Source organism: Macrosteles quadrilineatus, unplaced genomic scaffold (assembly GCF_028750875.1).
Source record: "Macrosteles quadrilineatus isolate MER2022 unplaced genomic scaffold, UCM_ALF_1.0 Scaffold_9__3_contigs__length_116548681, whole genome shotgun sequence".
Taxonomy (NCBI): Eukaryota; Metazoa; Arthropoda; class Insecta; order Hemiptera; family Cicadellidae; genus Macrosteles; species Macrosteles quadrilineatus.
Genome location: NW_026542602.1, coordinates 40,282,231 through 40,354,319, shown reverse-complemented (window position 1 = coordinate 40,354,319; position 72,089 = coordinate 40,282,231). Strand labels below are relative to the sequence as shown.

Here is a 72,089-nt window from a genome sequence, read left to right as displayed (position 1 = left end):
TAAATCTTTATCAACATCGTTCGGGCCATTTTTGAGAAAATCCAATTTTTCCGGTTTTTTATGGGTTTTTATGGGAAAATCCCCATTAAAAATCAAAATTTCAAAAAAATGAAAAAAACGCCTGGAGATACCATGGATTAGAACCTACATACCAAATTTCATCGAAATCAGACCACAGGTGTAGTCTCTAGCTCTGTACACATCCAGACACACACACACACACACACACACACACACACATACGGGGTTTTACCGAATACTCGCAAACACCTAATTGTGGCATCTTTCAACCTGCGGCCACCAGTGGATGAAGGAAGGTGGTAGAAACATGTCTGCATCGATATTTTTAATGAACACTCCATTTTAACATCTAACATTCCAGTTTTTAAATTGTGGCACCATGCCACAAATCGGTATATATCAACAGTGTGTGGACAGGATGCCACTAATGCGTTGTAGTGCTTGAGCGGTGTGTGCGCCCCCCCCGTACTTCTCGCGTGCGCTGTTGCCAGTTCTCCGTTCTAGTTCCTTCATTCCGTTCTGCATTCATGTGGCTATGCCCTAGCCGCTGTAGCTCATTTCCCGCGCTCATGACGTCGTCTTTTATTAGTGTAAGGATTTTATATGAAGTTTTTTTCAAAGCTCCAATAATTTTTTACAATTATTGGATTTAAAGTCAATGGACCAAATGAAATGACCAAATGGACACCAAATGAAATGTCGTGAGGATTACATAAAACTACATGCTATTTTGTTGATATTTTATCGTCACATTGTATGTATGGTTTACGAACTGAGATACTTGGAATAAAGGCCTTAATGTGCTGGGTAAATTATCAGTTTCATGGGAATCTATATATTAATTACGCAAGCCGATTCTTTGCGTCAAAATTGTGGGCGACTGGGAAGTCGTAGAACGACGTGAGAGGGCTCAAATTAAAGGTCTTTATCCCGTGACGGCGGGAAAAATAGTGAAATTCCCAAAATCTTAACATAAAATTAGATATAACGTACAATGTTCTCCATAAGAATAGCATTAGAAGGCATTTACTGCTGATTTTTGTTTACTTCAATCCAGCTGATCGTGATTTTATCATTAGCAAGTAAGCTTACATTTGGATTACTCATTTGCCAGTCAATTCTGCAATGTAATGTATACTATATAAAACCAACTATATAAAGGGATAACGTTACCTTTAATAATCAAGACTTTTTAGTTAGTCAAAGTTGAAATAAATTGTTTTCAAGATTTAAGAAACGATTCAAGATTAAAAGAAGATCTTCTTTGTTTTTATTTCAAAACATATGTAAAAGATTTATTCCATTTTTTTTTTATTTACTAACATTTATATTTGAGATTTATTGTAGTGTTTAATCAATATTTTGTATGAAGTGGAATAACCTCGACGGTTACTCTTAGAAAACAATTTGGGAATAGAGATGAAGTAGGTTCGTACAGGTATTTAAACGAACCAAAAATATTTATGTCGTGATTAGTTTCGATAGCTGGGTAATGGAACCCTAACTAGCCGCAAAATAGTTGGTAATTAGACGTTGACTAGGCCCTTTTTTGGTAGAATATGTAAATCAATCGCACCTTTAGGAGGATTAACACCACATACTTACACTAGGCTAATAGTGGTTTTTTAATGTTGATCACAAACAAATTTAGGTCCAAGTTCTGTCAATGGGATGCCTTTACTTAAGAATAATTTTGTTAAACCTTTACAAAATGAGCATAGACTTAGAAATAATAACTGGGTAGGGTATCTCAACACACCATTTTTTGCCTTTTCTTATTTGACGAAGACAATTTCCAATACTGTATTTCAATCGGGAAAGCCTTGTTATCAGCATTAACCAAAAAACCAAAGCTTCCTTAATAAACCAATATTTATTCATAAACATGTTTGCTGCCTTTAGCAGTTAAACTCAGGAATCATTCAAATTCTTTATTGAAAATAACGTTATCAACAAAAGCAAACTAAGACAAACAACAAACTGTTTTTTTTTTTTGCACAAAAGATATGTTGTAGTGGGATATCTAGGCCTATCCTGACATATAGATAATTTGATTCTGAGTTTGTTTAAATATTCCAACAATAATTCCTTTTCCGTAGCTTTTTAGGGACTATGTCCCTACAAGCCACTAGTTTACATTAAAATACGCAATAAGTATGACTCCGTTTTTTCTGTATGCATATAATTAATTCATGGTAATGTAAAAGTATGCGTAACGAATTTTTCACCTCACTATGATGTTTTTAGCTGCTTTACATACATTTAGCTGGTTTATATTGGTGGCTGAAAGTTACGTTTTGCTGGCCATGCCAGCTGTCATCGTCATATGGGGACCGAGCAGGGGTTTACATCCCTAGGGCCGCAAAATCACTTGTTCGCCTATTTACTTAAAACATTAATGTATATTAAATGCACAAGCTGTATCCATGGCATTGCAATAGACTTGTTTTTTGTCACAGCTGCCTAGACAACTATTTATTGTTATTTTTGATTTTGCTGATTCCTCAAAATATTTCACATAAATAAGAGGGACGTTATATTGCAAAACATACTTGGGTAAAAAAACCGCTCGTACCACGAGCCAAAATGGGTTTGCAGCTCTCGATCGTTTCACGTTCTCGACTTCGTCCCGAACTTAAAACCCGATATCGAGTCGGCAAAACCTCACTTTAGGCCCTAGGTACGAAATATACTATTTTTTACGGTGGAATTAGAGACCCAAAGATTCTCACCCCGTTGCGAAGCATGGGCAGATAGTTAGTTATAAGATTATAAAGTCTTTACTGTTTTGTCTGTACATTGCGTAGACTCATGAAGTGTTTGGTTATTTCTACGTTGTATATAATAAGATAGCCGAAACGAGTCTTGTGTATATATCTGTACGTTTGTTTGATTCTTACTGTCATTGTGCCTGTAACGCAAAAATTCCAATTCACGTGTCCTGCCTTGGGAAAACTAGAGTACCGTTCATGATCCAAATAGTTTTGTAATTGTTTGAATAAATTTGCCAAGTTTGATCAAAATATATCCATAAACAAGCAAACTACAACATTTTACAATATTCTTTATATGAATAACAAGGGAATTTTAAATTTACAATTTTTGAATTTGTCCTGTTACCAATAACCGTACAAAAACACTTTGATATACTAAATTATTTGTTTTCTAAGCTATTTAAAAAGGTCTGGATATAAATTGGGAAATTTTGTATTTTTAAGGTAACGTTTTTCTCCATTTCATATATTAGTAACAATATGTATAGTATCAAATTCAGTAATAACATTGACTACTGTATTTAAACCTTAACACAAGTGTTTGAGGCTACTGGTGCTACCGCTGATGGCTTATGCATGTGTACGTTAGTAGCTAGCAGACAATTTGCCAACTAGGAACATGAAATCAGCTGTTCCCCGTCCTCACTGTCGCGGTTGCTCGCCTAGCATGTCAACAGCTGACTGCTGTAAAAATTGGATGAGGCGACAGTAACTTTTTCTAGTACGCTTCTTTACCATGGCATCTGATAATTCAATTTTGTCCTAAAAAATGTATACACATCTCTAAGATTTGTTGCCAACTAACAAGCAATTTAAATAAAAAAAAAAAAAAAAAAAAAAAACTATTGTTAATCATCCTGCAAAACTGCTAATAATTCATGATCAAATTTTCATCAGAATTCCGTTAGTTTAAATCAACGATCACATAAGACCAATAGATGGAGCACATCTATATAACTAACATACAAGCAGTTGAAGCCAGGTCCGCCATCTTAGTGCAGGTTAGAAGTGGTAGATGCCAATGAAAACGGCACCAAAACTCAATGTCCAGCTTCAAAATAACTTGACATTTAGACTAAAGCTAAATCGTTGACATTTCGTGTGAAAGATGTCAATTAGTCTAGGACACTATTGGTTCTAATTAAAAGCTCAAAAGTTTATATTTTCTATTTTAAATCTTGAAATAAAGTCGGTACTTTTAAATGTGTTTTTAAATATGACATAACAAAGTTCGTCGGCTGCTACTGTTTTTATTTCTTCGTCAGGTAAGTAAAAAAACGGTGGATTTTGTGGCTAAAGAGCTCAATTTCTTGGATAATATTTTTTTTTTAATTTTTATAAAGGAGAGTTGTATAAAGAGTTTCAGAAACCATCTTGTGACTTTGCAAATTTTTAAATTGTAAACCAAACGCTAAACCTTTAACACACTTTAATACGATATACCGGGTGTCCATAAATGAATATCGGGGTTTTAACTCTTTATAATATTAATTACATTAAACTTACAGTTATAAATGATATGTCACATGAAAGAGCAACTCAAACAGTTTTATATACAAGCTTACAAGTGTTCTATGTGAGCACCATTTGTCACACGGCACACATCAAGTCTATAGCTGAGTTCTTCCCAAACGTTGAGCAGTGTGTCTTCAGTAATTGTTGCAACAGCTGCTTCAATCCTGTTTCGTAATTCATGGAGGTCAGCTGGTAATGGAGGCACATACACACGATCCTTGATGAAACCCCAAAGGTAGAAATCGCATGGCGTTAGGTCGGGTGAACGTGGAGGCCACGCATAGCAAGCTCTGTCATTGGGTCCCTTGCGGCCAATCCAGCGGTCGGGTAAAGTTACGTTCAACCAACCGCGTACTTCGTTATGCCAGTGAGGTGGCGCGCCATCTTGCTGGAAAATGAAATTCTCTGGTTCATATTGTTCCAATTGAGGGAAGAGCCATTGCTCTAGTGTATCAAGGTAAGAAGTACCAGTAACAGTAGCTTCACCAAAAAAGAAAGGTCCGTAAACTTTCCGCCGGGATACGGCACAAAAAACATTGATTTTAGGGGAGTCTCGTTGCACTTGTACGACCTCATGAGGATTTTTTGAGCCCCATATCCGCACATTATGAGTGTTAACATGTCCACTGAGGTGAAAGGTCGATTCATCACTGAAAACAACATGATCTAGAAAATCTTCATCGTCATTTAACAGCATTACGTTAGCGAAGTTGGCACGTAAACCATGGTCTGCAGGCTTTAGAGCCTGTAACAACTGTAAACGATAAGGACGTAGTTGCAATCGTTTCCTTAAAACTTTCCAAACAGTCGACTTAGCAATTTCTAATTCACGACTAGCCTTCCGAACTGATTTCTTTGGGCTACGAGTGAACGACTCTCTCACTCGCTCAACATCCTCTTCGCTAACTCTTGGTCGTCCCGTGCTCTTCCCTTTACAAAGGCAGCCTGTATCTTCAAACTGATGAAACCATCTACGGATGTTATTGTCACTTGGAGGATCACACCCGAACTTAATGCGGAACGCACGTTGCACAGTAACTACAGATTCAGTCTTTGCAAACTGCAAAACACAAAACGCTTTCTGTTCACTAGTCGCCATCTTTGCTACTACCGCTTTCTAGCGGATCGCGGTGTAAACATTTCACGCGCATGCGCACTGGTGCTAACGAATAAAACTGTTTGAGTTGCTCTTTCATGTGACATATCATTTATAACTGTAAGTTTAATGTAATTAATATTATAAAGCGTTAAAACCCCGATATTCATTTATGGACACCCGGGTACCTATATGTATCTATATCGTATTAAAGTGTGTTAAAGGTTTAGCGTTTGGTTTACAATTTAAAAATTTGCAAAGTCACAAGATGGTTTCTGAAACTCTTTATACAACTCTCCTTTATAAAAATTAAAAAAAAAATATTATCCAAGAAATTGAGCTCTTTAGCCACAAAATCCACCGTTTTTTTACTTACCTGACGAAGAAATAAAAACAGTAGCAGCCGACGAACTTTGTTATGTCATATTTAAAAACACATTTAAAAGTACCGACTTTATTTCAAGATTTAAAATAGAAAATATAAACTTTTGAGCTTTTAATTAGAACCAATAGTGTCCTAGACTAATTGACATCTTTCACACGAAATGTCAACGATTTAGCTTTAGTCTAAATGTCAAGTTATTTTGAAGCTGGACATTGAGTTTTGGTGCCGTTTTCATTGGCATCTACCACTTCTAACCTGCACTAAGATGGCGGACCTGGCTTCAACTGCTTGTATGTTAGTTATATAGATGTGCTCCATCTATTGGTCTTATGTGATCGTTGATTTAAACTAACGGAATTCTGATGAAAATTTGATCATGAATTATTAGCAGTTTTGCAGGATGATTAACAATAGTTTTTTTTTTTTTTTTTTTTTTTTTTATTTAAATTGCTTGTTAGTTGGCAACAAATCTTAGAGATGTGTATACATTTTTTAGGACAAAATTGAATTATCAGATGCCATGGTAAAGAAGCGTACTAGAAAAATATATATACGGTATTATAAATTAATTTGTAGCTTTTTAGAATTTTTCTTTCGCCCAACAAGTTTTTGTAATTATTGTTAACTAACTTTTTCTAAGATACGGTAAACGCTAGGAAACAAATTAAAAGCGTATTTTAAAGGCCATTGTTCAACCGTCATGAATTGTTACATACCAACCTTTAGGGCCCATTGGTGACATTGGGGGGTGGAAGTCTAAATTTAGTTCATTACAATTACGTCAATGACCTTGAGCTCTGCTAGTAAGATGCTGTGGTATGGTAGCGTGTCGGGGAGAAGGGTTATTGTTCATGCTTACTCATTCGCTCTTACCCACAAACAAATTTATTTCAAGCCTAAAATGAAGAATGTAGATCTAACTTCTATATTCGTTTGGAAAACGTCAGTAAGAGGCAAGTCTAGACTGTTTCTATGTCTGCGCGGTCCATCACTAGTTACTTTCTTTACTTATTTTTTTTGAAAGCCTATGTGTCGATTATGTATCTTGAGCAATGTAAAATCAAGATGACGTTGTTCAAACTAAGATATAAGTTTGGACTTCCTTGTGTGACCAAAATGGTCGCCTACAGAGCAACAGAAGAATCTACAATTTCTTATAAAATCAGTTTTATTGACATTTGCAGACAGTTTTATATAATTGTTTTAAGGAAACCCAAAATCTATTGGCAATCATCTTACTAATATTATAAATGTGAAAGTTTGTGTGTTTGTTTGTTTGTTTGTTTGTTTGAAGTTCAATCACGCATTAAAACTACTGGACGGATTGGGCTGAAATTTGGCATGATGGTAGCTCACGTTCCCGATTAACATATAGGCATATTCTTATCTCAAAAATCCTTTCGGGCTCCGCCCCAGTGGCTCTGTAGTTTCTCATGTTAACCTTATGAGTATTCATATTTAAAGGGAATTAAATAATTTAGTCAGCTGTTTCAACTAAAAAAGTTGGTTCTATGATATGCAAAATCATTAAAGGTTTTAAGATTTACCAACAGGGTGCAGCACTATATTTTTTTTTGCATTTATGAAAACAGCTAATTTTAACTAAGCAGCAACAACAAACTGTGATATGCAATGAGAACTGTCAAAGTAGGATTGTTTACAGTTGTGTTTATGTTTTTAATTTCATGAATAATTTTTGATATTTTGTGAACTTTTAATAATTTATTTTTCTCTATTGTTTAGATGAAGTGGTGGAATATTATGGCTATGGTATATGTGTTTTTACTATAGTATACCTTAAATTTAAAGAAGCAAATTTTACCAAAATGTGTCCTCCCCCATTGCAAGTTCAAAGCTTGAGTTGAGTATAACTGTTATAAACATTTTTTTACTTATATGCCACCCCGTACGAAGGACGGGTACTCTGCTAGTAAGTTAATATGATTTGAACTTTTTGCCTTATACAAATGAAATACCATGTGCATATTGGTCCTCTGGTCCTGTTAATACAATTTTTTGAAGGGTTTCTTTTATAATTTAAAACTATATCATTGCACAAGCATTTTCAAGGACTCTCTGCAGTTTTGCGTACTCTTGCAACTACTAATTCAAGAATCAGTTTGATGACCGATTAAAAATAATGTGTTTATACGTTATAAAGATTGAACTGTTAAATATCATAGTTTTTGAGGGCGGGACTGGAAATTTAGACTATATTAAAGATTTGCATTCATAGTAGAACATTATATGCTTTAAGTAAACCAACAGAAAAAGATTGTTTAAAATGTTCAAGTTCATTTTAGAACAAACTGTTTGCTCCGCCTCCCAGTTAACTGAGAATTTCAAGAAGTAGAAACATATTAAATAAATAATAAGTGAAGTTAAATATATCCCACAGTGATTTTAAAAAACATTACACAAACTTCACGGATGCCAATATACTTCTAACAACCTTACTAGGAATTTCCTAAAACTGATATTGTACGTTGAAATAGGTTTATCTATCTATCTATTCTATTCTATATTCTATTCTATATTCTATACTATTATAAAGAAGAGGGGGTGTCTGTGTGTGTGTTTGTATGAGCTAATCTAAAAAAATACTGATCCGACTATGCTCAAATTGCACACAAATGAAGCTACAGCTCCTAGGATACATATAGAACTATTACCACTTCGATATTCACCTAGGGCTTTGCCCCGTGGGCTTTCAAAAATCTGAGATGAGAGATTTAAAAGTAAATATTGATTGATGGTATCCATGGTAACAAAGAACAAACCTAGTAAGTTTAAAAATGTAAACAAGCAGAACTAACTGTCAAATTGATTTTGATTTCTCAATTCAACACAGCTGGTTCAAACCTTATTAAATACTGCACGAATATTAGAACAGAGAGGGTAAGGATTATAAATTTAAAATAATGATGTCACTAGCCTGAATTTATTTAACATTACCTAAAGGAGCTGTCAAACCATATGTTAATGTAATTTCATTATTATAGGATTGTTTCAGTTACAGTACTTCATTTGTTTATGATCTAACTATACTGAGTCTGTTATAATATTTGTGAAATGTTGTAATATTATTTATTTATTTTTATAATAATTCATTTTAGAATAAATCATTCAATGGATATAGGAAATAATCAACATTCTATATTGCCCTATCAACCTAGGCCCTTATCCTGAGTTATGGGGTACATTCTTTTGATTTATTTGTTTGTAAACAGTAATATAATCCCCCTGCCCCAGCAAACCTATAGACTGAGCCAATTCCCGTTTGCCTGATTATAATTTCACTAAAATATGTTAGAAAATTGCCATATTAACATGTTTGGAACTATTGTGATAGGTTTTCGTTTACAGTGCATACCATTAAACACATTCTTTTATTATAGGTATATGTGTGCCAAACTATAGGATACCGTATAAATTAAAAGACCATATTTTCTTAGACCGTTTCCTCTCCCATCACTGCAATGATCATGTTCTACTTATATGCCAACCCCGTACGAAGGTCGGGTATTCTACTTGTTATTAATAAAGTTGAGAATACTAAAGGTTCTACAAAACAAAACATTGAATAATAAAAATACATTTGTATGAAAGTAACAGATAGATTGACAAAATTGTAAAACGATCGTATAATATCTAACAATATCAAATTATTTACAGTATCACGGTTACAACTTTTAAACTACTTTTGTTATGACTCAATGTTAACCTCTTTAGGACCTTTCATTTTATGCTTTTGTTAGTGGGGACTGGTTAAAACACCACAGTAGGTTTTACAAATATGATTGTGAGATGATATTATAATCTGAACTAGATTATGCGTGTTGATAATAATATGTATTTTAATTTAAGTACTTTAATAGATTCGGTTATATGTTTACCTCATATAACATTTGAACATGGATTGAAACATTAGATGTCTTTGGAATACTCTGAGAGTGAGAAGCAAAACATAACTTTCAGCAATGATGCATCGAAATCTACCTTTACTGACTGATTCAGAAATGTAATTGCAAAATATTTTGTCAACATGACTAAAATGTTAAAAAAAATAGATGTATCAGCACGAAATAGTTTGTAAGATAAAAAAGCAGTCTAGGACAACTTATATAGCGTTCTAACCTCAAACATTGTTATCGTTTCAGTGTACAAATTCAATTGATACAAAATAACTACGTTACCAATTTATGTTTGTAAACAAAAATCAATTTTTTAATGGTTTCGTAATAGCTATTTACATTACAAGTGTAGTAAGAGCGTTTTTACTTCACGCAGGTGAATGTTGTGCAACGAGCGGAAGCGAGTTGCATAATTCACCTAAGTGATGTAAACAGCACGCTCTTGCGTAACGTGTAACGTACAAGATTTTACCTGACCCGACAATAAACATGGGTTTACGTACAATATTTTTCATTATCCATTTCACTCATCTTCTATCAGTAACGTTCTTTTACTAACAAAAGCTAGGTTAGGTAGGAAAATACTTTAAAGCATAATAATAACATTCAAGCGCACAGCTGATTTCTAGCGTTGAACATCGTTGGCTCCATAGAGTTATATTTTTTAAGTTAAGCACTCAATGTTATTTAAATGGGTTTCTTTACATCACCGAGTGAGTTTTTTTAAACTTTACATCACTCGAGAAGTAAGGAAGTTGTATACATCACGCTTGGGATAGGGAAGTTTAACATGGCGGGTTAGGTAAATTAATTTAAATTATTATTTACTACACAAATTATTTGTAATGTAAAACATTGTTCACCACTCGGAGCAAAAGTATATTATTTATGGTACTTAAATTGTTTTATAGTACGTGGCAGTATAGTATTATTAGTTTATTAGTTGCTTGTTGCACTGTTCTACACACTGCTCAAGCTCTACAGCTCATTAAGTGGCATCCTGTCCACACACTGTTGATATATACTGAATTGTGGCATGGTGCCACTATTTCGAGTGTAGGCTGGCGCGAGAATTGGCAACGTAGCATTAGGAAAGTTATAGTTCCGGCGGACGGCGCGAGGCGCGCTAGCTACCTGTATGGTTTCGTGTTCCACAATTCGGTGTGTACCTGCGCTACTTAAACTCACATCAACGAGTTCAAAAATACTCAATTGTGGCATGTGATGTTTAAACGACGTAATAATGCTGGAAAACCTCAAAAATGATCGAATTAGCTGTGGCACCCTGAAAAAGGTGCCACAATTTTTGAAGGTGCCACAGTACGGCCGTGTGCCTGTGAAGGATGCCACTATTCGGTGAATACAAACACACACACACACACACACACACACATACACACACACACACACACACATACACACACACACACACACACACACACACACACACACACAGACATCACTTTGAAAACCACTTTTTTGGGTCCAGGGGGACCCAAAACGAATATATCCACTCAAAACATAACTCGAAAATTTTGACGAAAACAATACTTTCTCCATATACTATGGTATAGGGGGAGAAAGTAAAAACCATCAAAACGTGACAGAAGACAATAAAGAGCTTTCATTCCACTCTTTTGGTTCTCATGTTTCAACGGAGAAAATCCAATATCCCTCACATGCGCTCTTGATAATACTTGCGTTTTTTTTTTTTTTTTTTTTTTTTTTTTTTATAGTCAGTCTGTGGCTGAAACAGTAGTTACTGTATTTGAAAACAATTTCAATGTTCCTTGTCACGGTACTGTTTGTTCTTTGTAGTAATACTATATAAAAAGCGGGTAAACAATTTAAGAAATTGTGTTCTTGCATCATATGTGAAACCAAATTGTAATTCTGTACGTTTACCAGACAATTTCGGAAGATATCATCGTAATCATCTGTTCTGCAAAGCTAAAATCGTTCGACTTGTAAGAAATATGCTGCTTTAGAAGTTTACAAAGATAAGTGTGAAGGGTTGATTATTTTCCTAAGGATTATATATCTGCCAATTTTTTAGTCCTAAGACGCTAGGCACGAGCCCAGATTTTTTTTCACATTACTTCAGGCTATACCTAGGGGTTGCGCCATTATCACATGGAATCCATTGGTGATTTTGCGGGATTTGAACCCGGGACCTCTGGAACCGAAGTACCGTGCTCTAACCACTAGAGCAGCTTGCTCCCCCGAATATCTGCCATAGTATTGATGTACGTTTATATATTTACTAAGAAGCTATTAATTTGTACTTTACTGTTTTGTAGTATTCACTAAAAGTAAATAATGATGCACAAATGTATCGAATTATTTCTAATCACTTATATGATGTCTCTCATTAAAAACTTTGATGCATAATATTAGTGCACACGTCCCGGTAATTATGCTATATCCATTATAAGGTCGTTGTTGATTAAGTTATTGCTAATTATACAAAGCATCGTACAGTTATTTGATTCCGCGCACGCTAATCAACAAAGCAATATCATGTAAATTAAATCGGTACTTGATATGGAAGCATCAACCACCATTTCAATTATCAATTATCAATTATCAATTATTTAAGATGGGGACGCCACTATGTGCGTATTTTAACCCAAATATGAGTGAAGGATGAGTGTAGGATGAGTGGCGCGATCTTGTAGTCTTGTTAGTGACTTGGGAATTACACACGTTTAATTGTAAATTCAGATTATATTACTTGAAATGCTTATTGGTTGATTAAACTATTCCATTCCATGCTCAAATTACTTTTACCATAATAATAGCTGATATTCCATCTTTTTTTGGTGTTCATAGTATTAACATTGACTATACAGAGAATAGACTTCCCTTGTAATGTAAAAAATTGAAACCAAAAAACCTTGTGTAATCTGTTGAGATAGTCAATTAATGACAATAATTTTGTTTCAAGTGATAAATCAATCAGCTGTTTGCTATGATACTGCATTGATTTTATGAGTATGTTTTATCTATGTCTCTAGTGAAATGCTCCTGAACTTCTATTTTCTTGGCTTAAAATTATAGCATAACATGGGATGTGTATTCTGTGTATAAGTTAGTCAATGGTATTAATCAATAAGTAGGTTAGGAACACATTGTTATCATCAACTCAGATACAAAATCCCTGTGTCAATACTGTCGTCTGTGACTAATCAGAACACATTACCATCGTTATTATCAGCTGGGAAAAACCAGTCTGATGGAGTTCAAGGGCAAAAACAAGGACTTCGCTCTCATGTCTTGGTTTTCCTGCTCGGGAATCTCAGTATAATCGTAAACTTATACTGACGCGACGTTCAGAGAGTCTTGACGTTGTGAACAATGTTGCGATCAATTTATCCGATTTTCTGTTTAGTATTAGGTAGGTTGTTGTGTCAATGTTACCACATTTTACTACTGTAGTTACAGTGATAGCTTTAAAATGGCCCTATAAATGTTATTATCGTACTATACTAGATTTGTTAGTTGTGTTTATTTCCTCATGGCTAAACTAAAGGTATTTCCAGATCGATGTCTTCTCCTCTTAGTGAATAGTTTTAATTTTTCAGTTCAAAAATAGTTAGGTATAGATAAAAATGTTTTCAGGTAAATATTACACTCTAAAGAAGTTATATCAAAAATAGTCTAGCATTACTGTGGCACAGCAAACATGTCAATCTTTGATATTATTACGGATTATATTGTTCTTTCCATCTACATCACAATGCATTCAGTTTAAACGTGTTTACTGTTTTAAACATATAATTAAAAACTTAATGATCTCTTTTGTTTATGTGTGTTTTTATCAGTTGTAGCTGAACCGAACTCAACAACCTCTAAGCATGGATTTATCAGGACTAAGAGACAAGGGTGAGTCAATCTATCTTTCTTATATATTTTGATATACTATTAAACAAAGTCATACCCTTTGAAATCAATAGATTATACAGTTGTTTATCTATAGATTTTTTTTTAGTTTTCCCTCGTATTGCAAACACTAAATCCAAATGATTGAAACCCAGTTTTTGGTAAACACACACACACACACACACACACACGTTGTATATGAGCATAAATCGTGGCATCTGATATGAGGTGTAACTCACAATTAATCAATCCAGCTTTTCAACATTCACAGCTCATGTTAGTAGGCCAGGCCTCTCTCATCAAGCTTGTAAATCAGATCTGACGGCGACGAAGTTTAACCCTCAATCCACGAAATGCAACACATTACTCGGTAATTTATCAGACCTTACGGTCTAACAGCACTAGTGTTATTTCTAGGGCATTAGGTTTTTTAACGTGTTTTGTAAAAAAACGTCGATGGTTCTGGGCAACTGCGGTTCCCTGTTTGATGTTCTAAAACTCTAACACGAAGCATTCTACTTTTTTTGCCCCCCCCCCCACCTTCGAATCCTAGAACACTAAGTTTTAGCCCGGAACTGTTTTACACGTTACTCTCAGGCTAGTCCTAGAGGGTTCTGGTATTATCACATAGATAAAATCCATTGGTGATTGGCGGGATTTGAACCCGGGACCTCAGTTAAAGCCTAAATCCCGAGGCTCTACCTTTAGACCAGCTCGCTCCTAACCATGAGCAAGGACAATGGAACTCGAGTGAATGATATTGTAATGGAAGGGGTCAAATATTGTAAAGAGGAAGTGTTTGGAAATGTTGTGTGAGTAGGCTAGAAGTGTTGTTAAACAATAGCTTGTTGTGCTGACCTACTGAAGGCTGTTGCTTTAAGTAGGCCAGTGCACTTGATCAAGGGGTCAGTTTTGGTGGTTAGTGTTTGTGTGGTGCACCAGAGGACGGGGTCCTGCTGGGGGAGCTGGAACCCAAGGCCCTTAGGCCTTGGGTCCAGGTAAGACAATGTTAAGGGTTTTCAAAATTGGGGTTTAGAGTCTTTTCCAAAATGGGGTTTCAGTTTCTAACTAAATGATTTATACAGTTCCAGTCTACTCTACCTTTTTGATTGTTAGTTTATCTTTGTGTTCTTTGTGTTGTTTTGGGTAATTAATAAAGTTGGGTTTTGTAAGCGAGTGCTGAGTTTCATTCCTGAGCTACGTCACCCAAAGTAACAGTGGGTATTTTAAGGGGAGAAATACCTACCGTTACAATATTGGACTATGTAAATAGCATTGAGAGGGAAGTATTCACAGGACTGAGTCAAGGTCAGCAAATTTTGATTACTATATTTAGGCTTTCTCCGCCTGAATCCTTATTTCCAAGCATAACAAAATACCAGTTTCCTACTTGTGCATATCGTGCAATAGGTGTAACACTAGAACTTGCAATCATGCGTCCCCAACTAAGATTCAGACCAACGGTTTATATTTATATATAAAAGATATATAAATATCTTTTATCCGTGAGTAGTAATATGGTAGAGTGAGTGAAGTTAAGCTTTTTTTTAATTAATTAGTTTAAAATAAGAACAAACTAATAAGAACTAAAAAATAAAGGAACATTGAGGACGGGTGATATTTCTTATCTGGTTGTTTACTATGTAATAGTATATTTCGTACCTAGGGCCGAAAATGAGGTTTTGCTGGCTCGAGATAGTTATTAAGTTCGAGACGAATTCGAGAACTTAAATCGATCGAGAGCTGCAAACCCATTTTCGGTCCGTGGTACGAACAATATTTTTCACCACACTACTACTATCCACAATAATACAGTAATATAGAAAACTGATAGGCAACGCAACTTTAAGGTTATGCGAAGAAGTAATTTCAGGAGTCAGCAAAAATAATAATAAACAGTTGCTAAGCAACGGTAAAAATAAAACAATTCTATTTCAATACTATGGATACTGTTTGTGTAATTAGTATGCAAGCGGACAGCTGATTTTGCGGCCCCGGGATGTAAAAACCTTCTTGGTCCCCAAATTACGATGACAGCTGGCATGGCCAGCAAAACGTAACGTTCAGCCACCAATTAACGTATGTAATACAGCCAAAAACATCATAGTGTGGTGAAATAGTATATTACGTTACCAGTCCTGGAAAATAGGCGTTTACCGGTTGAGTGTGGTCGTTCCCGTGCGAGACGGAGTCGAGTTCGGGATTACCATAGGGTAAACACATTTTGGACGAGTGACGTACGATATTTTACACCATACTACTCTAAGCAACCTTAACAAAAATATTCTGTACAAATCCTTATACTGTATATCCCATCAACTAAAGTCCTAACAATCACTACTCATAACCTCTAAGAGAGGCCATGTTTTGCTTATAACCACTCATTTCAAAATATAATCAGCTGGTTGGTGTCCGGTAAAAACTCAGTACAGTAGTACGTAATTGAATCCCATTTGATTAAGCTGGTGGCAAACAGCTGTTTTCTGGACTAAATCCTTGCTTGAAAAGTTCGTTAAAACAGTATAGTGTGGCGTAAAACCAACGTTTTACCTCTCTTATTGTTAATACAGGGCAGCTAAATTCAATCGGATGGAAATTATTGAAAGCTAAAAAACTTTTTTATCCATTGGGGATTGTGAGATTAATAAGCGAGTATAATAACCACTGAGCTACTTAGCTAACGCATTGATTATAATCATCTATGTTTACATTAGAGTTGGTCATGATTAGTTCCTTGTAATTATGCACTTAGTGCTGATTAAAGCCACCATTAGATAAGTTACACAAGTTAAAATCAATATGATCATGGTAAAAGAATATAATAAAAGAATTTTTGTTTATTTATTGATCTTGAATATGATATTGGGTTTATTCAATTCTGAACTGGTTACAATTGACTGCTAATCTTAATGTTTGCGGTATTATTTGAGCGCATACTAAACATAATTAATTCCGTAAAACATGTTTAATATGCGTGTATATCTGACTACGTTAACAATAATCACTGTGATTTGAATTAAACTTTGTGATTGTTTTTCTAACAAATATTTCCTGTTATTTTAAGAGATTGTTGAAGCCATTTTCCATTAAAAACTTATTGTTCACGATGTTTCTGGATGTCCTGTCTGAGCACGTCCTCAATTGAGGAAGCCCCTAAAATATACCAAGATTAGTACACCAGCTTACCAGGTTTGGCTTTGGTTGGGTTTGTACTAATCGTGTTAGGTTTCAGTAACTTTCTTACCTGAGTTAGGAGATTCTAGATGCCAAAACGTCACGAAAACCCTTGTTTTTACTAATTTTACTAATAAACTCACCATCACCAAAAAATTAGCTTTGACAATGATTGCAGCAGCCCAGACGAGAGGAGCTGTCTTCTCCCACAGCCAATGAACAATGGCAGATACTCACCCAACATCAAGAGATGTCCTCCCCACGTATCCAACGCCGCTTGCAGGATAGTCCCCGGGACCCCAGTACCCTCGGGGTGGGATCTCTACTACGGATGTGATGATGGGTTCGTCCTCAACTCTACCGATACTGTGTCCTTCTGTACGGATGGGAACTGGTCTCCGTCCTTGCCAGAGTGTATAGGTAAGACCTGGTGTGGATAAGATCAATAACTGTATTACGTGTACTTAATGTCTCGCCTTTACACCCTAGGACGCTGGGCTCTATCCCAGAAAAATTTTACATTATTTTTCCGGATAGGCTCATTGGGTAGAGGCATTATTACTTAGATAAAATTGGTGACTGATAAGATTCGAGCCTGTGACCTTGGGGACCGATGTCCCATGCTCTACTACTAGGACTGCTCGTTCCCTATAGCTCTAGACAGATCTGACTGCAAGTCATAATTTCAATATTCGTTTTGGAGTTTTACATATCTTTAACCCAGCTTAGACAGCACGGCTTACTCGTGTTATATTGTCCATAATGTATATACACATATGTTTAAGATCATTTAATTTGTCCGCTTTGCCTTCACGTTAGAAACGTTCATGCCATTGTACGGTCACTTACAGCATACTGTATATTACTTTCAGCAGTAACCGAAAATTGTCGTTGCATTGGTCTTGTTCTCAAACTACCTAAACAAGCTCGTAAAAATGTAAAATTTGGGTTATTGACGAACTGGATTTGGATATAGTTTGTAACTGTAATTCTTTAGTTTCAAAATAAATTTTGTTAAATGGGAAGATGAGAGGGGATTTTCAAGCTAAGAAATGATAATGAAAAAATATTAAAATTGTTATTCGCGTGTCTTTAGTGAAAAGTGATCTTTTTAGCGAATTTCCCTATAGGGGATGTAGCTATTACCGTAGGTCTCGTTGTAAGACCTAGACCCGGGACTGATTTACTTTTCCGTTTTGAGGTCCCCAGAGCTCAAAAACACAAATGTTTATTTATTTATATGTGTCCGTTAGCTCGATAACTCGAAAAATTATCCGATTTGGATAAAATTTTGTACAAACGTGTAAACCTACGTTTATCCGAACAAGATCGCGAACCAGCATAATCGGATTATGGGAACGGGGGTTTATGAGGGGTTTAATGGGGTAAAAATCGATTTTTCCCATTTTTTACTCTAAAAACAAAACATTTAATAATTTATTTAGAACCCATTTTGTAGAAATTAAAAAAAGTAATGACTTTGTATATTGAAGTGTTGTTGTATGCCTAACGGTTACGGAGATAATCCAAAAAATATATAAATTAAAAATTCCCATGTTATTCTTTTGGAGTATAAATAAACTGTTGTATTTGGCTTGTTTATCGATATATTTTAATGAAATTTGTCAATTTTGTTTATTTCATACACTAAGCTATCAACATTGGGTAGAGGATACGGTCACTCCTATGCCATCAGCTGTCAGGGCAGATGGGTTGAATTAATTGAGTTAAAGCCCATCAGCCGGAAACGGTGGTTTCCGGTGCAACGTCACATAGTGACGTCATAGGTGATGTGTAATTGGGGTGTATGAGGTTGATCATATGGTTTTCAAGGTCATAGGTTTGTGTTTCAAAAAAAGGAAGCTATTCTACACTTGTAGTGTAGGATAGCTTCCTTGTTTTGTTTATTGTTTATTTGTATAAAACATGAGGAATGAGAATAACTTACATACTATTACAATTAATAAGGAAAACATGTGCGAACGTACGTATCTAGAGTGAGTGTCTGCTAAAGTGTAAAATGAATGAGTTTATTGGTGGCCTTTATAAAGGCCGTTTTGTGGAGCTAGGCGACGCTTGTGTATTTGGATGTTTACTTCTTCAACTCCTCTATTGTATTATGGAGCTCTTTCCATCTTGCCATGTCTGCATTGTGCTCGGCCCATTCGATGTTGTCTCGAGGTTGAGCGCACCAAACACGATCAAATTTGTGTCGAATCTCTTTCTCCTCCTCTAGCAGTTGAAGTAGTTTTTCCTTTCGTTTTCGCTCTTGCTCTTCTGCCTCGATGCATGCTTGGTGTAGGTCAGAGTCTTCAATATCGCTTGTCCACTGTTGTTGTTGCTGTTGTTGTAGGTTGGCCATCTTGTGCAAAGTAAACGAGAAAGGTTGAGTTGACTGGTGAAGAGCTGGATGCCGGTAAAATATGGAAGAATGAGACTGGAATAGTTAATTTAGAAAACAGTGAAGGTTCTTGCACTCATTGGATATGTTATAAAAAACTTGATCAAATTATTTATTATTTCGATAGTTACGGTAATATGCCACCACCTAAAGAGCTTCAACGTTACTTTCGCACAGCTAAACAAGTATTTTACAACTACAACAGAGAACAACCTGACAATACAATAATTTGTGGACACTTATGTTTAGATTTTTTAGCTAGAAGTGTCAGTCAACTTTAAGATGTCTTCGTATACGGTCTCATTGACCGGCACTTCATCTACTCTGCGCAGTATTCTATTTCCAGCTCTCCGATTGCAAAAAGGAAGATTATGGGAAGCTGCATTATTCCAAGTCCAAGTGTATATGATTGTGGCGACTAGCGCCACGTCTGGGGGAAGTGCCTGCTCGCTGGGAGCATATACTTCCGGTCTGCTGTGGGTCCAAGCCCTATTAGCTCAACTACCTGTAGACGTCAACGTCGTTCCTGGGGGTTATTCGTTGATCTGGGGGCGGAGCTGCGGAACATCCTCAGTGACCAGGTCCCTGATATGTTCCCACGGAGAAACATCCGCCGTCTCTTCAAGTCTCGCTCGAAGGCCGTCGACGAAGTCTCGGAGAGTTGTCACTGCTGTGGAGTCCCTGATGACGGAGTTCCTCACGTAACAGGGTGAATCTGTCGCCTGCTGAAGAGCCTTGCTCTGGACGACGAGCAGCCTCCGTCTAGCGGTTCTGCAGTCGAGGTGGTACCATGCAGGGGCTGCGTACGGGAGGACAGGCCGAAGCAGGGCCGTGTAGAGTCGGACTCTTGCAGCCGTCGACAACTTCCGTGACCTGAGCAGCGGGCGGATGGCGCCAAGACCTTTCCTGGCGAGGTCGCAGACCCTCTCGACGTGGGGAGTCAGGGTGAGTCGCTGATCCAGCAGGACGCCGAGGTACTTCACCCGGCGCTTCCATGGGATGTCGGCCCCGTCTAGGTGGAGGTGTTGACCATCGTCCTGCCTCCTCGACCTCGTGAAGGAGATGGCCTCACTCTTGTCAGCGTTGACTTTGACTCGCCACTTCGTCAGCCACGGCAGCAACAGGTCCAGCTGTCGCTGGACATACACCCTGGACATCCTCAGGTTGGCGGAGGTGGCAGTGAAGAGCGCATCATCTGCATAGAGCGCATCAGCTGCACTCTCGACGCCAGGGGTATGTCGTTGGTGTACCACAGGTAGAGTATCGGCCCGAGAACCGACCCCTGTGGCACACTCGAAGAGACTGGCCGTGGTGTGGAAGTCACCCGTCCAACGGAGACCTTGAAGCGGCGAGCGGTCAGGTAGCTCTTGACGAGCCTGTAGATCGAGCCGGGTAGAGGGGAGGATGCCAGCTTGTAGAGAAGCCCCTCGTGCCAGACCCGGTCGAAGGCTTTGCTCACGTCGATCAGGACTGAGGTCGAGTGGTGCTTCCGTTCCATCGCTCCAGCGATGGTGTTGAGGACCCGCCGCAGCTGGAGGGTGGTGGAGTGGCCCCGCCTGAAGCCGTACTGCTCAGTCCTGATCGAAGAGAAGAACTCCTCGGGGAATCTCGCCAGGATGATCCGCTCCAGCATCTTGGAGAGCACAGGCAGGAGGGAGATCGGCCTGTGGTTCTCGGGGAAGATGTGGTCCTTGCCGGGCTTGGGGATGAGGATGACGTTCGCCAACTTCCAGGTGTCAGGGAAGTGGGCCAGCCTCACGCAGGAGTTGAAGAGGCAGGTGATCACGACAATCACCCAAGCCGGCAGGTTCTTCAGTGCTGGAGTCCCGAGGGAGTCCGGTCCAGGGGCCTTCTTCGGACGGAGTCGAGCGATGTGGCCCTTCACCTCGCTGACGGTCACGTGGGGGATGTCCTCGTCGTCGGAGTCCGGCTCGTAACTAGCGTCTAGACTGCCAGTGCAAGTCCGAGGAACGGAGGATCGTGGATCAGATCATACCGGCGCATCAGCATAGCTTATCTAACTGTTCGCGGAAAATTGTTATCTGTATCACTGTTGCTGTCAAAACGTATAATTTGTAGATTAAATTTGAATTAAATATAATTAAACTATCATAACCTAACCAAACTAACCAAACTTGCTGATAATGATAAACTCGAATGAAGGTTTACTAATCGAAAAATAGCTCTGTTCTAAAAAAAAAAATTAAAAATGTCTCAAATTCAATTTTACAATCTTTTAATTATAAAATTAAACTGTCATAACCTAACCAAACCAACCAAACTTGCTGATATGAAAAAAATTGTTGACAAAAAGTTAGTGCTCCCAGTGGGATTCGAACCCGGCACCATCAGATTATCAGCCCGACACGCTATCCACTACACCACAAAGGCTCATGACTCAGTTCGGTTCAGTATCGAATCGTTGCAGTAATGGTTGACGTCACGCCATCGGCACTGAGTGGTGGTGGGGGGTTTTTCGATCTGATCCACGATCCTACCGATCGGTCGTTCCTAGGAGTTGCACTGGCAGTCTAGATGCTTATCGGCTCGTAGGTCTCTACGAAGTCGTCAACAACCTCGCAGAAGTCCTCGTCGTAGACGTCCGGGTGTGGGGAAAACTGGTCTTCCAGCGAGTCTGCGAAGGTCTCTGCACGGTCTTCGGGCGAGTAGACGAGCCCGCGTCCCCCATGCAGCGGCCTGTTGTGGGTCTTCGTGCCTCGCAGAGCCTTGGCGATCTTCCAGATCCCGTCGTTAGTGTCAGCCTGGCCCTCGACGAAGTCCTCCCACTCCTGGGACCGATGCTCAGCCAGCAGTCGGGAGCACCTCCTGGCCTGCCGGTTGAAGTCCGCCTTCGCTCGAGGGCAGCGGGACTGTTGGTACGCCCTCCTCAGGCGACGTCGCAGGGTGATCTCCTCCCGCAGCCCCTGGGGAAGTGGTGGGGGGCCCTCGGGTCAACGTCAGAGCTGGCGGCAACCACAGTGTCCTGTAGCAGCGTTGACAGGTCCAGGACTTGCTGGTCGAGCTCCTCCGCCGTCTCAGGTGGCGGGGGAGGCGGTCGAGGGGCGTTGGCCAGGAGGTTGGCGAACTTCGCCCAGTTCACCCTCTTCCTGCGGACTGGAGGGCGGTCGGGGACTCCTCCCTGCGGCAGATCGATGATCACCGGGACGTGGTCGGAGGAGAGGTCGGAGACGACGAAGACTTCGACTGGGCCATCGAACGAGCCAGCCAGACCGATGTCCAGGATGTCAGGCGGGTGTCCAGCACGGGGGTAGTGTGTGGGGTCGGCCGGGGCAACCACGTTGATGTGAGGGTGGGCAGTGAGGTAGCGCCTAAGAGCGGCTCCAGTGAAGTTGCCTCTCCTGCAACCCCAGTCCAGGTGCTTCGCGTTGAGGTCGCCTGCCAGAAGCGCCGGGGTGCCGGGGGGCAGCAGCATGTCCAGGAGTCCGGGGTCGAGGCGTCTCGCTGGGGGGTTGTAGGCAGAGGAGACTTCCAGCTCTGCACCGTCATGCTGGAGGGCGATGGTCGTCACTTCGATGCCAGGCGGGAGGTTCCTGACGATCGGCCTGTGGGTGACCCGACGATGAACCAGTATCGCCGAGCCACCACTGGGACGTTGTTGCAGAGGCCTGTCTGTCCGGTGGGTGAAGTAGTTTCGGACGTTGAACGTGTCCCCACCACGCAGATGCGTCTCCTGGATGAGGGCAACGTCAACGTCCATGTCAGTGAGTAGTTGTGTCAGCTCGTAGCGTCTGTCAGCAAGCCCGTCAGCGTTCCACGTGAGGATGCGAAGTCTACGCATGATGTTGGGTCAACTGGTCAACAAGTCGCTCGACGACGACCAACATGCTCCTCAGCGTGGAGATGAGTTGAGCCAGCTCAGACTGCTGCGACGGGCTCTTGGACGACTGGGCCGGGGTTGAGGCCGGCTCGATAGGCTGGGCAGGGCGGCTGGGCTGCGGGGCAGGGCTGCTGGGCTGTGGGGCTGGGCTGCTGGGCTGCGGGGCTGGGCTGCTGGGCTGCCGGGCAGGGCCGCTGGGCTGGCGAGGAGGGACTTCCAGGCGAGCGCGGGGAGTTCGCCTCACTCGAGGGTTCGGGGTCTCAGCCGGGGTGGCGGGCCACTCCACAGGAGGGGTGGGTGTTCGGGGTCTCGGGCCGGAAGCTCTGCCGCGGTTGTCCGGGTTTCGAGGAGCTCGACGACGTCTTCTCCGCTGAGTCCAGAAGCCCTCATCATCGACCTCGGGAGCACCAGGCGCCTCTTCGTCCACTGGGTCAGGTCTCGGAGCCGGTGGGTCGACCCGGCGCGGTTGACGGCCCGACGGTGCCGTGGACGATTTCGCCGCAGCCACGTACGAAGCCCGTTGCAGATTCTTGTAGCAAGTACAGCCCCTGTAGTTGGCAGTATGGGCCTCACCACAGTTGCAGCACTTCGCCTGGGCTGCTGGCTCCTTGGGGCACTTGGCCGCTGGATGGGTGTCCCCGCAATGGACACAGCGGACCTGGCGGTGGCACTGGCCCGATCCGTGGCCGAAGCCCTGGCAACGGTGGCACTGGATGGGTCCATTGGGCCGCTTGTATTGCCGTACCTCCACCTTGCAATAAAAGGCTCGTCTAATTTCATAAACAGTGGACGGCAGAGAGTATCCCTCCGTCCTTCGAATGGTGAGGAGCCAGAGGCCAGTCGGCATTCCTCGGCGAGTCTTCATCATTTTGACTTCGGATATGTCGAAATCATGAAATTCCGCCATAATCTCATCTGGTGCTAGCGTCGGCGGCAGGCCCTTTACCACCACCTTCAGCAGCCGCTCGGTGCCAGACCGCCGCTGACTCCGACATGGAGGATGATCCGGCTCCGACGCGGAACGAGCCACGGCCTCCGCCTATCCTCCTGGACATGCCGCGGAGCTGGCCTGCCCACGCCGTCGCCATCGGACAACTAGTTGGTGGCCAATTCGATGCCTCATGCACGGGGAAGAATCTGCGGATCAGGGTGGACACTGTGCCCCACTTCCGCGCAGTCCAGCGGTATCTGCAGCAAGAGCAAGTACCGTTCCACACCTTCGCCCTACGCCCCGAGCGGCTGCTCAAGGTGGTGGTAAAGGGCCTGCCGCCGACGCTAGCACCAGATGAGATTATGGCGGAATTTCATGATTTCGACATATCCGAAGTAAAAATGATGAAGACTCGCCGAGGAATGCCGACTGGCCTCTGGCTCCTCACGATCCGCAGGACGGAAGGATACTCCCTGCCGTCCACTGTTTATGAAATAAGGCGAGCCTTTTACTGCAAGGTGGAAGTACGGCAGTACAAGCGGCCCAACGGACCCATTCAATGCCACCGTTGCCAGGGCTTCGGCCACGGATCGGGCCAGTGCCACCGCCAGGTCCGCTGTGTCCGCTGCGGGGACACCCATCCAGCGACCGAGTGCCCCAAGGAGCCAGCAGCCCAGGCGAAGTGCTGCAACTGTGGTGAGGCCCATACTGCCAACTACAGGGGCTGCACTTGCTACAAGAATCTGCAACGGGCTTCGTACGCGGCTGCGGCGAAATCGTCCACGGCACCGTCGGGCCGTCAACCGCGCCGGGTCGACCCACCGGCTCCGAGACCTGACCCAGTGGACGAAGAGGCGCCTGGGGCTCCCGAGGTCGATGACGAGGGCTTCCGGACTCAGCGGAGAAGACGTCGTCGAGCTCCTCGGAATCCGGACAACCGCGGCAGAGCTTCCGGCCCGAGACCCCGAACACCCACCCCTCCTGTGGAGCGGTCCGCCGCCCCGGCTGAGACCCCGAACCCTCGAGTGAGGCGAACTCCCCGCCCTCGCCTGGAAGTCCCTCCTCGCCAGCCCAGCGGCTCTGCCCGGCAGCCCAGCAGCCCAGCCCCGCAGCCCAGCAGCCCTGCCCCGCAGCCCAGCCGCCCTGCCCCGCAGCCCAGCCGCCCTGCCCAGCCTATCGAGCCGGCCCCAACTACGGCCCAGTCGTCCAGGAGCCCGTCGCAGCAGTCTGAGCTGGCTCAACTCATCTCCACGCTGAGGAGCATGTTGGTCGTCGTCGAGCGACTTGTTGACCAGTTGACCCAACATCATGCGTAGACTTCGCATCCTCACGTGGAACGCTGACGGGCTTGCTGACAGACGCTACGAGCTGACACAACTACTCACTGACATGGACGTTGACGTTGCCCTCATCCAGGAGACGCATCTGCGCGGTGGGGACAGGTTCAACGTCCGAAACTACTACACTCACCGGACAGACAGGCCTCTGCAACAACGTCCCAGTGGTGGCTCGGCGATACTGGTTCATCGTCGGGTCACCCACAGGCCGATCGTCAGGAACCTCCCGCCTGGCATCGAGGTGACGACCATCGCCCTCCAGCATGACGGTGCAGAGCTGGAAATCTCCTCGGCCTACAACCCCCCAGCGAGACGCCTCGACCCCGGACTCCTGGACTTGCTGCTGCCCCCCGGCATCCCGGCGCTTCTGGCAGGCGACCTCCTCCGGCACCTGGACTGGGGTTGCAGAAGAGGCAACTTTACTGGAGCCGCTCTCAGGAGGTACCTCACCGCCCACCCTCATATCAACGTGGTTGCCCCGGCCGACCCCACACACTACCCCCGTGCTGGACACCCGCCTGACATCCTGGACATCGGTCTGGCTGGCTCGTACTTGGACTTGGACGTAGGGCGAAGTTGTGGAACGGTACTCGCTCTTGCTGCAGATACCGCTGGACGGCGCGCAAGTGGGGTACAGTGTCCACCCTGATCCGCAGATTCTTCCCCGCGCATGAGGCATCGAATTGGCCACCAACCAGTTGTCCGATGGCGACGGCGTGGGCAGGACAGCTCCGCGGTATGTCCAGGAGGATAGGCGGAGGCCGTGGCTCGTTCCGCGTCGGGGCCGGATCATCCTCCATGTCGGAGTCAGCGGCGATCTGGAAGGTGTCTTGGCCGGTTTTGCGGGCCTTCCGCTCGGCAGGAGGAGTCGGAGACGCTCGCCTCTTGTTGGTGGTCTGGTGGCCTTGACAAACGCCGTTTTCTCCAGACGACGGGCAGGGGTTCGCCTGGCAACTGTTCCCCTCGCCGCCAGTGAAGACGTACGGGCCTCCGCCAGGGGTGGCAGTGGCGCACCGTAGGTCCACACCCGCTCGGGTCACCGCAGCAGCGGTCTTCCCCCAGGCACTGATCTCCGTCCCCGTGAGGGGAAGTCCCGGGGGGGTGGAGTTGCTGGGCCGGGCGGCGGCAGAGTTGGTGGGCCGGGCTGCGGCTAGGCCGGGGTGGGCTCCGCCGGCGGCTAGAGACATCTGGTGGCCTTGACTAAGGCCGTTTTTCTGGTCAGTGGGTGGTTGTGAAGCGAAGCTCCACACAGAAGCTGGGGGTCGGTCCGTCTCCGAAGTCGTTTTTTTTTTTTTTTTTTTTTTTTTTTGTTAGGGAGGTGTAAAATGCATTAGGCACACCCTCAGTCCTTGAGGGTAGTGTGGGACTCACCAGTTCTGGTATACCCACTAAAAGCACCTCCCCCCTCCACTCACTTATGTGGGAGGGCGATCACAGCGAGATGACACGTCTCTGCTGCCGGAATGAATCTCGGAGTATCTGAAACAAGACTTAGCCGTGTTTGTTGAATAACTGACATAGGTCTACTGTATTTCTGACTGACTTGCTGTGCGTGAAATTTCTAACAGGTTTTAAAAACTAGCTTGACCTGGTGTGCAATGGGCCGGAGCTGAGCTCGACGTACCCGGTGTGTGTCGGGGCGTGGTGACTCTGTTACGGTGGATCATCCAGGACGGCTGCAGGCCGGGGTCTCCAGTCCTCGGCTATGTCATAACGCCTGCAAAGGTCGGAAATGTGGTCGTGTTCCGATTGCGCCGCTTTTTGGAACAAGCGGCTTGCCTTCCGGACCGTGAACTCCTCCAGACTTGGGATTCCTAAAGAGTTTCTGATGGTAGCGTTGCTGACAAACCATGGTTGGCGGGTGATGCGTCTGAGCGCTTTCGATTGGATGACCTCCAGCCGCTTCCTGTGTGTCCTGCTGGCCAGGGCCCACCATGCTTCTGAGGCGTACATCATGCAGGAGCGGACTATGAGCAGGAACATGCAAATCTTAGTGCTAAGTGGCAGAGGAGTCCTCGGGGCGATCATCGGCCACAGCATCGCTTGGATGGCAGTTGCCTCGCTGACTTTCTTCCTCACGTGGTCCCCGAATCGTAGCTTAGAGTCTAGTGTAACACCTAAATACTTCACCGTGTTCTGCCAGGGTATTTGCACCCCATCTAGCTCGATTTCTGGTATGGCTGCCCCAGGCATCCTTCTACGTTTCCTGAAACAAATGGCATTGCTTTTGTCGGCATTAACCTTTACCCTCCATTTCTGCAGCCATGGTGATAGGGCGTCCATCTGTCTCTGCATGGTCCTTGCGGCCTGGGTTGGTCGACAGCTCCGACATTGCAAGAGAGCGTCGTCTGCGTAAAGTGACAGGGTCACACGTGGGATTGTCGGCATGTCATTTGTGTAGATTAGGTAAAGGACTGGGCCTAGAACGCTGCCTTGGGGGACTCCGGCCTCGACTGGTCGAACTGTGGACAGCTTACCCTCGACGAACGCTTGGAACGATCTTTCCTGAAGGTAAGATTTAAGCAGGTGAACAGCAGACTCGGGGATGGGTGACTGACTGAGCTTATAGAGGAGGCCTTCGTGCCATACTTTGTCGAATGCCTTGCTGACGTCTAGGAGGACTCCGACGGAGCACAAGTTTAGATTATGGTTGTCTACCAGCATGTTGAGGACCCGTATGAGCTGCTGAGTTGTTGAGTGTCCCCGCCGAAACCCAAACTGCTCCGGTCTGATGTAGCCATCGAGGAAGGGAGCTATTCTGGTGAGGAAAAGTCGTTCAAAGATTTTGGAAATGACCGGGAGAAGGGAGATCGGCCTATGGTTTTGGGGAAACAGGTGGTCCTTCCCAGGTTTAGGTATGAGGATGATCTTCGCCGACTTCCAGCAGGCCGGAAAGTGTCGGAACCTAAGAGCGGAATTAAAAAGGAGCTGGAGGTGCATGCAGATGGCTGGGGAGGCCGACTGGATGGCCTTTGTCCCGATTCGGTCCAATCCTGGAGCCTTCCGCGGCCGCAACCGTCCCACTGCTTCCTGGACTTCCTGTAAGGTGAAAGGATCCAACTCATCTCCAGGTTCCTCCTCAAAGAAGTTCTCCATGAAGGACTCCACTCTGACTTCCGTCCTCTCGTCGAATATGTCTGGGTTGGTTTGGAACTGGTCATGCATAGTGTTGGCAAAGGTTTCAGCCTTGTCCTGCGCCTCGTAGACCACACCGTGTTGTCCATGAAGTGGCTGAGATTTAACCTTTATACCTCGAATCTGCTTGGCTGCCCTCCACACGCTACCTCCTTCTGTGGAGAGGGTGCAGAGGAACTGGGAGCCGTGGGCGATTGCAGGGTCGTGATCGGGCCCGACGCGCGAGGCAGGGCTGCAGAGCCAGAAGGCAAAGCAGCGGGCGCATCGGGGTGGCCTTGTAAAAGGCCGTTTTGCGGCAGGTCGCAGCTCGCAGTGAGAAACTTCACCGGAGGGGTCCCTGGAGTTCCGCCTTCGTCTTCCTCTTCCATCATGAGTTAGAGATGTCCAATCTGTGCTGCGCTCCGAGGTGTTGACTCCACAAAGGTTGGCGATCGAATGCTGCATTATTGGATTTAACAACATACAATTATATTCCAAATATTTCTAAAGGAGTCAATAACAAATTACACTATTACAAAAGCAAAAATAATTTAGGAGAATTAACACCAATGAAAGAAATTAGTTTACCGACAGGATCTTACGAAATAGACCATATTAACGAATTTATACAAAAACAAATGAAAAACGAAGAACTAAACGAACTTGTTCAAAAGGAATCAGAAAAATAATATATAACAATAAGAGGAAATAACAATACCATGAAAGCTGAAATAACTTCTTCCTATTATATCGATTTTACTCAAAAACATTCAATTGGAGGATTATTGGGATTTTCTGAAACAACTCCAATACTAGAAAATAAAAAGACCTATTCCGGTGATAAAACTGTAACAATACTGAGAGTTAATACAATAGACATTACATGTAACTTTATACAAGGATCATACAGAGATGGAGAGAATAGTCATATATTGCACACATTCTATAAAAGGATTAACTACTGAAAACATTCGGTTTTTACATGGTATTGGATTAAAACTCATTGAAAATGGAAATACTGGATATAGCACAAGGACCGACATTTGACGAGACTTTATGGGAAAAGGAGTATCACACGCACAACCCCTACGCTTCGTCAAAATTGAATAATAATGATGAAATTAGAATTCCTATACAACAACAGGATATTTACACTCTTCCGTGCGAAAGTTATCTATATATTGAAGGAAGAGTAACAAAAAAAGATGGAACAGCTGGAACCACCGTTCCTTTTATCAATAATCCAATGGCATTTTTATTTGATGAAATTAGATATGAAATATCTGGAGTAACTGTGGATTCTACAAAGAAAGTAGGTTTAACAAGCACATTAAAAGGATTAGCATCTTAGACACAAAACGAGAAGAATTTGTTAAGAATTGGAGGATGGGTTGCACCCGACAACGACACAATCACCCCTGATTCTGCAGGGAACTTTAATTTTACATACCATTGAAATTATTTCTAGGCTTTGCTGAAGATTACAGAAGAGTAATAATAAATGTGAAACAGGAATTAGTGTTATTAAGATCATCAAATGATAAGGATACTATTTGCGCAGCAGCTGGAACCACTGATGCAAATTTAGACTGGAATTTAACTTTGGACAAAATCGTTTGGAGAGTACCACATGTGCGATTAAATGACGAACATAGAATAACACTGTTGAGACAGCTGAAATCAGATAGAGATATTGTAATACCATTCAGAAGTTGGGAATTTCATGAATATCCAGTTTTACCTAAAACACAAAGACACACATGGACTGTAAAAACATCTACTCATTTCGAAAAAGCAAGATATATATATATAATATTTGCACTACAAACCAAAAAAAGGAATAATATACTAGCTAATGCCAGTCATTTTGATCATTGCAAACTAACAAATTGTAATTTTTTTTAATTCACAATTTTTCCCTTACGACAACTTTAATATTTCTTTCACTAAGAAGAGGTACACTGTTTTGTATGATATGTACGCTAGATTCCAAGGTTCATACTACGGGAAAACAAACACCCTGATACTGTCTCCCGAGCAGTACGAATCAAAAGCTCCAATAATTGTAATAGATTGTTCAAAACAAAACGAATCTGTATAGTCATCAAGTGTGGATATAAAAATAGAAATGGAGTTTGAAGAGAACGTTCACACCATTGACGGGATTAGTCAAAACAGTGTTGTAAATGAGTTTTACCGCAACCACCAGTCGGCTATAAAAGGAGGGGCTTCGCACACCACCAATCAGTCTTTGCTCGTTCGTTGAATGGGTAACATCCTACACTACATCATAAGTAAAATGAGTTTTTCATCAGTCGTACAAAAGCATGCAGAGGAAGCAGCATTATTGGATCAAGAAAACCATCAAGAAATCGTAAATGATATAGAACAATTTTTAAAGTTTCGAAAACAAGAAGACAAATAAGACAAGGAAGAAAAAGAAGAAAAGGCTAAAAAAAAATGGCACTAAGAGGAAGCGGAAAGATGAAGATACAATCCCAATTAATATTTTGAAAGAAGTTTTCCTACGCATTTACTATCCTATCTCACTATGTTTGGGTAAAAGTGTAACAGCTGGACTAATGAAATCATCGGAATATACACCCACAGTAATCTTGCAGCATGGTACAAAAATGGTTTTATTTTCTGAAACGGCATGGGAATCTTTTCTAAAACATTTAAATCTAATTGTCCAGCGAAGATCATCCTGCCGTAGTGGATAACGTCGTTCACGGACACAAAGATAATCCCGGAGGCGAGACACGATAATTATTGAATTTAAAACCGATCACGGTATAAAGATAGTTCAAGGCACAAACTGGTGCGTGATAAGCGGTAGCGGGCGGGAATGTAAGTTGACATTGACGAGAAGAAGAGATAAGAGGAAAAAGGAGTTGGTAATGCTACCTCACTGGCAGGATTGCCAACTAGGAAAAGAGGAATAACTAGCAATGAGTCTGTGTTTATGTATGTATGCCAAAATGGGCTGAACTTTAATTAAACTTGATTTTGTTCTTTTTATTTATTATTATTTACACAACAAGATGAAACAACATATCAGCATATAATTAATTCTATATGCTGATATGTTGTTTCTTTTTTTAATTCAAACAAATCACCTTGTAATTTTTACTATAAATAACAGGTCTTACACGCAGTTGCTCTCAGTCTTGTTTCAACAATTCATCGAGCATCATGTCACAGCGTAAATACAATTTACCTTTTGTTTACAAATCCAAATACGATTTGGATAACTATTGATGTAATTTAAAATGTTTTAGAAAGCCTGAAAGTAAAGTTGATGGAAAAGCTTGTAAAAAATGTGAGTCTGTTGGCTATTGCATATGTAGGTGTAAAACATATTAAGACAAGCATCAGAATTACATACACGATCTAACACAAATGGTTAAACTACTCTGGAAAAATGTGGACTAAGATGTGGCATATGCACGACAGCTGCAGGTTTTTACACTATAAATAGCAACTCACAACACATTGCTTCTCATTCTTGTTTTAAAATTCAGTCGAGCAACATGTCACAGTGTAAATCCAATTCATCTTTATGGAATGATACCCGCATAATGCTCTCCCCCACCTCTACTACTTTACCCCGCCCCTACTGCTTGTTTTGCATTTGTTATGAACTTCAGCAAGTAGATATGTATAAAATAAAATAAAAATATAATGATTGTTTTGTGATTGGTAGGGATAGAACCCGCAAACATCTTAGATCAAGGACTCACACTACTCCCACTACGATACGATACCATACCAAAAATCAACATATTACTCCAACTGTAAATTAAGTGTTTTGGTGTTTGGTAAGGATCGAACCCGTGAACCTCTAGCTCATACATAGCTTCATAAACTACTAACCACTAGAAATAAACATTATTTAGATTACCCCTCATCCCAAGAGTACATAACACCTATGAAATGTAAATTTAACATTCAACATTTAATGGCCTTTACAAAGGCCATTTTTTATACTCAACGGTAAAGTTCCAATTAAGCCTTCTTTCAACTGTTTTTAACATTTGATACATGAATTATCATTTGTTTTGCATTTGTAATGAACTACAGCAAGTAGATATGTATAAAATAAAAATATAATGTTTTTTTTTGTGATTGGTAGGGATTGAACCCACAAACCTCTTAGATCAAGGACTCACACTACTCCCACTACGATACGATACCATACCAAAAATCAACATATTACTCCAACTGTTAATTAGGCGTTTTGTGATTGGTAAGGATCGAACCCGTGAACCTCTAGCTCATACATAGCTTCATAAAAAAACCGCTAGAAACAAACATTATTTAGATTACCCCTCATCCCAAGAGTACATAACACCTACGAAATGTAAATTCAACATCCAACATTGGTGGCCTTTACAAAGGCCATTTTTTATACTCAACTGTAAAGTTCCAATTAAAACTTCTTTCAACTGTTTTAACATTCGATACATGAATTATCATTTGTTTTGCATTTGTAATGAACTACAGCAAGTAGATATGTATAAAATAAAATAAAAATATAATGTTTTTTTTATGTGATTGGTAGGGATCGAACCCACAAACCTCTTAGATCAAGGACTCACACTACTCTTACTACGATACGACTTGGACTTGGACCATACCAAAAAATCAACATATTACTCCAACTGTTAATTAAGCGTTTGGTGATTGGTAAGGATCGAACCCGTGAACCTCTAGCTCATACATAGCTTCATAAACTACCAACCGCTAGAAACAAACATTATTTAGATTACCCCTCATCCCAAGAGTTACGAGATATAGCTGATACATCTCATAGCCAAAAGCACGCACGCCGCGCTGCGAACAATTTTGGTTTTAGGCTTGCAAAGCTGAACACATTTCACTTCTTAGTATCTATAGACGGTACATCGTATCACGGCAAAAGACACAACAACGCGGGACCGAGACCGAACAGGTTACATACGCGATAAAGCCGAACCGTACAACACAACTGAGAGACTAAGCGATTGCTGTGGTTTGGTCAGCTGTTACCGTTGACCGCCAAAACAACTTTCTCTCTCCATTCCAACTAGGCCACGGTCGCACCTGCGCTCGCTAGCCTCTCCCATCGGGGCCAGGCACTATTAGGAGTCTACATAATATTATTGAGTATGAATTTAACTACTACATCTATCATTAATTGTATAAACTGTGTTTTGCTCGTTAAACATTGAAAACAGCTTATCAGCTCATATCCGCCATCCCTCATAATTATCTACGTCATTTCCAAATGACCCTTTAAACTGAATAAACAAAAGAAGGAACACGATCACCGTAAACTAGATTCCTATTATTATTTTAAACAAAACAGAGACAAAAACTCAGTATTTTTAAGGTCAATAGAAGCGCATTATAAGAAACCGAGTACTGTACTACAGAGTCAATTGAATAATCAATTAGCACATCACTTTATAACGTAGAATCGGAAATGATTTAAACACGCAGCTGTACAAGCAGATGGATTATGCTAATTAATTATTTACTGTATGGTACGTAAAAACGGACACTACAAGTTTTACACTTTTAAATTGTATCACGTGTACCAAATTTTAGATATAAAACGATAAAAAACACCAACGGTGGGCGAATCATTTCTCAGCTTTTTTCCGACATTCTCTAAAACAACGATTTTACCTTGATCCTTCCCAAGTTATCATTGTACACTGTTCGATCTATAAAGTTTCGTTTGACAATCAATTTTTCAGTTTTTTTCCGATGTTACACTAGTTTTATATCGAGTCTCTTTCTGACTTGATCCATTGTCTTTCCATACATCACATTAGATGTAAATTCTACCCCACTTACGTTGTTCAGCTTCACAGCTGGCTAACAGGGAAACCCAATGTTACAGGTCTTGCATATTCGTTATCTACTTGTACAATGTAATACGAGAAACTAATCGAAATCCACAAGTGGGACCCAATGTTACAAGTCTTTCATAATCGTTTTCTACTTGTACTACGTAATACGAGAAACTAATAGTAATCGCATTTTCCTGTATAATTTCTTAACTTGATCCTATTCACTGCATAGACTATTATAGACTGTACTGGAGTAAACATACCGGTACATTCAAAGTCTGCAGTTTTGACTTATTATAACCTATCAATTATTTATACAAATAAACAATAACACAAAACAAGGAAGCTATCCTACACAAACCTATGACCTTGAAAACCATATGATCACCCTCATACACCCAAATTACACATCACCTATGACGTCACTATGTGACGTTGCACCGGAAACCACCGTTTCCGGCTGATGGGCTTTAAACTCAATTAAATCACCCCATCTGCCCTGACAGCTGATGGCATAGGAGTGACCGTATCCTCTACTACATTGCAATAAAAAACACGCCTCAATACCTTCCCTGAAGTAGCAAACTTAAGTACTCGCTAAAATTAATGTTATTTAAATAAGAAATAAATTTCAATGGAATATTTTAGTAGAAATACAGCCAGGTAAATGGAAATTCGTTTAGTCTGCAGGTTAGCTGCGGTGGTGCATTCATGTAGATACTTTATCCAATAATTGCTGATGGTAAGTTATTTTACTTATGAAAACCTTTTCTGATAATCGTTTATATTTTTTCAGCTGGATTGCCTTGTTTTCCATTGAAGTCTCAGTACCTCAACATCCAGTGTTCGTTCCAAGGCAAGGTAGTGTCTTGTGACCAGTTCATGAAGCCAGGAACGATAGCATCGCCGAAGTGTAAGAGCAACTACAAGCCTGCCTACCAAATACCATACTCTTACATTACCTGCCTCAACGATGGGTATTGGGACTACCCGTTGTTCTACTGCACTCCAGGTATAGACAAATCAGAACCCCATCATTATATCCCCAAACATTTAATGTACAAATAAAAAATTAGCTTAGTACACATATATTTGTCTGCAATCTCTTACGCAAAACATAAGGATACACCGAGTATGGTTATACAATGAAAAATGTTCTACAAGTAGTCGAGGCTAGCAAAAGACTTAGCAGAGCGTGGTAAAACAAGTGGTAAAACAAATATTGTTGCAAATGCGGCAAGCAATTAATAACCAAGGTGTTCTGATATCAATCAAACTGGATATTTATTTCAGAAAAGCTGTGCCCCCCACTGAAGGCGCCGAACAATATTAAGGTTCAGTACATCTACCAAGACAAAGTCGTTAGAGACGATCCGTTGAAGCCCGGTACCATCGCAATCCCCAGATGCAAACACAACTACAGACCTGCTTACGACCCGGGGTACACCAACTTGACTTGTCTTAACAGTGGCTCATGGGACCAACAGCTGTTCTATTGCACTGCAGGTAACTACGCTATGTTTACTCATTGAAAGACGTTGACAACAAAACTTGTAAACTTTCAAACACAAAGTTCAATTGGTTCAAGATAGTTAGTTATTTACTGCCATACTATCACAGATATTTCAAACTCTTTCGTAAATTTTGTCAAGTTGATTTCGTTGTTATGTTGTAAAATCTGACAGATTACATAAAGTAACATACTCGGTGGTATGATGGGACTGAAGCAAGGTTGCTAGCCAAAGTAGCTGTGCATTTTCGTCCATGGAATCGGTGAAAAATCCTACTTCTATATAACATCTCCCAATTTTCTTGCAGTTTATGATTTGAATCTATAAAAATTAATTCATGATGATCACCACTCATAATTGTCTAAAAGTAAACTCCTTGCTTTAAGAGGTATTTTAAAACAGATTATGCTCTTTGAAGAACTGTGGCTGACGTATTAATTTTTTTTAAGTCATCAACTGCCATTTACATTGACTTCAAAGTACCTCCTAATTCCGTACCACATTCCCCGTCCAGTCGTGCAAAACTAAAACAAATTCTTTGACTAACTGCCCAATAACAATATTAAGGTTAGTCGGGATTGAAAAATGACCAGCTTTGAAATATGACACAGCATATTATGAAGGCTATTTTTTTAAGCAAAAACCATTTAGCCCATGTTAATGTCAATTATTGTACTAATGTGTAGTTTTAATTTCTGTTCAGTAACTGTTGCAATAATTTATTCTTTTATTATTGTTATTTAGGTTTGATTTATATTTCTTGTTTCAATTTTATCCATACTGGAACTATCGTGTCTACTTTTTATTTCAGTGTGTGGTGCGTCGAACGAGGTCGGCCAACTGACTCCGCTGATCGTGGATGGAGTACAGGCCAATGTTGGTGCCTTCCCTTGGCATGCAGGTCTCTATTCTCGTAATGTAGTGGAAGGGAGAGAGACATGGGACCAAATATGTGGTGGTAGTTTGATAAACGACCAGTTTGTGTTAACAGGTAATGATACAAGTATAACTTTTGAATATAGTGTGGTGGCTTAGCGAAATGGTCGTGACCTGATAAATTAAAGCTGCAGCTTTTGCACATTTCTTCCGTACCCTAAATACAAACAATTTATGGGGGGGTGCCCGATTGTTAGGTCCGCCATCTTGAAATACGAAGCCATCTTTGTTTTATTTAGAGGAATTGAACTATTCATTGAAAATGGCTTAATATCACCCAAAAGGACACATTTACGCCATTTTGTATGTAGGCCTAACATGTTTTGTTCACAATTAAATTTGCTATAAAATGAGATAAAAACCACTTCGATAACTTAAATGGTTAAAGTTGAAAATTTGATATATTCCTCTACGCTACATGTAGTTTTTGCTATATATCACCCAAACGGTGAACGGTACGTATCTGTTATTATGATATATTCTATTCGTAATTAAATTTGCTACAAAATGAGATGAAAATCTCTAAAGTAACTTAAATAGTTTTGTAGATAGAAACCGTTAAAGTTATACATTTTATTAATTCCCGTATGCAATAGGTGCGTGTATCTTAAAAGTCCCCGACCTTTGTTTTTCCTGCACGTATTGCGTTAGAAGACTGCAACTTCACACATCAATACTGGACCTAAAATAGTACTTTCTAAAGTACTTCTTGACTTTTTCCTCCCAAGGGGGGTCGGCCCACAAGGAGTAAGTTGGAAATGTTAAATAAAGCATAGGGCATGATGCATATCAAATTAATGGGATTTACTAGTAGAACGCGTTACCACAAACTGAACTTTAAAAGGACAGGTGGGTCAAAAGTTATACAATTTTATAGTTTTGCTTTTTTATTTATTAATCAACGGTCAACACCATTTCATCTCATTGCATAACATATAACAAACGGAACTTAACAACTAGGATCATACATAACCAACAATAATATTAACAAGCAAAACAATGATCAACAAGAATAAATGTATGTATACATATAAAATTAAAGGTATCAGTAAAACACGTTGCCGCAATCTGGAGTTTAAAAGAACGACTCAGTCATAAATGGCTGCCAGTCAAAGTTTGGATGAAAACTCCATAAGCTTTGGTGGATACAAGATATATAGGTTTGACCGCTCTCTGATATCCAGTTTCAAAAAGAGTGGTGGTGGAGTGATGGTGGCTGTAAAGTGATGGTTGCAGTGTGATTGCTCCACATATTACGGTGTATTTCAACCCCTTGATGAAGCTTGAAAATTCCCTTGGGTTCTTAAAAATGGATATGTGCTACCAATTTTCAAGAAAGGTGACCCATCTGATGCCAAGAATTATCGTCCAGTGGTGATACAACCTGCATTGGCTAAGGTATTTCAAGCAAATCTACGTCATAGACTCTCTTTCTCTTTGGACAATGTCATCGTGCCCTGTCAGCATGGCTTCAAGAAAGGGCGATCTGCCTCGACCAATTTGGTTCTGTACCAGGATGACATTATGCAAGCCTTTTCTCGTAACCATTAAGACGAGTCTGTCTATTTGGACCTATCCAAGGCTTTCGACCGTGTAAGTCATACTTATCTTGTGGCAAAGTTTGGTGGATTGGGGATCACTGAATCATACTCGTATGATTTGAGGACTATTTGTGTAATCGCTTTTTAACCGTGAAATTTTCTTGAGTGAAGTCTTATGAGTTTGAAGCTTCTACTGGTGTACCTCAAGGATCGCTACTGGGACCAATTTTATTTTCAATATTGATTAATGATATGGCTGACGTTGTCAAAGATTCTAGACTATTGTTGTTTGCTGACGATACCAAAGTATACAGAGAGGTGAAGTAATTGCAAGATTTTCAGTGCCTCCAGCAGGACATCAATGAAATTTCAATGTGGTTTATGCAAAATGGAATGCTTTTGAATGAATCCAAGTGCATGGTAGTTTCATTCAACAGGACCTCAACAAGTCAACAACCTCTCTTTTTAACTATTCAATAAATGGGAATGCACTTGTTAGATCCACCTCTGTCAACGACCTTGGAGTATCATTCACATCATCTCTCAACCCTGATGATCAAGTTAACAGGTCAACAAGGAAAGCGAACTCAGCCCTTGGTTTCATTCTGAGAGTATCCAGAAACGGCTTCTCTGTGTGCATTAAGGACGTTATTCGTTCAGCCAGTGCGACCCTTGTTGGAAAACTGTTCTCCTGTATGGTCCCCATTTATACAGTTGATCATTCACAGGACATCGAAAGAGTGCAGCTCTTTTTTTTTTAATCGTAGGACTTCGTCTGGGATACCCATTCAGGGATGTACCCATTGAGGATCTTCGACAGCATCTTCGGCTAAACCACTTGAGTTCTCGAAGGCGTATTGCTGACCTGGTTTTCCTGAGGAAGATTCTCATTGCAGAACTTGACTCTCCTGAGCTGCTGAGCAGAATCAATTTTCGCTGCTCCAGACCATCCTGATCCCAGGACCTTTTTGAAAGGGAATATCATTCTACAGTATATGCCTAGCTACAGCTAGCTACCAAGACTAAATCGTTTGGGAAACAGTATTCTTCAAAATCTCGACTTTTTCTCCTCAAGTTTAATTACTTTTAAGAAAGAGCTGCTTGCTTGTTTTCCATAATCCTTAGTGTATTATAGAGTTGTCCTGTGATCCAGTTTTTTATTGCATTTCTTGTTTGCTTACATATTTATTAAAATGTTGATGCATGTGTGACGTAATTTTCCTGAACGGCGACACTTGGGAAATTACGCCACCGATCCGATAAACGAGGTCCCAGGAATCGCACCAGTCTGGTCGCAGGGATCTTCCTAGGATTCGATAGTGATTTGGATAGCCTAAATTTGATAGCCCTGGGTATCAGAGCTCGAGACGAACGTTGCGGGTTACTAAACACCACGCTTGAGATCACCACTCTAGTCTGGGGCTTGTGGGGAAATTAATAATTTTAACTTGACTCTGTGGGCAAATATATAAATGACAATCTACTAGCTAACTTAACGAGTCAACAAGTAAGCTAAGTAGTCACCCCACTTACCTACGGAGTTAAGTGGTCAACCTGCAACGAACAAGGTTAGTACAAGATAGGCCTAGCCTAGCCTAATTCCCACAGAGTCTGAATTTATTAAACGAAAACCAGTTGGCTTAAGTTGTCCAAGTGAGAAACAAACGAGAAAACTGAAACTAAAAATAAAACTGCTCCTTGAGCCAAAAACGAAAAATAAAACTTCTACTATCTCACGTGTTCAACTTGAACCAACTTCGACAGAACTTGTCCGGCTGAAACCTGTCTGCTGGAACAAGTTTTGGGACGTTAAGGGAACTATAAAAGGGTTTAAGAATTAAAAGAGAAAGTCCCAAGACGGATTATGAAACGTTAATCGAAAATATATTTCATCAACTGCAATACTTTACCAAATTAGTTGGTTAAAATGTATGACTAGATCGGAGAGTCAGGCCTAGCCTACGAACTTCGACAAAGTTCTGCCGAAACACAATGGACGGAGAAGTATTCGAAAGAAAACCTAAGTTGTTTAAGTTTATTACACAACTTACCAAACGAAGTAATAATACTCTAAAACGATTTTTTCGCGCACTCGATGCACCACGAAACTTAAGATGTCCACTTCTAAACTTTCAGAGCTTGCGAAACGTATTCCCCAAACGACGACGACCAACCTCCAAAACGTTAACTTCGAATTTCAGCCGGGACGAGAATGACAAAACCTTATTCTTATCTCTCCACCTTCGTCTCAGATTCGAGACGAAGGTTAAAACGCTCCCTGATTGGTCAGCACAAACAGTCAGCTGAGTCCCGTGCCGGCGAAGGCAGGCGCATGACAGCTTCAACATGCTTATAGCCGCGAACCGCTCAAAAGGTGGCTCCGCTGCTCTTCTTTTCTCCCGTCGCCCGTCCTCAGACGCAGTCGAACAACCAAACAACCAAACTGACACCAACGTCGTCTGCGGTCTTGGAATTTGAGGTTAGGTACGATGTCAGTTTAGCGTCGCGACTAGGACACTACTACAGCTTACATTCAGCTGTTTAAGTTTCGTGGTTTAGCCGTTATTTTAACCCCTACACATTTGACCCGTTACACATGTTGATAGAATTTATAAATATTATCACTTTAAACCGATCAATTTATGGAATTCCAGATTTATTTACTTATTTTTTATTCAATTCTTGTTAAGTTAGTTATACATACATTTATTCTTGTTGATCATTGTTTTGCTTGTTAATAGTATTGTTGGTTATGTATGATCCTAGTTGTTAAGTTCCGTTTGTTATATGTTATGCAATGAGATGAAATGATGTTGACCGTTGATTAATTAATAAAAAAGCAAAACTATAAAATGGTATAACTTTTGACCCACCTATCCTTTTAAAGTTCAGTTTGTGGTAACGTGTTCTACTAGTAAATCCCTTTAATTTGATATGCATCATGGCCTATGCTTTTATTTAACATTTCCAACTTACTCCTTGTGGGCCGACCCCCCTTTGGAGGAAAAAGTCAAGAACTAGTCTAGAAAGTACTATTTTAGGTCCAGTATTGATGTGTGGAGATGCAGTCTTCTAAAGCAATACGTGCAGGAAAAACAAAGGTCGGGGACTTTTAAGATACACGGACCTATTGCATACAGGAATTGATAAAATGTATTACTTTAACGGTTTTTATCTTCAAAACTATTTAAGTTACTTTAGAGATTTTCATCTCATTTTGTAGCAAATTTAATTACGAATAAAATATATCCTAATATCAGATACGTACCGTTCAACGTTTGGGTGATATATAGCAAAAACTACATGTAGCGTAGAGGAATATATTGAACCGAGCCCTCGTGCCTGCACCCAGACCAACGAATTGGAAGCGTGATCCATGCGCAGGCCCGAGGAGCGGCTCACAAAACTTTACTTAACAAAATGAGAACCATGGATGGAGGTTCAAGAATAACACGCCATTTGAGAGAAACGAGCTGTAATAAACCATTTAAAAAACACAACAACAATACATGAAACTCTCAATTAACCTTAAAAATAAATTTAGCTACCCATCTAGCCTACTAACTTACAATCATTTCTTTAATCATGAAATAGGCTAGCATCAGTAAAAGGAAATTAATAAGTTTTAAGCTTCAGAAATTATGATTATTAAAATTAGCAACAATAAATATATATATATATATATATATATATATATATAACTCTTTTATTTAGAATAGGTAACTTGAATTATTTATTTATGGGCTCCAAAATATAAAGAATTTGAAAATATAAAATTTTAAGATGTCAGTAGTGGTGAACTGGTGGACCTATCGCGAACAGCTGTCGGGCAGATGTTAGCAGATGTTACAAAGTTAATTAGTTTAAAGGGCATAAGGCGGAAATGACGTAAAAATCCGGAAATGGCGTTCGATTTGAGCTGACGTCACGATGGATGATCATATGATGTTCAAGGTCATTCGTTTGTGTTTTTAAAAAAAAGGAAGCTAGCCTACAGTTGTAGTGTAGGATAGCTTCCTTGTTTTGTTTATTGTTTATTTGTATAAAACATGAGGAATGACAATAACTTACATACTATTACAATTAATAAGGAAAACATGTGCGAATGTACGTATCTAGAGTGAGCGTCTGCTAAAGTGTAAAACGAATGAGTTTATTGGTGGCCTTTATAAAGGCCGTTTTGTGTAGCTCGGCGACGCTTGTGTATTTGGATGTTTACTTCTTCAACTCCTCTATTGTATTATGGAGCTCTTTCCATCTTGCCATGTCTGCATTGTGCTCGGCCCATTCGATGTCGTCTCGAGGCTGAGCGCACCAAACACGATCAAATTTGCGTCGAATCTCTTTCTCCTCCTCTAGCAGTTGAAGTAGTTTTTCTTCCTTTCGTTTTCGCTCCTGCTCTTCTGCCTCGATGCATGCTTGGTGTAGGTCAGAGTCTTCAATATCGCTTGTCCACTGTTGTTGTTGTTGTTGTTGTTGGTTGGCCATCTTGTGCAAAGTAAACGAGAGAGGTTGAGTTGACTGGTGAAGAGCTGGATGCGAAGTGACTGTTGCGAGTAAAGAAGTGCAGGTCCCTGACGAAGTGGGCGGAGCTAAAGCAGTAGGGGTGGGGGAAAGTAGTAGAGGTGGGGGAGAGCAACATGAGGGCATCATTCCATCCGTTTTAAAAGTATTTTGATTCTACGTCCCTTGTCTTGTGAGTGATGTTTCAGTTTTTCTTGATACGTTTTACAATTACATTGACAATAGGAGAAAGATTCACATTTTTTACAAGCCATTCCATCTACTTGACATTCAGGTGTTTTGAAACACTTAAGATTACAACAATAGTATTTTAAATCGTATTCCGATTTGTGATCAAAAGATGAATTGGAATTACACTGTGACATGTTGCTCGACTGAATTCTAAAACAAGAATGAGAAGCAATGTGTTGTGAGCTTCTATTTATAGTGCAAGAGTCAGCAGCTCTCACAAGTTAGTCTACATTTTTCCATAGTAGGTTAACCATTTGTGTTAGATCGTGTATGTAATTTTGATGCTTGTCTTGATATGTTTTACACCTACATTTGCAATAGCCAACAGACTCACATTTTTTACAAGCTTTTCCATCAACTTTACTTTCAGGCTTTCTAAAACATTTTAAATTACAACAATAGTTATCCAAATCGTATTTGGATTTGTAAACAAAAGGTAAATTGTATTTACGCTGTGACATGATGCTCGGTGAATTGTTGAAACAAGACTGAGAGCAACTGCGTGTAAGACCTGTTATTTATAGTAAAAAGTTCAAGGTCATTTGTTTGAATTTTAAAAAAAGAAACAACATATCAGCATATAGAATTAATTATATGCTGATATGTTGTTTCCTCTTTTAATTTTTTTTAATTTATTTTTTTTTAATGACATAAACATTTTACAAACATATGTACATAGATGGTTATTTACAGAAAAAAACTTAAAACTAACATTGATGGGTGATGTGTAGAGATAGTTCAGTGGAATTGTTTCCGCAAACTCCGTGTGATACCAAATAGAGGGATCCTGGTTGAATACCTCGCAGGTCTTCGTTTTGTAGTTGCTGCACAAATCGTCTTGGAAGATAAACTTGAAATTTCGGTTCATCACCTGGTGAAAACGGTGCCTCGCTCAGTGATGCTAAAATTGCGTCTCCATGTGAAGTTTCTGTCTTCTTCAGCTCGTGAACGATGTAGTGTTTGTGTTCCTTCAATTCGTGACATTTCTTAGTACTTAGAATGCTGGATTTGGACTGGGTGTTGAACTGATCCACCAAAGACTGGAGAAACTGTTGTGAAGCCATTTTCTTGATTAGGACTACCCTGTGAGATGTTGCCTCTGCGATGTCTGGAGTAATACTGATGAGGATCCTGAGACTGTCCACTGTATTTATAGCACACGTTCCCCTCTCCACTGCTATTTCCTTCGTAATACTTCCACTGTTGCTGTTTGAATTTATTTTTGTCCCAATAGTGAAGAACTAGAAAATTAGCTAATCGGTATGCGTTTTGTAGTGCACATTGTGTTACTGTGCGATAAGAGTGATCTGTTAAAGTACAAATAGGTCCATAATTAATTTGATGATCCTTGTCCATTCTTATGTCGAAAACATCGTGATATGTGTATTGTTGTATCCATTGTCTTTTTTCCGATCCTCTTGTATAAATATGGGAAAACTTGTTAGAAAAATGATACATGATATTGTTCAAGTGCTTATAGCTTATCAATCCTTCGTTCCACTGAATATGGTGAAAATGTTTAGTTATCCATTTGTTTGTTCTTCTTGCTTTGTCATTCAATTGGTTTACTGAAAATGGAGCTTCAAATATAAACGGGTATACGACATGTGTAATCAAATCTAAAATCACTAATTCTTTTATCACAAATTCATCTTTGTTATCACGAAATGCTTGAAATTCTATTACACAGGGTTTTATATCCATAATGTTTAACCCTATCTACACACCACCACGTATAGTGTTCAACTGAATTCACACCGCGCCTTGGTCACTCTTTTATACTGTTTTTCTTTAATTACACTTCTTGGGTTGCTGGTTCTTCTTGGTTTATAGTTTCATATTCTTCAACAGCTTCTATCGCTTCTTCATCAATTGATTCGAAGTTCCTTAACTGTCTCCACATACCAACTTCATGAGGCAATCTATTAAAAATAGATGTATCCACGTGTCCGTATAATATGGTGCTTTCCGGTTGTTTTTCTAGTGTATCAATTAAATACTCCTTGATGATTGAACTTGAGAATACAAGTTGTTTCATATATCTAGAGATAGGAGACGTTGCATGCATTAAAATGTAGAATTCTTCACGTGAGAGTAAAATTTTACTTTCATGTTGAGTTAAATCTCTAAATCGTACTTGTAGTGTTCCACGATTCTTTACTATGTCAATTTCATTGTCAGAATCCAAAAGTCGAATATTAGTTTTCCTTCCGCAAACATTAGTATTTAAGTAACATTCAATTAGATTTAAATGTTTTAGAAAAGATTCCCATGCCGTTTCAGAAAATATAACCATTTTTGTACCATGCTGCAAGATTACTGTAGGTGTATATTCCGATGATTTCATTAGTCCAGCTGTTACACTTTTACCCAAACATAGTGAGATAGGATAGTAAATGCGTAGGAAAACTTCTTTCAAAATATTAATTGGTATTGTATCTTCATCTTTCCGCTTCCTCTTAGTGCCATTTTTTTTAGTTTTTTCTTCTTTTTCTTCCTTGTCTTCTTTGTCTTCTTGTTTTCGAAACTTTAAAAATTCTTCTATTTCATTTACGATTTCTTCATGGTTTTATTCTTCCAATAATGCTGCTTCCTCTGCATCCTTTTGTACGACTGATGGAGAACTCATTTTACTCATGATGTAGTGTAGGATGTTACCCATTCAACGAACGAGCAAAGACTGATTGATGGTGTGCGAAGCTCCTCCTTTTATAGCCGACTGGTGGTTGTGGTGAAACTCATTTACAACACTGTTTTGACTAATCCCGTCAATGGTGTGTACGTTACAATTTTATCATGCAAAATTAAACAATATGCAGATGTTGCATCAGGAACGTTCTCTTCAAACTCCATTTCTATTTTTATATCCACACTTGATGACTTTACAGATTCGTTTTGTTTTGAACAATCTATTACAATTATTGGAGCTTTTGATTTGTACTGCTCGAGAGACAGTATCGGGGTGTTTGTTTTCCCGTAGTATGAACTTTGGAATCTAGCGTACATATCATACAAAACGGTGTACCTCTTCTTAGTGAAAGAAATATTAAAGTTGTCGTAAGGGAAAAATTGTGAATTAAGAAACACTTTACAATTTGTTAGTTTGCAATGATCGAAATGACTGGCATTAGCTAGTATATTATTCCTTTTTTTTGTTTGTAGTGCAAATATTACATATCTTGCTTTTTCCAAATGAGTAGATGTTTTTACAGTCCATGTGTGTCTTTGTGTTTTAGGTAAAACTGGATATTCATGAAATTCCCAACTTCTGAATGGTATTACAATATCTCTATCTGATTTCAGTTGTCTCAACAGTGTTATTCTATGTTCATCATTTAATCGCACATGTGGTACTCTCCAAACGATTTTGTCCAAAGTTAAATTCCAGTCTAAATTTGCATCAGTGGTTCCAGCTGCTGCACAAATAGTATCCTTATCATTTGATGATCTTAATAATACTAATTCCTGTTTCACATTTATTATTACTCTTCTGTAATCTTCAGCAAAGCCTAGAAATAATTTCAATGGTATGTAGAAATCAAAGTTCCCTGCAGAATCAGGGGTGATTGTGTCTTCATCGGGTGCAACCCATCCTCCAATTCTTAACAAATTCTTCTCGTTTTGTGTCAAAGATGCTAATCCTTTTAATGTGCTTGTTAAACCTACTTTCTTTGTAGAATCCACAGTTACTCCCGATATTTCATATCTAATTTCATCAAATAAAAATGCCATTGGATTATTGATAAAAGGAACGGTGGTTCCAACTGTTCCATCTTTTTTTGTTACTCTTCCTTCAATATATAGATAACTTTCACACGGAAGAGTGTAAATATCCTGTTGTTGTATAGGAATTCTAATTTCATCATTATTATTCAATTTTGACGAAGCGTAGGGGTTGTGCGTGTGATACTCCTTTTCCCATAAAGTCTCGTCGAATGTCGGTCCTTGTGCTATATCCAGTATTTCCATTTTCAATGAGTTTTAATCCAATATCCTGTAAAAACTGAATGTTTTCAGTAGTTAATCCTTTTGCAGATGATGAGCTAGTTAGGTGTTTACTTGACAACTCTCTCTTCTTGAATGACAATCCCATGGTTTAGGTTGATGCTTTTATGTGAATCCTGATCGTAATACGTTCTTCTCTGAAGTCTATGAGGTTTCCGTCTTGATCTAGTATGTTCAACACGATGACTGAAACAACACTGGTGTTTAAGGGAAGGTACACCAAGTTTTGTGGCTTTTCTACAATCTTAAAACCTGGGGCGACTGTCGGATAGAATGTGTGCAATATATGACTATTCTCTCCATCTCTGTATGATCCTTGTATAATGTTACATGTAATGTCTATCGTATTAACTTTCAGTATTGTTACAGTTTTATCACCAGAATAGGTCTTTTTAGGTTCTAGTATTGGAGTTGTTTCAGAAAATCCCAATAATCCTCCAATTGAATGTTTTTGAGTAAAATCAATATAATATGAAGAAGTTATTTCAGCTTTCATGGTATTGTTATTTCCTCTTATTGTTATATATTCTTTTTCTGATTCCTTTTGAACAAGTTCGTTAAGTTCTTCGTTTTTCATTTGTTTTTGTATAAATTCGTTAATATGGTCTATTTCGTAAGATCCTGTCGGTAAACTAATTTCTTTCATTGGTGTTAATTCTCCTAAATTATTTTTGCTTTTGTAATAGTGTAATTTGTTATTGACTCCTTCAGAAATATTTGGAATAGAATTGTATGTTGTTAAATCCAATAATGCAGCTTCCCATAATCTTCCTTTTTGCAATCGTAGAGCTGGAAATAGAATACTGCGCAGAGTTGATGAAGTGCCGGTCAATGAGACCGTATAGGAAGACATCTTAAAGTTGACTAACGCTTCTAGCTAAAAAATCTAAACATAAGTGTCCGCAAATTGTTGTATCGTCAGGTTGTTCTCTGTTATAGTTGTAAAATACTTCTTTTGCTGTGCGAAAGTAACGTTGAAGCTCTTTAGGTGGTGGCATATTACCGTAACTATCGAAATAATAAATAATTTGATCAAGTTTTTTATAACATATCCAATGAGTGCCAGGACCTTCACTGTTTTCTAAATTAACTATTCCAGTCTCATTTTTCCATATTTTACCGGGCAATGCATCTTTCATAAACACTCCTCTAAAAAATGGTATTTTCATACAAGAAGCGTATATAATTAATTCTTTATTTGTCAACTCTTTGTTTGGAATTAGTATTTGTTTTTTCTTGTTTAATACACACGGTATGGTCTTAAGTATAATCCTCCTCCTTTTTTATCATTGACCATATTGTTGGTTTCTTGTTTTTTTTATTTTGATTATTCCTTCTTTTCTTTTTAATACTACCTCCTTGCTTTTTAACCGTTCGTTTTCGGCCTTTCCTCCTCTTTCCTCCTCCAAACGTAGTTTTTGTCTTCATTGCTGCTGTTACTGCCAAAGCTGCTGCTTTTTCACCAAAACTTGCGTCACTAGATTTTACTCTTTGCCAAGCCTTTTCAGCAAGCGCTCTATCCGCTATGGATCTATTTTTTGTATCTGCAAACTTTGAATATGCTATATCGTGCTGTTTGCAAGCTTGATCTAGTTTATTTATTCCAGAATCTCCTCTTTCCAGACGTTTTTTCAATTTTGTTCCAGGTCCACAGTATTGATATCCTCCAGGCAAATGCAGTTCTACTGGTAGTAAATCTATTGTTTTGTTAACAATTGCTCCAATTGGTTTAGATAATAGAGAAACTGCTGATGATGTCAATCCTCTTCCTCTCTTCAAGCTCTCTATATCACGACTGATGTGCTTAACCTTTGACATCTCTATTTATAGGGGAATGTACCCACATCGGCTTCACTCCTCAAGTGTTTGACAATGAATGTTTCATTTACGAATTGATTTCTTATTATGTACCTTTATCAATCCATATTATATTTTTTGTATTTTCATCTTCTTTGTTATATTTTGAATATGTTGTATCATTACATGTGTGTACTTCTTCATTTTGTTCATCTTTTATTAACATTTGCTTTTTTATATTATCTTTCATCTAATCCAAAGTCACCGCTTCGTGAGGTAAAACTGCATTGTAAACATTTTTCTAATGGTGAAATCTTTCTACAGGTTTAGTTCTAAGCATCTTTGTTTTGCTAGACATAAAATATTGCTTCATAATGACCCTATCAATCCATTGATCTCTATTATCTGGATGCACTTTGTTATGTCCTGGATGTGCTGGTATCATATTGTGAAAATCAAACATTACAGTACCCAAAAGTCTAGCAAGATAGTTTACATTGACAGCATTATCCATTTGTTGCGGATCTTCAAGATTTGTAATTCTTTTATTATTACATGTGTATATTTCTTCATTTTGTTCATCTTTTATTATACACTGGCTTTTTATATGATCTTTCATCTGATCCAAAGTTACCGCTTCGTGAGGTAAAACTGCATTATGAACATTTGCTAATGGTAAGTTTTTACAATCAAAAGTGGTAGTCTTTATATTATTATGTTTATATTCATCGGTTATTACAGGAACTTGTTTAAAAACTACCACATCTTCAGGATTTACTCCACCTTTTACATTAGTTATCTTTTTGTTCTCAGCATGCCAATTTCCATTCTTTTGTAACATGATTTGACTTACAGTGGCAGCATCTGTTGGTTTTAATCCTTCTTTAACCTTATGTAATATTTTACCTTTGCAATCAATTTGTTCATTATCGTGAATAATAGAATTATCTTTAACATATTTGAGGTTAACTGCATCCGAATCTTCTTTAGGGTATCCTATATCATTTATAACAAAGTTATAAAAAGAGAATCTATCTTCTTTTCTTTCAGGGATTATAGAATGTAAATATCCTTTATTGACTGAATCTTGACTATCGACAGGATCAGCTAAGTTTGTAACTCTTCTGTTTTTAACATCGTAAACTTCATTATTAACTTGTAAAGTATTTGACAGTTTTGAAAGTAAATAATCTTTGGTGACGGAATCGGAGTTTTCTATTGGTTCACCAACATTTGTTATTCTATGAGACTTAGCATTATAAGAGTCGTTTTGAAGTTGTAGGTTCAACATTTTTTCACTTTTTAAAGTTTTCAAATTTGTTGCATCATTATCATCTTCTGGATCTTTTACAAACTTCAATCGTTTGCTGCTTATGTTATAATCTCCTTCAGCTGTTAATGGTAAACTATATCTTTTACCATTGGATTTTGGTTTTTCTCCAAAATTGGAATACCTTCCAAACTTGTCCACGCTCATGATTCAACTGAGTTCCCTCGATTCTTGTCCTCCTTTTATATGCGATGATTAAGCAATAATCCTTCGATTTCGTAGTTCATCGATTAAAGCTACCCATTCATTGTCCAATCCGGTATGACCGGCTTCCATGGCTTCATGTAATAATCTCATTCGATCAACCAGCTTATTGACATCATTATAATATATTATGTTGGTATTGTATAGACTTTTTAATAATCCTTTCCCTGAAGATGTAGGTTCGTTGGTTCTTGGTCTTTTGTGTAACACATTTAATTCAGCTGTAGATATAGCTCTTCTTTTAAGTTGAGATTTTTTCACTTGTGTTGGAAAAAGATCAGCTATGACACTTGTGTATTTTATTGATCGATTTCGATAAATGGGCAAATCTTTGGAATACTGCTTTTTACGTGCATTTGTATCATTTAGTATATTTTTAAACACTGATAGGTCTTTTTTGGTATATTTACCAGGTTTGTTTTTAAAAATAAGTTCAAACAGTCCTGTTGTACCTTTATATTTTTGGTTACCAATAAGGATGTTATCGTTTTCATCAATATCCAAATTACTGTCTCCAATCATAATACCATTGTCTTCTAGTCTAGCTCCATAAATGTGATATCTTCGATTAGCCTGTGTTGAATGTAACATGTTTAATAAATATTTTCTGCCCAAATTCCCTTTGAATGCCATGTTTGTGCTTAATGTACTTAAATTTGTAGGATTAGTAGATCCTTCTTCTTGACCTGCGGAAAATCCTTCCTTTTCTCTTGAATCTTCAGTTTCTTCTGTTTCTCCTGTTTCTTCTGTTTCTTCACTTTCTTCGCTTTCACCACTTTCTTCAGTTGATTGAAATTGTTTGTATTGTTCATAATCTCTTGATTCTTTTTCATACTTAGAAATCGGTAGAATAGCATCTCCTTCGAAAGGTTTTTCAATATTCTTAACTAATCTGTTTAAAGGATCAGTAACGGGTTTAAACGTTGATTCTATAAACTTTTCTCTTTCGCTTATACCTAACTTCAGAGCTCTGTTTTTATGTCTAATAGAATCACTAAGTGATTTTATTTCTTTTAAGAGCTTTTCTTGACTTGCCATGTTTACAGTACGAAGTGTTGATTTGAAATAGTGATATTTAGTGAAGCAGAACGTATTTATCAAACCCTATTCTATATCGTCCGTCTTTTATGGCTTGTTCTTTCATAATGACCAAAAATCCATACTTTTCTGCCCATGCTTTTCCACAAATTTGTTTAAACTTATCAAATTACATATCAGCATTTACATGATCGTTATATACGTGTTTCAGGTTGGTTTCATCTTGTTTGAACAACATTATAACATTTGCATTATCTCTGATAAGCTGCTTTGGAATTTTACTGTATGTTTGTCCTATATATATGCTGTCGATATTATTATGTCTTCCCATGGCGAAATAGTTCCTAATAGTATCATGATTTTCACATGAAACGTCATCAAATAGAAATACTGAATATGGTTAAGCTTGGTTTGGTTGCAAAACTTTATCACTGGCGTTAAATTTATAAAAGTTAACACCTGACACCTTCGATATGATTTTCTCCAACAATTGATACTTTGGCTGATGTAGTGACTTTGAAAATATGTATAAGTTATTAAACCTCAATCCTTTAGGATTTGTAATCAAATTAAATACAACATTAGTTTTTCCACAGTTTGAAGGACCACTTATAATACATCTGACTGTGTTTGGAAGTAAACTACCATGTTTGCCAGTGTTGATTGTGTCGTTATCAACAGTGTAATCATCAATATTACTAATGTTGAATTGATCTTTATGATGAACAATCTCCATCTTATTCGAAATCCAATGGTACAATGAGCTGTTCCCGTTAAATTAGGTCTTTTATAGGTATCCAAGAATCTTCTGTTTTGTTAAAACCTAGCCATCGTACTTTAACTTGGTCTTTTTTCCTTTGTAACACTTTTTCAACAAGATATACATCACCTACTGTAGATTTCAATAATTCATGTCCGTAGAACGCACCTTGTAACAAATTGCCTTTATTATCCTTTAATATGTATGTTTCTGGTATAGTTGGTTGCACTTTGTATATGGTAAATACTTCATTTGTCCAATTAGGTAGATATTTTTTAGTAAATATCGTTTTATACTTACTTACTCGAACTTTATCATTTACATTGAATTTTCTAGGCTTCTTTATTTCAACTTTAGGTTTTGTATTGTGCTTTATTCTTTTTAATACAAGTTTAGCATTTTTCTTGTTTACTTCATTTGGCGTCATCCCAATAGTTCTGTGAAACCTGTTGTTGTAATCACTTATTAACATTGGTAAAATATCAATCCATAAGTAGGTTCCTCTGTTTGAAAACATTTTATACATCGCTCCTTTTAACGTTCTATTAAATCTTTCAATTATAGCCGCTTTTTTCAGATTTGGTTGAGTAGTGGTTTATGTTGTATTTTTCCATTAACTCTGAAAAACTTTTATTAAAGTATTCTTTGCCATCATCAGTTTGTAAATGTTTCATTTTGTTTTTATCTCTCTTTATAGCGATTTCCATGGCTTGTGTTACGCTTTTACCAGTTTTATCCTTTAATGGTAATGCATCTGCAACTTTGGTAAAACAGTTAATCACTGTAAGTATATAATTATGTCCTTTATTTATTTTACTATATGGTCGCATTTCAATCAAATCTGCTTGATACAAATCATTTATTCCTTTTACAGTTGTATTTCTTCTTGGAAAGTTTACTCTTGCAGGTTTGTGTAGCTCATTTACAATGTTTTCTTTAAAAGCCATTATGTTGTTTTCACTGTCAATGTTGGCAAAGTAATGATTTTCATTTTTTCTTGCATCTCCTTATATAGGTCAAGGTCATTCAAACCTTGTGTAAAAAAGGGGGAACACAGCGGACAATGCTGTGTTCCCCCAATTTTACGGAAAGGAGAAAGGATAAGTGGTGTAGGACGATGAAAAGGTAATTAGTCGATAGGGTTAAGGGAATAGTGACCAAATGGAAGTGTGTGGATCCGGTCTGGTAGGATGTGTCGTTTGTCATCGTTGCAGGAGAGCGCCTTCTTAACTTCTGTCACGCTGTACAGTTGATGATTATAACTCCTGATTGTGTTGAAGTGTGCAGTTATAACTTTATCTTCATACAACACTTGCTTGTAGTCTTCGAAAAGTACATTTTTATTCAAATACAAATTCTTTACACCTTTTGCCTTTTTTATAATGTTGTCATCATGTAGTTTCACAGCATACAATTTTGATATAAGTGCTACGATTTCTTCAAGTAACACTCCGTTAGCCTCATCTTTAAATTTCCCTAATACTTTCTTGTTTCTGTCCTGATCGTAGTTCGGATGATCTTTAGGATAGTCAGAAAAATCAAATTCATATTTATATACAAATGTGCGAAGATCTCTATACATATCTTGAGTAATTATCTTGTAAATAAAAGCATCTGTATCCATGTAAGTTATAACTATGTTCTCTCTTCCATAATGTGCAACCATCTTGTTGTAGTGAAAATCGTACATGTGCGTTTTTGATATATCTAATATTGACATTCCTATATACAAAGGTCGATCCATTTTTATACTAGTTTTCTTCATAGATACGGCAACAAGGTTTTCATTTATGATTACTGATGATCCAAAGTTGGGCTTCTGTACAAGTTTCTCCAATTTCCTAGCATCTGTTACAAGTTTTACATTTTTATGTTTCCTTTTATTTTCCAGAGTTTTACCGAATATGGCATTATTCATTAATTTAAAAAAGTCCTTCTGAAAGGCTGACGTTGCTGCTGCTCTTCTTGTAGTGTTGGAATCGATGTAGGGTTTCAGCCATGGATTATTATCCATTGAGTTTGGCAATAATCTACATTTCACTTTGAAAAATGAATTAAAAAAACAAAACATCATTCTGGCTTGTAAGACTACCAATAAATTAGAACAACAATTGAACACATCCCCTCCTGATAATAGTAACAGTCTTGAAAAATCTGGCGTGTACAAATTATCATGCAAAGATTGTCCCAAAGTATATATAGGCCAATCAGGTCGTTCATTTAGGAAAAGGTATGTAGAACATCTTCCCAAGCCTAAATTGCAAACACAAAAATCGAAGTTTGCAGAACACCTAATGAACGAAAATCACAATGTCAACAGTTGTATAGATAATTTAGAGATATTACACAAATGTAATAAAGGTAACAAAATGAACGTTCTTGAAACCTTTGAAATTTATAAAGCAATCAAAAATTCCCCAAATGATGTTTTGAACGAGAAGTTAAATTTTGGATCAAACATTTTATTTGATAGAGTGACCAAACTACAGAACAATAGAAGAGATAAACAGCTGGTTCCCCTCCCCCAAGGTCAACACCATCAAGTAGGCATCGGCTAACCTACACTCTTATCAAACCCCGCAGTCTGGTTTTGTCCTTGGCCGGCCTCACGCGCATGTACATGATTTGTAAATATAAATGTTTTCGTGTGTGTTTATGTGTATGTGTGAAGTAATTTTGACGACGGCTTATGCAAGAAAACATGTTTGACTTTTGAAGACTGAAGAGATTTGAAAATGGGGTTTTAACCCCGAAACTAGTCATCCAAGACAATAGAGGATTGATTGACGACAGGTTAGTAACCTCATTTTATGTCAATAGATCAATCCTGGAGGCAAATTATGTATAAAAATGACAAAGAAATATTTCGTACACCTTTTCATTCTTCTTACCCGGATTGCTTTGGGAAGTTCTTTAATTTTATTGGAAGACTCTGTGCTTTTATTGTGTTTTGAATGAATGGAGCACATATCACTATTCAAAACAGAAACCTTTTCACAGTGTTCCCCCTTACTTACACCCTTTTTAAAAACATATCGACACTTGGAGAGGGTGTGTGCAAATTTTCTCCTCCTGTCAGCAATTAATTGTTTACACTTATCTGAAGGAGAAGTGTGTAAGTGGCCAAAGGATTTGGAAGTGGCTGGTAGGGAGTCGTTTAGGGGGGATATGATGGGTGGTGGGATAGTGAATTGTAAAGGTAGAGTTGTTAAGGAAGAAATACATGGTGTAGAAGTTGGAGGTGGAGATGCAGTTCTAGTGGCAGTAGGTGTTAGTAGAACATCAGCAACAGTGCAGTCAGAGGATGAGGAAGAGCTTCTAGATGCAGATGAATCAGACGAGGTGGACTCCGAAGTAAATGAACAAGACAAGCTTGATTGTGAAGATGAAGATGAAGACAATATTTCTATCAGCGGAGGAGATTGATCACCACTGGTCCGGAAGGTGTGTTGTTCTTCTGCTCCAGGACTTGCACCTTCTGACTGCAGTATTTCTCGAAGAACCGATTTTGGATCTGACGCATGTGATGAAATTAAAATAGATCGAGGAAGAGACTTTGAAGATGAAGAAACTACTTTCGAGGGTCTAGTGGGAATTCTAAGGTAAGCCATGATAGCAAATGAAACAGTGAATAGTAACTGGAGCTGACTCAGCTAGCTAGGACTACTTCAGACCATTGAATTATGATTGCCTGCGAAGCAAACCTCCTTTTATAGCAAAACTCAAGTGGAGGGGGGAAGCTTGTGGGTGGAGGGGGGAAGCTTGTGGTTGGAGGGGAAATGTTGTGTCCGTTGGTGTTAACTTAAAAGAACTGTTCTCGGTTCCCAATAATGTACTATAAGGAAGCTTTCTAAGTCCTGTAAGTAGGTCAAGGTCATTTAAAAATATTGCCAAAAGGAGAGATGGAGCAAAAATTGGCTCCATCTCTCCTTTTGTAGTAATAGGAGAACTTAGTGTTTGTTATGTATTTTAAGGGATGCTTTCTAAGTCCTGTAAGTAGGTCAAGGTCATTTCAAAATAATGCCAAAAGGAGAGATGGAGCAAAAATAAGCTCCATCTCTCCTTTTGTTGTAGTGGGGGGAACTTAGTGTTTGTTTTATTTTCGTGTTTGTGTGTAAGTCTGAATTGGCTAAAGACCAATGTATCAGTCTTTTTGATCAGAGGCAGCGCAGCCAAAGGACTGTCCTCATGGTATTGATCAAAGACTCATTAGCAATAGCCGGAGCAGCGCAGTCAACGAACTGTTCCCTTAAAAAGGTGTGAATGTCATCTATCTCATTTTGTTGTAGTGGGGGAACTTAGTGTTTGTTTTATTTTCATGTTTGTGTGTAAGTCTGAATTGGCTAAAGACCAATGTATCAGTCTTTTTGATCAGAGGCAGCGCAGCCAAAGGACTGTCCTCATGGTATTGATCAAAGACTCATTAGCAATAGCCGGAGCAGCGCAGTCAACGAACTGTCCCCATAAAAATGTGTGTATGTCAAAGAGAACTCTATGTCATGAATTCACTATTGGTTTCATGTTTTTGTTTTGTGTGAACGTTTTCAACTTACTAATGTCACTTAGAACTTTGTAACATACAATGATCAACTCAAATTGAAAATAAAATTACTAATAGGGACTTTATTATTTTGATACCTGAAATAGAACAACACATAATTAAGAAATACAACACCCTTACCAAAGATACAAATACGCAAAACACCCTCTAACTACAAGCCAACAAATACTACAATCAACATGCTTCTAAAATAACTACTAAGTGACAAGAACCTTAGGTTAGAGTGGTACCAACTCTAAACTAAGGGTCTCGTCTTTAGCCAGTTTGCCCATCCGGTCAGCTTCACCGGTTGTGCAAGACTGACAATCATCCGTCTGCTCGCAGCCCTTTTATACGCTCGGGTTGAGTGGTGGGGGTAGAACAACGCTGCACCTGCTTATGTAAATTAACTAGCGATAGTAGGTCCCTAGCTAGAATATATGCCCGGACAAATTCAAACATATACAAGGCAGATCAATTACTACCGTTTTTATATTTTTTCCAAGATATTTTCAAAGTCCTGTAAGTAGGTCAAGGTCATTTAAAATAATACCAAAAGAAGAGATGGAGCAAACATGCTCTATCTCTCCTTCTGTTGTAGTGAGGAAAAAGTCTGTGTTTAGGTATAACAACAAAAGCTTAAAATTTAATTTAACCAAATGCAGAATAGTATGCAGGCCGTTGGACCTCTCAACTAATTACAAAATGGTCAACTTAAATTTTAAAATATAGAATATTTACAGTCACAAGAAAGTGTTCATTGTTAGCTGACATAAGTTAACTACCAATGGCAACGAAAAGTTTAAAATTTAATTTAACCAAATGCAGAATAGTATGCAGGCCATTGGACCTCTCAACTAATTACAAAGTGGTCAACTTAAATTTTAAATATAGAATATTTACTGTCACAAGAAAGTTTTCATTGTTAGCTGACATAAGTAAACTACCAATGACAACGAAAAGTTTAAAATTTAATTTAACCAAATGCAGAATAGTATGCAGGCCGTTGGACCTCTCAACTAATTACAAAGTGGTCAACTTAAATTTTAAATATAGAATATTTACTGTCACAAGAAAGTTTTCATTGTTAGCTAACATAAGTAAACTACCAATGACAACGAAAAGTTTAAAATTTAATTTAACCAAATGCAGAATAGTATGCAGGCCGTTGGACCTCTCAACTAATTACAAAGTGGTCAACTTAAATTTTAAAGATAGAATATTTATAGTCACAAGAAAGTTTTCATTGTTAGCTGACATAAGTAAACTACCAATGACAACAAAAGTTTAAAACTTAATTTAACCAAATGCAGAATAGGATGCAGGCCGTTGGACCTCTCAACTAATTACAAAATGGTCAACTTAAATTTTAAACATAGAATATTTACAGTCACTAGAAAGTGTTATTGTTAGCTGACACAAGTAAACTACCAATGACAACGAAAAGTTTAAAATTTAATTTAACCAAATGCAGAATAGTATGCAGGCCGTTGGACCTCTCAACTAATTACAAAGTGGTCAGCTTAAATTTTAATGATAGAATATTTACAGTCACAAGAAAGTGTTATTGTTAGCTGACATAAGTAAACTACCAATGACAACAAAGGTTTAAAATTTAATTTAACCAAATGCAGAATAGTATGCAGGCCGTTGGACCTCTCAACTAATTACAAAGTGGTCAACTTAAATTTTAAAGATAGAATATTTATAGTCACAAGAAAGTTTTCATTGTTAGCTGACATAAGTAAACTACCAATGACAACAAAAGTTTAAAACTTAATTTAACCAAATGCAGAATAGGATGCAGGCCGTTGGACCACTCAACTAATTACAAAATGGTCAACTTAAATTTTAAACATAGAATATTTACAGTCACTAGAAAGTGTTATTGTTAGCTGACATAAGTAAACTACCAATGACAACGAAAAGTTTAAAATTTAATCTAACCAAATGCAGAATAGTATGCAGGCCGTTGGACCTCTCAACTAATTACAAAGTGGTCAACTTAAATTTTAAAGATAGAATATTTACAGTCACAAGAAAGTGTTATTGTTAGCTGACATAAGTAAACTACCAATGACAACAAAGGTTTAAAATTTAATTTAACCAAATGCAGAATAGTATGCAGGCCGTTGGACCTCTCAACTAATTACAAAATGGTCAACTTAAATTTTAAATATAGAATATTTACAGTCACAAGAAAGGGTTCATTGTTAGCTGACATAAGTAAACTACCAATGACAACGAAAAGTTTAAAATTTAATTTAACCAAATGCAGAATAGTATGCAGGCCGTTGGACCTCTCAACTAATTACAAAGTGGTCAACTTAAATTTTAAAGATAGAATATTTATAGTCACAAGAAAGTTTTCATTGTTAGCTGACATAAGTAAACTACCAATGACAACAAAAGTTTAAAACTTAATTTAACCAAATGCAGAATAGTATGCAGGCCGTTGGACCTCTCAACTAATTACAAAATGGTCAACTTAAATTTTAAATATAGAATATTTACAGTCACAAAAGATTGTTCATTTTAATGGGGGACTTCTTTATCCTTTGTTAGCTGAAATATCACATGATTAGAAAAATACAACACTCTGCGCAATTCAAGTACTAAAGACACGATGCACTCCATAAAGTAAAACCATCTAAGATACAAGCTAAAAAAAACAACATGCAGCACATGCTATTGACTAAAACATTAAGTTAGATTGGCCAAATCTAACGAAAGGTTTTAATCAAAAGTCAGTCAGTCTACACTCAACCAGTCAGCTGTGCCAGTTGGGTGAGACTGACTACAGTCCGTTCGCTGCCGCTACTTTTATCCGCGAGCCAGTTGGGAGGGGGTCGGTTGGGAGGTTTACCCTGCTTCGCGGGTAAATTTCCCTACTGTCGGGTAATTCTACCTACTAAGTAAGGAAGTCTCCAAACCTCCAACATCACATCATTCAGTGTCGAACCTTCAACGAAGACTGTTCACATATGCTAGCTCTGTTCTGATGTTAACTATGGATAAGCCAAGTACAATCACACAAGATAAACTAAAGAGAATAAAAGAAGATTTAAAGAAATCTACTACTACTAAAACTAGCAATTTTCGCAAGTCAATGTCACTACGTCTAAAGTTTCAGAAGCAAATTAAATTACCACTACATTGGAATGCATCAGGATCAAATTATTCTAATCAATTATCAACCGAAGCCATATGTCAAGAAATGAAGCTTCCTCAACTAGTAAGTCCAATAGAAACAGAAAAAGTAACATTTAAATATCTGTTACAAAACAAACATTATCAATTAGTAGAACAAAGACAAAACGAAAATGGTAAAACGTTTATTTTCTTTTATGACAACAAGTTTTTAGAGGTTTGCTTTCCGACACGATTAAATGTGCCAAAGCCTCCTGACGTTGAAGATGGCAAACTAATTTATTTGATTCGCACAAGTCAGGACACATGGAATTGGGTATAATTAACTAAAAAAAAACAGTCTTTCTAAAGACTCCATTATATAAACATATTTTGACCACAAAGTCTGATCTGTCAAACTGTTTAACAAAATATAAACGATATTTAATTTTACTTTATTTTTTACGTCACGGTCTCCAGTACCCGTAATACACCACTAATTAAGTTTTTTTTTTAAGACCAACAAATATTTACTAACATGGGGAAAATATATCTACTATTTTGGAACGTATTTCTGTATAAACATCTTTTAACCACAAACAGCTAACCTGCGACTATCTATCATAAGATATAAATTAAAATTGGTTTTTACAATACCTTGTGTTGTTGAGTCAATCGAGGTGTAGTATTACGATGGCATCAACGATGCAAACGATAGACCCAGGACCGTACAACACTCCGCCGCTATGTCCGAAAGCAAACTGTAGAACTGTGGATACAAATCCACATGGAGGTTGAGTAGGGGCATTTGACCTTGTTCCACTGCCCGCTCACTTTCCCTTCGCGGCCTCAGCCTAATTCACGGCGGCCGGTGACACAACCTTGCACCACGCCGCCGCGGGCACTAGTACAATACTGTAGGCTACTGTTAAATGTTACCGTCGACAATATGATTTTAACTCAATTTATTGTCTACATGTAAGCTGTGTTTTGTTAAAACCTTGGTGTAGCTGTTGGTTGATATTCCCAATACATTTAAGACAATTGCAAACGAACAAGTATTAGCTATTTAAACACACTACTGTACAGACAGCTGTTTCATCCCCTATCCATTACCACCAGCTCCTACCACCTGTATCCTGTTACCACCTGCTTGCTGCACTTGTGACGACGTACGCTAATTTTATACAAAACGTCAGAAGTGACGTACCACCGGAAATCTGCTATAACTACGCCATTTCCGCCCCTATCTTCAAAACAGCTGTTCGCGATAGGTCCACCAGTTCACCACTACTGATGTCAACAAGTAGGCTAATGTATAGACTTTAAAAGGAAATAACAATAAATATAACTTTGTAGGCAATAACAACTAATACTGCAAATAGTCTCTTCCTTTTGTGAAATAAATCTATAAAAACATAACAACATGTGGTAACTTGCGGTAACGACGAACGGTAGCTTCAGGTAGTGGGCGGACGGCACCGGAGGGGGAAGAAGCAGGGCGGAGAGGGGCCATGATCCAGGGGTAGCCAAGTTGGAAAATTCCTCTCCGCCAAGGCTGATGCGGTCTAAATAATTTTCCTCATCACGGGCCCCATCAAGGTGCCGGTGGCACGAGAAACTACTCCATCGACGAATACATACTCACAGCAATATAAAAATCATGGAGAAACAAGTCATAGAAAATACCAAACTTGGATAAAAGTGGATAAAAGTGGACGGACGAAGTAGTCAGAAGCACCGTCACTCAACCTATGACACTTGACGGTGGGAGCAAGAAGAACAAGGCACAGCCTTGTTGAGGGTCGTGGGAAGTAACAAAACGACACACTAGACTAACCTACTATACAAAAAAAACTTTGACCATTGATTATGAGTCGTGACATTCGCCGGTGGAATTAGTCACGGCTCAAGATCAAATTTTCAACTTTAGTTTATATCTTCAAGACCATTTAAGTCATCGAAGTGGTTTTTATCTCAATTTATAGCAAATTTAATTATGAACAAAACATGTTATTTACAAAATGGCGTAAATGTGTCCTTTTCGGTGATATTAGGCAATTTTCAATGAATAGTTCAATTCCTCTAAAGAAAACAAAGATGGCGTCGTATTTCAAGATGGCGGACCTAAAAATCGGGCACCCCCCATAATTTTTTTGTATTTAGGGTATAGAAGAAATGTGCAAAAGCTGCAGCTTTAATCCATCAGGTCACGATCCTTGCTGATATTGTCTCTAAGCCACTACACTAATAAGAGTATTTTACAAAACGGCATCCTGTTACCAGAATCATAGTATTCTTTTTTACCGATTCATTTAGTTCCAGGCGTTGCTCCGAAAGTCACTGCTTTGAAACACATTCTTAGAGCAGAGCATTTTGAAGCAGTGTCTCAGAGGCACATATGTTTTAACAATATGTTTAACTTTTTAGCGGCTCATTGCGTGGAAGACGTTCGAAATGTGGCCGATCTACGAGTGGCTTTGGGCAAATATTTTAGGTCATGGGATATACATGAGCACACTGAAGAAAAACGCAATGTGAGTAGACTTTGTTCACAAGTTAAATATTTTTGTTATATAAACTTTGGCCTAAAACTTTATAAAAAGGTTGCATAAAAGATACATTACTTGATTACTTTGATTTATGTTGTCAATTGGAGGTAGAGTCAGTAATAGTGGTAGTTATTCAGCATATTGCATGGCAATATTAGTGGTTTAAAATTTTTTTAGTATTAAAATAAGTGTACCTTGTTATACATACAAGAAAGCAGCCTTTTGTTTGAGTAATTTAGGTAGAAAGTGTATCCTGTAAATAAATACTACAAGCATTTTCAATCGTGAAAAAATAGACTTTAATATCCGTAAACTTATCTGTTTATAAAGGCAAAGAAAGACAGTGTTCTTAATCCCCTAAAAAAATTTAAATCGGGACTAATAGAACCGATTAAATACGTAATACTGTTTAAAAATAATTTAATAACAAAATATTTCTACCCTAAGCTGACTGAAATAGTGTTCTATCACTAAAGAGTATAACAATCACTTTATAATTTATAGAAGGTCACATAGCTTTTATATTGGAATATAAATAAATAACTGTTGTATATAACTTTTTCGCTACAGTACTGTGAAATGACCAGTTTTTTTAACATGTTAATCATCTACGAAAATTCATCATTACATTGTTTACTACGGAAAAAGAATGTTTACTATGCGAAAGAAAATTTTAACTATCTTTTTAGATTTTGCCAAAGTAAACAAACAAAGATTTGTTATTTGTTTGTCAAGTGTTTCAATTTTCAACAACCAAAACTGTACAACCAAAGTAAACTACGAGTATTAACTTTGAAGGTATAACCTAAAAAATGCTATAAGATTTGTAATGTTCCTATCTGTAATAAAGAAATATCGAATGTCTGTTTTAATTAAGAAAATAATTAATTAGTCTTTGTAGTGTAGCAGAAAGTAAAGTTCACAACACGAGTGAAAGTGAATGAATACATATTCTCGACCATTTAAAATACTCGATAAATCTCGCACTTCAAGCATGGTCTTAAATGACTCCCTTTCTACTCTGGTTATAAAATATACTATTTTACATTGCACGACTTTTACAAACTCATCCTTGTGCTTTCTTTATAGGGTGTGATAGTTTTGTAGGTCTATACTATTCACAGACGTTTGTAGAACTTGATCTTTACAGGTTTCGATGATAAAATTCCCTAGGGAATACAGCCAGAAAACATATCTTTTCGACATTGCGCTTTTGATGCTGGATGTGAAAATTAAGGCAGGAGAGTTCATAATGCCAGTCTGTCATGGATTTTTAGATGGTTCAAACTACATAAAAGACAAGAATTTGTTTGTAAGTATAGTAGAAATTAAGGTATACAGTATATGATACTATCAACAAATTGATAAATCAATCTTTATTGTGATAAGTCATAAAACACCATTGCAACGTAAAAACTGGGCTTCTGCCTGTGCGTGATGAGTTCTCACTGGCTGATCATGCAGATTGTAGTCATATTAAAATTGTTTACACTTCTTAATCTGCTTTAGGAATTATTACATCTATTTAAGGAAATTTTACTTGTAGAAGGAACGGTACAAACAATGATACATCAAAATTATAGCCAGTTTTTAATATTTTTTTAGCTTTTAGACACTGGTAAACAAAAAAACTTATTTTGGTCAAGCTATCAGCAATACTTTGTCATCAAATATTTCCTCCTATTTTCTTCACACAGTCCTTACAGTAAAAATATAATCTTTATAGGTCAACCGTTGATAAAACCAAATCATTTTATAGTGTTTATCCTTTTAAACTTCACACTAATGAACTTAAGGTATTTCTTGTTGCTACACTAAACCTTGTGTTCATTTAAGCATTTTAACGAATAATACAGGGTATCCATAAAATAACTGAAACATTTCAAAGGCAAATACTGATACCACATAAGATACTATGTTTAATGTTTTGTATATGTATTAAAAGCTAAAATTCTCAAGTTTTATTAGAAACTTAGTAGAACTCGATATGAGCACCATTAGTGGCCCGGCATAAATCTAAGCGAAATTTGACCTCTTGCCAGGTTTTGGTCAGTACTTCAGGGGATGTTGCATTAACACGTGCGATTATTCTCTGTCGGAGGTGATTCAGATCCTGAATCTGCACCGAGTAGACACCATTCTTTACTGACCCCTAAAGGAAAAAGTCCAGAGGAGTCATATCTGGACTCCAAGGAGGCCATTTGATGGGCCCTTCCCTTCCAATCCTGCGATATTCGAAACGAAAATCTAGTGCTTCTCGCACACACAAACTTTAGTGTGGTAGTGCTCCATACTGTTGAAAATTAACAGGGCCTTTCTCCATCTTAATGTCATCCAACTGTGGGAAAACGTACTCCTCGAACATGTCACAATAAATGCCACCGTTTATATCCCCTGAAGTACTGACAAAAACCTTGGAAGAGGTCAAATTTCACTTAGATTTATGCCGGGCCACTAATGGTGCTCATATCAAGTTCTACTAAGTTTCTAGTAAAATTGCGAATTTTTGCTTTAAATACATATATAAATCATTGAACATAGTCTTTATTTGGTATCAGTATTTGACTTTAAAATGTGTCAGTTATTTTGTGGACACCCTGTATATGAAATCAAAAGTGAAGGTTGGGTAACTATTCAAAAATTTTGAACCTGAATTTTATAACAAACAACTTGCTGTGTTTGATTTATAAAAATAAATGCAGTTACTATTCAATGACTTGATGTACCCACATGCATATTGTCAGCTTAATTTCATACTTGATGGAATAGGTATCTGTAGTATTAAAAATCTATAACTGAAGATTTATTTTAGTAGTTTGATATTTCGACATAAATGTAGCGGCATATCGTTTTTGATAACTCTTTTGTTTGAAATGTTTCTCACAGGTTGTAGGTTGGGGAAAGAAGGAAAACCAGATGAGTAGTGAAACCCTTCTGTACAACGATGTTACTCCGGTCCCGTCGTATGACTGCAATCAGCGAGCCCCTTCTCTTTGGCCAATCTTCGACAAGTTCTGTGCCAGCAAAAACAGTTCAGGTAATTTAATATTTAGACATTTTTAGGTTGAAAGCTCCCAAATAAACCACACAGGGACAAACTGAGGACTGAGGGATAACTGAGAACAAGTTCAGCAAGATTTCAGTAGTGGCAACTCAAATTCGATGATTCAAACACAGCCCGTAACTAGTCTTTCAATGATTATGGCTACAATATGGGAAGCGTTTTGACATGACCAGGCTACTAAAGAATGATTACCTTTCAGCATGAAAATAAAGTAGTTTTATAATTGTCATGATTCAAAGTCTGGATATGTTTCAGCATTATCAATCGCTCAACAAGGCGATAGTGGTGGGGGAGTTACGGCTGTCTACGAAGGACTTCACTATCTCTTTGGCTTGGTCAGCATAAGATTTGGAAAGACAACGTACTTCTCCAATATCACATGGCCCTTCAACATGATATGGATGGAAGGCGAAATAAAAAAGCATTACCCAAGCTTTACGTGGGTTGAACATGAATTTTTAGACAATCCTGATCAACCAAGGTAAGTAAAGGGTTTCATTTACTAAATTTGTGATTCATGATACATTCATTACTTTTAAATAAACAGATTCATTAAGTAAAGATGATCATTCTTCTGAGTCATTTACCCAAAATATTTAGATAAATGTTGTGCCACAACAGTAATTTTGAAAGATAAACATTATATTATATTAAAATGTCATTCAACGATTTTTGATTAGCGATATAAATCAAAGTAGGTTTCAAAGAGCTTACATGATTTTAAATTATGAATTGTTTATACATTTACAGGGTGTCCAGCTTCCATTAGGAAAAACTTTGCCAGATTATTCAGGAGGTCAAAACATACCAAAGAATTCAATAACACTTCCGTACTATCTCGAACCGTTTGAACGGTGTCCGGACAGTTGCGGACACGGACAATTGGGGACACGTCTTAAAAGTGGACAATTGCGGACACTAGAGATTAATGCTACTGACAAGGGTTTGTCAGGTCTCTACAAATATTTCACTGCCGGACAACTGCGGACACATGTTCTGGAAAGAGTCTGATTTCCACCTAAAGAACAGATACATACATGATATATGTACCTTAGGTTAGGTTATGTTAGGTTAGGTTAGTGTATGAAGTGTGATGGAAATCAGTCTTAAAATCATATATCATGTATGTATCTGTTCTTTAGGTGGAAATCAGACTCTTTCCAGAACATGTGTCCGCAGTTGTCCGGCAGTGAAATATTTGTAGAAACCAGTCAAACCCTTGCCAGGTAGCATTAATCTCTAGTGTCCGCAATTGTCCGCTTTTAAGACGTGACCCCAATTGTCCGTGTCCGCAATTGTCCGGTATTCGTTTGAACCGTCTCCTGTATGTGTTTTTACAAAATATTAATAGCTCCTTATATCACTGAAGACTTAAAAATAAGTATTATTAAGTCACAGATGATAATGGAATGATGCTACAGTTTATCACAACATTGATTGGGATCCATCATTGACTTGTTGGTATTAATAGTCAAAGGTTCCATGTAGAACAACATTTTATGTAATCTTTTAGTTACCGTGATAACGGTTGGTCTGTATTTTCTAATGACTGGTTTAATGCATTTAGAGAAGTTAATTCCAGATGTTTTGCTGTGTTTTTCAGTTATGTAAAATGAAAAACCATTCTTAAATAAAACCATTTAATTTTCAAGGCCTAAAAGTTGTATGCTGCCAAGAGACTCTGACAACAGGAAGTTTTGTTCCTTGGCAGAACATTGTGACAGCTGTGACGCAAGATGCATTATTCCGGCGGGATCACAGGCTACTAGAGTCAGAGTCGTCTGCAACCCAGGCTACAGTCTGAGAGGAGCTGTTGGTGACGTGTACAGTGGAGGAGACGTAGCTACATGTCTGTCAGGAGGCTCCTGGTACCCTCGCATACCGGAGTGTATAAGTAGGTTGAATATCATCAACCGTAATATATACTGTTTATGTGATTTAAATTTTTTTTTTATCTTGTACATAAACAAATTACAGTTCCAGTGGGGTTTTTTTTGTAGGAATACACAGGGGAAACAAACTGGAGTCATAGGCGTCACATAGGTCCTGTAATTACATTGCCCTGCGCATCAACACATTAAATAGCTACCACTAGTTTTTCAGGATGTAGTTACGATCTCGTCACTCTATTCTCCAGATGGTTGAACCAGGGTTAAACCCAGTTGAACCATTGGCACAGTACAGAGGCGGTAGTTTCGTCATTACACCTACATCTCCTGCAGCAACGGTCATTGCTCTTCCCATCATTTAAAGTCATTGAGTACTATAAAATTGAGAATTTCCAAGTATAGGAACCTCAAGTATGTAACTCTACGGGATCACCCTTCGTGGAAAATGTTGTTGACCATTAAACAGGTTGTTGTGATTTGCTACTCGCCTTGGGCTGCTTTCGTGGACTGAAAGTGTTGTTGTAATGCCGTAGGCAGATGAAATAATAGGTGCTCTACGATCTACAATGGTTCTAGTACGTGGAGCTAAAGGCTCTCGCCGTCTCCCCAGCGAGGCTCATGGGCTTCTTTGAAGCTGTCCCAAGGACGTTCCAGGATGAACTTAGGCATAAGCATACAAGGGTGATTTACAATATTGTCCCCATAAAAATAACATGGAGGGGGAAATTTAACTGACGTGTATACCCTATAAGTAAGAAAGTGCGACGTTTTTTTAATTTTCCAAACGGTTTGGTCTTCAGACCAACATTCGTGAACATTTCAAGAATCTTGTTTATTTATAAATGATCTAGAATTTATATACCTGAGTCAGTAAGTAGTTTCATAAAATATTAAATAGCCTACTTTACATTGCAGATACATACTTTTCCATAACATTCTAAAGAGTATGTGATAAAATACCGTCTAGAACAGGTTTAAATTAGGTTCTCGATCTAGTCCAGTTGCTCCCGCATGATGCCAGTCTTGTGGAGGTCAGGTAGATTGATGAGGTACACTACTGTAAGTTGAGAGGACATATACAGTGGTGGATACTGGCCACATTTCAATATTCAGGCTCCTGGTACTATCGTAGCCCAGAGTGGATTAGTACGCTGTAATATACACAACAATCTGCAGCCTATTTCATCCACACTTTAAATAAATCGTGCAAAATAGGCTAGCAAAAGTCAATACTTATAGGTCAAGCTTCTTCCTAAACCCTCATATGATGTTACTGAAGGTGATTTCTACGAAACACTACTCCTCCGTTAATAATGGACGGACTTTTACAAACGATGTGTCAAAATTATTATTTTTTTGTGTAGACACCTCCTTTCACTAATTCCTGTAATAAAAGTCCTCGGGCTTTACTACAGGCCATCAAAATCCGAATGTATTTCTTATGAAGAAAACATTTTGTTTACTTAAACAGACGAATAATTTGTATTAATTACAGCTGTTCATACTAAACACATGACACACCCAACAGCGTTTGTTTTCAGTTTCGATAACTGATTTTATCTATGTTTTATCTATGCTGAAATGGAGTGATTGATTACATTATCTTTGAGTTGACTATTTTAAGTAATCGGAAATTATGACTTCTATCAGTTTTGAAATAGCGCCTGTAATACTTTGCAATTGCTCGAATTCGAGCAACAGGTACACTAGTATTAAACTATTGTTTGTTCTGTTTAATCTGATTATAAAATACACGTGCATGTTGTAATCATATATAATATTAAAGAAATCCTGTGATGGAAAAGCATGTTTCTAATTAGTTATGACATTCAAATATTAAAAGATTCGCAGAGTTAAGTATTGATCACTATAACAATCCTTTGTTTCAGAGGTGACTGGGAAGAAATACATTGCAGGCGATCCATGGAAAAACGTAAGTAATTTTTCTACGGCAATTTTATTCATGTCTACATGGAAACGTGGTTGATACTTTAATTTCATCCATGCAATTTTCAGGGAGTATGTAATAAAGTTATTGTAGATGCCTGGTAAAAGTGTTTTTCTTTAGTCTTTGACTTTTCAATAGAAACGGTTTTGTAAATTTATATTAATATTTAAGGGGTTTGGAATATTAAAAGAAACTATCTCAATTAACACAGAACATATTTCAGGTAACTTGGGATGAAGCCAGGGATAACTGCATTGCCAAAGGAAGACAGCTGGCAGTGATCAAAAGTGAAGATCAACAAAAAATGTTTGAATACGCTGCTGACGAGAAATTCAAGGAAAATCGTAAGATAAGTTTAAAGCAATAAGAGCAATAATTTATTCTTGATTTTCTCCTTATTTTGAACCAAGGAAAAATAATTACTTTGGTATAAAAATAAGATTTTCTCATTTTTTGTATAATTTGATGTGAAATTGAAAAAGCAATGGTTGAAAATATGTATTCTTTTTAATTAATTAACGTTCGGATAAGATTTTGCGTACTCACCAGAAAGTAATCATTTATTAGAGCAATCTTTTGGTGGTTCAATTGAACAATGACAGTTTTGATACTGAAACCGGACAAAGTTTTAACGTCCGAATGTTTTGTAAATTTTTATTGGTAGTTAATAAAATTAACCAGAAGATATAAATTTTAACATAACACATTTTATTTATTGTGTTTTGTTTCAGGTGAAGATTCCAGGTCTATTTGGATCGGTCTGGCGGACGAGGCTTGGGTGGACGATGTTTGGTTAGACACTAATTGGTATCTAAGGTTTGTTTGGGTCGACGATCAGCCATTGAGGAATGCTGATATCAGGCCCTGGCGGGAAGGAGAACCTAACAACCACGAATGGTACGAGAATTGTGTACAAGCAGAAACGGAAAATGACAGAGACCCAAACACCACATATAAGTGGAACGACGTTTCCTGCTACAATAGGAACTTCTATATATGCAGTAAAGGTAAATAGTCCAAGTTTAAATATGTATTCAGATATGACATGGTGTCCACACAATTTCCATACCTATGATTTTTATAAGAGGGGTGGAATTAAATGTTACAACGCAGGAATATTGTTCCAGAATTTCCTAGGTATTATACTGTATTCTATCTTGATGTCTATCTGTGCTGCATTTGTCTTTGTTGAACAACGGTTTGTCTTTGCTGAGGGTGCCAAGAACTAAAGAATTTCGACAGGCTATTGCTATTGTTAGATCATGGATCCAATGTGCATCTTCTAAAGGCGTAGCCAAGGAAAGTTGTAAATGCATGAAGAAACACTGATTCAGTTAATGTTTTAAAAAAGATTGAACCTCAACCACATAAATTAACAAGAAAGTGTGCAGTAAGAATCGGCTTGAGCTGAAACCCATGTTGATACTATTTTAACTACAATATTTGGTATGAACATTTAGCTAGTGTAACAGTTAAGCTCTAAAAGGCTATAGGCCTATAACCGAATATGTAGCCGTTGGTCTTAACTAAATAAGTCTAAAAAATCTTCATAAACAAACTATCACTCTTGATTTAACTGAAATTAATTGTTAATTGTAGTGGGTTAAAAATGTCATGTTGCAAAAAGTTAATATTGTGGGCTTTTATAATGGACATAAATTATTGTGCTTCTACTTGCAACACTTTTAAATAGGCAAAATTTGTTTTTTGCTATTTTTTTCATAGTTTGAATTAGGCTATGTCGAACTTTTTATATGGTACTTAAAATAATACTATGGTTTTATTCCCAGCCAAAAAAATACTAGCTTAGCTACTCTTTGGTTTAGTCCTTATATCGACACAGTTTCTCGATTATGTACACCTTGTTAATAATTTATTTTTCGATGGTACGGCTAACTTTAACTCAAAACTAAGTAGGCCTACGTAAACATTGTTAAGATTTTTGGATGTTGGTCTCATACACTAAAACAAAATAGATATATATTCTTGGTGTTTGAACGAAAATTAGGCAGTGGTATTTTGTAGTTGCGAAAATCAAATATATTGAAAGGCAAGTGGTCCAAGCCCCTCATAGTTTTATTTATATAAAGCTTTATTAATAATAATTGAACCTACCCCTCTCGCAGCAAAGCACGAGACGCCAACCTCTTAGCAACAAGGGCGTTTGTTTACATCTTTAATATTTTCACTTACATTGTTTACCAAAAGGACAACATAGCATTATATTAACCATGAATCACTGTTGGATTGGAAAATGGTAAAATTAAGATTATAAAAAAGAAACCATGTTGACTTGAGCAATAAAAACAATGTAATGAAAAAGTAAACAGAAAGAAATAATAACATATGATAAATAAATATACACATGTTAAATGCAGATCAAGGGGGAAAAGTCTTGAACATACTGCCCGCCTTAAAGCCACGAAGGGCTTTAACCAGAGTCAAGAAATAGTGTCACACGTTGTAGTCGAGTGGAACAATCACGCTTCTTTTGGAGGGACACTATTTCATCTGCAAAGGTGGCTTGTTGAACATGATGAAATATCTTGAGACGAGCTTTGTAGATTTCAGACGATGAGAGAGGACCACTGAGACGGTTATTTTGATTACGACAATTGTGAATGAAGCGGTTAAGAAGAGCGACAATGCGTTGGAGTTTGTTCCACGATGAGTAGGCAGAAAGGAGTTCCAATTCCTTTTGAGGAGCTGATGTAAGAACAACTAAAGGTGTCTTCTTGATTTCTTCTGACGAAGATAGGTCCTCAGGAGTGAAATGCGAGGTAGGCCATCAACAAGTGGGGAGCTTCAGCCAAGGAGGGCCTGTCCACCAAAGTGGATGGTTGACCAGTAGGGAAGCAGAAATTCCTC

At 38.5% G+C, this 72,089-nt stretch overlaps 1 protein-coding gene across 1 annotated transcript; it reads left to right on the top strand.

The window, feature by feature from the left end:
* The first annotated feature begins 13,559 nt into the window (after positions 1-13,559).
* Positions 13,560-70,236, top strand: LOC129003344 (limulus clotting factor C-like). Its single transcript, XM_054431637.1, has 12 exons — positions 13,560-13,590; positions 16,940-17,181; positions 35,019-35,234; positions 35,516-35,728; positions 36,545-36,724; positions 62,199-62,305; positions 63,471-63,632; positions 65,207-65,357; positions 65,640-65,865; positions 67,037-67,278; positions 69,163-69,255; positions 69,953-70,236. The coding sequence occupies exons 2-12, from the start codon at positions 16,977-16,979 to the stop codon at positions 70,234-70,236; spliced, it is 2,079 nt and encodes a 692-aa protein (XP_054287612.1). The 5' UTR covers positions 13,560-13,590; positions 16,940-16,976.
* Positions 70,237-72,089: the final 1,853 nt, after the last annotated feature.

Excerpts from the sequence above, each read along its gene's own strand:
- LOC129003344 (XM_054431637.1), top strand. The coding sequence starts at position 16,977 with ATGAACAATGGCAGATACTCACCCAACATCAAGAGATGTCCTCCCCAC. Across the intron at positions 65,358-65,639 it reads TGCCAGCAAAAACAGTTCAG|CATTATCAATCGCTCAACAA; the intron begins GTAATTTAATAT and ends GATATGTTTCAG. Across the intron at positions 69,256-69,952 it reads CATGTCTACATGGAAACGTG|GTGAAGATTCCAGGTCTATT; the intron begins GTTGATACTTTA and ends GTTTTGTTTCAG.